Source organism: Rhipicephalus microplus, chromosome X, assembly GCF_043290135.1.
Source record: "Rhipicephalus microplus isolate Deutch F79 chromosome X, USDA_Rmic, whole genome shotgun sequence".
Classification (NCBI taxonomy): domain Eukaryota; kingdom Metazoa; phylum Arthropoda; class Arachnida; order Ixodida; family Ixodidae; genus Rhipicephalus; species Rhipicephalus microplus.
Window position 1 is genome coordinate 281,854,492 of NC_134710.1, and position 72,089 is coordinate 281,926,580.

Sequence of the window (72,089 nt, forward strand, 5' to 3'; positions counted from 1 at the left end):
CTTAAGGGATAAATGTGTACTGTATACTTTTTAACGGCTTGATGGCACATCTGGGAGTCATCACCAGTGGCGTAGTCAGGAAGGCAGGAGGAGCTGCTTACCTCCCCCCCCTCCCCACTACAGTCCAGGTATTTTTTTTTATCCTAAAGCCGTAGGTTGTCCTTCTACTGTTACCGGTTTGTGACCGCGTAGTTTATGACTCAGCTGAAGGAACTAGTGTGAGTGACAGACAGACGGATTCACGGTTACCGATAAAACCTTCTGAAGCTTCGCCCCACACATCATCATTCACTTCGTAGATACGCTGTGATTTTCTTATTTCTGCATGTGCATACCTACATACACATACAAACATACAAGAATGTACATAAAGTATGACCGAAGTCGCCTTTCGCTAACACATTACCCCGTGTGAAAAATATCTTTGCTACGCTACTGGTCTCCACACTTTAGCGGCATTCATTGTGGCGCCCCTGTGTTGGCAATGAAATGCAGATGATAGTCCCATTCCAATTTCGATTGCTCCGCATCAAGCTTGCTGTGTGTACACCAGGTCTGTGGAAGTCTGTTGAAGATTGCCCTTGCGGGTGCTTCATGCCGCTTGAGTTAAGTAGGGGTAAAGCTGGTGGAGATACATAACTTCAAAAAAATACTTCTAGAGTTTCAGAAATGTTACCCTTTAGTAACTTCACCAATATTGAGGTAGTTCATAGAGCTTCAAAATGAAATATTGTGCATATTTTTTGACCGACTACCATGGTAAGCTTTTTCATGCTGAATACAGAAGTTTTCAAAAAAAAAGTGGAAGTCACAATTTTTTTATACTTCCTGCGTTATACTCCCTGCGTTATACTCCCTGTTCAGGGCGTAAACTATTTTTAGTTTGTAGCATGTCAAAAACGTCACCAGCATATATTTTATTTGTGTCCTTGGAATTCCCCATGTCACCAGAAAAAAATTCCAAACATAACAACATTATTCAATATTAAATTGATCGTGGGGAAAGCTCTCGAAAAATTGATATACAGAAGTAAGTCATTATTTTAGTTAGATTACTTCATTACCTTGCTGGAAATGCCATTTATTGAGTGTATTTCAAAAGAACTTCTGGAAAAAAATTCTTGTTTGACGACTTTTAGGTCAGTCGGCGCCATACTACAGGCTCTCATAACTAGGGAGCAAAATTTTCGGCAACGGAATCAAATGACCACGACGAGTTTTCAACTTCGAGAAACGTGAAATTTTTTCCGCCATAATCATGATGGTAAAAAAAAACTTTGGGTGATTTTGCATGGCATAACGCTAATCATCTTATTGTTTATTAAATTTTATTAACTTTTGCTCCTTTTATCTCAACTAATATTGTTAGCGAATATTTTGGTGTGTTTATGAAGTTGTTTGTGCTTTGAGCCCTTGTATTCTGTATTATGCGAATTTTTATTTATCATGTGTGATAATGAATTTTCGTGGTACAAGCCAGTGCCTCTACCAAGGCCTATTAGGAGTCTTGAAATGAATAAATTTATTGTGGTCGCACTGTTTTTTGCTCTGTACTCGCCTGGTGTGGTTGTGCTGACAAAATGTTTTTTCTCTTTTTCAGAAAAGAAGTCTGCACAATACTGTTACAATAGAAAAACAACACAGGTGCTTTGGCTATGTGGAAGTTATGAAACTTTTTCTTTGTATTTTAAATTCCACATACAAAGCCGCCAAATTAAAATAATTTTTTTGTAATTTTGTTAACACAATTTTTAACATATCTGTGCTGTATTTCGTTTTATAAACAAGGGGAAATAAAATTAAATTTCAGTAAATAGGAAACTTGTCCCTGTTGGTTTTTAAACATTTGAATTCACTTCGTAATTTTTTTAGCATGAGCAGGTGCCCTCAAAAATTCTAAGGTGACGCTGCCGCAGGATTAGTAGGAATAGTGGCCTGGGAAATTTTGAATGACCTTGCACTTACAGAAGATCTGCTGATTACGTATGCCTTATGTTGAATCCAATGGAAACACGTTTGTTACTTACGGATATGTAGCAATAGCATTATGAATAATGTGTGAGAAATGGCCCTACGGAGCAGGTGTTATTCCGATGCAGCCGTTACTTTATTCCTTCATTGGGGAGATATTCGTGAAAGTTGAATGGGCTGGACGCTCTATATGTTCTGCGAGATTTCTGGTGTACTATTTTCTTTTTATGGGAGTAAGTGGCAGCATGTTAACCACGCCTTTTTACGAAATCAAAGGAACATATTTTTTGCAGTGTACATATAGAAAATCCTGTCGTTCTGTCTAGCGAGTACGATGCCTTCATTGTTGAGGGTAAAACGAATTGCAAAAAAAAAACCCTACTACTAGCCTCATCATTTTACTACGTGCCTGTATATATAATGGCATGACCCATGAAATATATTTCAAAGAGCCGTTTTATAACTGCAGGGGCGTTACGTAACAAACGTCGTAGTTCATAATCAAGATATTTAAAAAACGCAGTATAAGCTTCATTAAAAAATGCGTGCCAATTTATCTCTTTCGCGCAATACTTCAAATGTAATTTTTGCTCTTATCTGCCGCCAACCAGGTTGAAATTAGAAGAGCTGTTAAAGAAAAAAATAACGTTCGCATTTGCATGTATTTTACTAAAAGTACGGGAAAAATTGGGCCTCTTTATTATCTTATTCGTTTACTCTAAGCGTAAACAATAGTCCTCATGTTTTACAAAAATAGTAAACAAATATTTCGCAAATTTACACAATGAAACACTCGTTATCAATTTCTTTAAAACCTATTTTCTAAAAATTACTAACTTCATTGGGTACAACAACGCCTCTGCGCAAAGATCTCTTCCAAAGTACATCAAAAGTACATATAAAAATCCTGTCATTTTGTCTAGCGAGTACGATACCTTCATTGTTGAATGTAAAATGAATAGCAAAAAAAGCCTACTACTAACGCCATCATTTTACTACGTGCCTGTATATATACCAGCATGACTCGTGAAGTATATTTCAAAGAGCTGTTTTATAACTGGGGGAGTACTTTAAAGAACCTCATGTGGTCAAAATTTCCGGAGTCCTCCACTAGGGCGTCTTTCATATACATATGGTGTTTTTGGGATGTTAAACACCACATATTAATCAAATCATCATGTTTCATACCTGGCACACGTACGTCGATGTGGCATGTGAAACTTATGACTACAACGCCGGTGAGCACTTCTTTAAGGCTGAACGCCCACAGAGGGCGACGCCCTGAGCTTCTTATCTAGATTGCAGGTGTATCACTATCGTAGTGAGCTCGAAGTTTTGCCTGTCCAGCATGTGGCGCTCGTTCAGGTGACACTCAACTGCTTGTTTACGAGCTGCGGCCATTACACTCACGTACGCCATTGCCTGGCCTCTTATCAGTGCTCCCCCGGCAGCGACCAAAGCAATGTCCTAAAATGGGTGGAATAGAAGATCTTAGCTTTTGTTGTGCAAGCAGCAATGATGATGAGAAAACTATACCCATTGCCCCGCCGTGGTGGTCTTGTGGCTAAGGTATTCAGCTGCTGACTCGCACGTCGCGGAATAAAATCCCGGCTGCAGCAGCTGCATGTTTTGATGGAGGCAAAAATTCTGCAGGCGCGTGTGCTCAGATTTGGGTGCACGTTAAAGAACCCCAGGTGGTCAAAATTTCCAGAGCCCTCAACTACAGTGTCTTTCATAATCATAAGTTAGTTTTGTGACGTTAAACTTTATATATAATATAATCAAAACTAGACTGAGCTTACTTCGTTACGCTACAGGATGCATTGTCTGGGATGAGGTGAAGGTTACTGAAACTTTTACAACTGCCTTTACCATCGATTAAACTTTAACTCTGGCTTTTGTTTATTTCACATTTGCCCTCTACGGGAGAATCTGGTAGAGGGGCATAGTGGTTTCATTGTCTCTGCGAATTTTATTGAATGAATGAATATAGCAAGCTTGACAGTGAGGTTCACATGCAGATTTTCTTTTCTCTCCAAAAGAAAGAGCTGTTTGCGGTCAAACTAATACAAAGCTTCAGTAAACATTTTTTAGTAAATTTTGTGCAAGGCAATCTTTTTAACGATTTCTTCACAGGTTCCACTGAAGACAATCGCTGTAGATTTTATCTAGGTGAAGCCCAAAGTTACAGGCTAGCCGTTACGTTACTTTATGTAGGCTTCTGCTTGAAAAGCTACAACGTCAGATAGTGAGCAGAAAAGAAAAGAAAGGAAGACTACGCGTGTATTGTTTCCTTATCATCATCTGTCTTGCAATGTAGCTTGAATGTTGCGAATTACCAGCAAGTGGCCCAAATTTTTTGCCTGACTTGGCTTTTACTTTAGTCACAGGTTCTAGAAGCACAGAAGTCACGTTGACGAGGCGAGATATGCGACGTCGTCAGCGGTACTTTAACAAAATTAAACTTTTCTTCAAGTACCACAATGTTAAAAGTGACTCTCTTACTACATAAAGTCTTAAGCATGCCGAATTTCAGTCTATAAAGGCAGAATGTCCTTACGATTAAGAGACCGTCATAAGCACCAGTATTCACAAATCGGGTTTGAGGGCATCTGGCGGATCACTTTTTTTCTTCCAAATGAAAAAAAATGGAAACACAATACTCGAGCTAAGTTTTCTTTAATGGAATCAGGGTTGTTACAAGTTAGAAAGCTTCTGTTCGCAAAATGCTGATTTATCCAAGCTGATCCAGCGTAAATCACGTTTCTCGAACCTTTCAAATCCCCACTCGCATCGTCGCAGCAGGCTGGCTGTGTCAATGCTTGGATTATGTTAATACGGTTGTCGAGAACGTTCTGTTTTGTTCTACAATGTATATAAGCTCTAAGCCCACCTAACAAGATGACTTTATAAATACGACAGCCTTGCAGCAAACATGTGGGGAAACCCCATCAACATCAAAAGCAGGACGAAATCGTCCAACACTCTAAACAAGCACATGCACTAAGTAAAGCTGTACGCTCTCACTGTTTCAATTCATCGGAGTGTAAAGCTGTCCCCAATGAGCATATAGCACATGCCGCGCCTAGGTAACGCTCGCGAGCGCATTCTACGAGCGCAGCGACCGTTTCGCTTTACGGGCACATCTCTTTGCCCAGCTCTTCGCGTTTGGCTTCCTTCCACCGTGTAGGGCTGATAAAGAATATACAACAGCGTGTTGCGATAAGGAAGAGGGAGCAGGTAGGTGCTTCATAAACAACCTCGACGAGGACAAAATATGTTGCCGCACACTCTGCCTTCATTTTTTGGCTTCGCAGGCTAACGTTCTAACTTGTGCAATTCTTGGCATACGTCGATCCCAGCGCCGCTTCAGCGAATACTGGTCTCACAACTTCTCAAGGAATAAATGGTGCGTAGATGCAGATGAATATTTTTTCTATCATAGATTTGTTGAAAATGTTATTTGCGGCACAAAGCTTCGGTTGAACTTTGAACATATAAACGGGAGGAAGTAAAACAGATGAGTGCCAACTACCAACTCTTTGCTGCAAAACAAGAAAATTTTTGAGTATATGCAGATGCGTGAAGTAGTGACGTCATACACGTCATCAGAAAAGGTGTGTATTAAAAAAAGATTAACTTGGACTCATATAGCACAATTGATGAATTCGCACTGGAAAACAGGCTCCTTTATTATACATCTTGTTTTCCGTAAGGTTGATAAAGATGAGCCTTCAGGTACTGCAAAACCATTAAAGCGAATATTTCACTACTGGCTTGCGGAAATAGTGCAAGGAGATTGTTTTCTCATTGTGAAGGAAAGCACTCTCTGGAGCATGAGTTTTTTCCTCGTATAGAATGTTTCCAATAGCCCAATATCAGGCATTTCTATTATTTATTTATTTATTTATTTATTTATTTATTTATTTATTTATTTATTTATTTATTTATTTATTTATTTATTTATTTTAGCAACCCATTGTTTCAATAGCGAATGGTTGCCAAGCATTTTTTTGTGAATATGTCATTTGATATTTATATATTTGTTCATTACTTTTATTCCCAGTGCACATTACTTTCCTTTGCCATCGTCAATGTCTTGCATCGCGGATGGGCAGTTTAGTTTTCCAGATACGCATGTGAGATTCTTCATTTGCTTTTGCTGCACATTGTCCAGCGAAAGCACAAACGAAACCCCGTTGTTGTACGCTTGTATCTTACTACCGATGCGATCATGGAAGTGTATGAAAAAATGGTTTCTTTTTAAAGCTGAAGCCATAAGCCTTGTGTTTGTGTGTGTGTGTGTGTGTGTGTGTTGTGTGTGTGTGTGTGTGTGTGTGTGTGTGTGTGTGCGTGTGTGTGAAAGACAAAATTACACTGCGTTACATTGGTGTCCGTTCGCCCCACCGCGGTGCACTAGTGGCTAAGGCACTTAGCTGCTGACCCGCAGGTCATGGGATCGAATCTCTGCTGCGGCGGTTGCATTTCTGATGGAGGCGGAAGTGCTGTAGGCCCGTGTGCTCAGATTTAGGTGCACGTTACAGAACTCTAAGTGGTCGAAATATCCAGAGCCCTCCACTACGGCGTCTCTCATAATCATATGGTGGTTTTGAGACGTTAAACCCTCCATATCAATCATCAACATTGGCATTCTTTGCAACATACTCAGCATTGAAATAGAGTTGAACCAAAAGCCAACTTCATTCTCCATCTTTAGAGGCAATATTTTGCAGAAAAATACTAAAATGGGAGCTATTCAGAATAAATATATAATACTGTTATTATTATTGGTAATAATAATATAACAGTTTTAACTACTACTTGCATCTCTGTACACAGGTTTTCTATCTTTTCACCCCCATAAAAATGCGGCCGCCATGAAATCGGATATCAATCAGTATATTCTCTCGGGGATACGGAGAACGATCTGCGACCTAATGAGCAACTCTAAATGTCCACCACTGTTTACCGTAGCCCACAAGCAGGAAAAACATACGAAACTGAAGTATAGAGTCGTATGAACAACAAGACATACAATTTCTGTAATCAATTAGAGAACGGAGTGATTTCAAAGAATGGTTTGGTAAATGTATCAGATAATTTTTTTTGTCACAACAGCCCCCTTGCAATAAAACTTCATGTGCTCATCGTGTTTTAGAAGCACTCGTTCACCTGTGCATGTATACTGTTTTCCTAATAAGACTTCATTTTTTTTGTACAGATAATATTAGTAAAGCGTGTTTGTACTGTTACCAAATATGTTTTGATGCCCAAGTTTCCCTTCAAGTGGTGTCCTTATGACGCTGTAGATTACCCGGTAACAAATAAAAACAAATAAATAAACCCACTGAGAGGTGTCACAAGGCCATTAAAACCAGCACTTTCCAATTAGCCTTCTGAAGTCATCACGGTATTAGATGCCTTACAATGCTCGTATTTTGATTTCGGCTCTTATGAGAATTATGAACGGATGCGCAATATTGCAAAAAACTTGAATGCATTGGTATTGGTTCGCAACACTGAAAGAAAAATCAAATATGTGATGTACAAGTAGTGCTTCTTACATATAGTCTGCTTATTTTGTGTTCATCATCGAAGGAAGAAAGGAAGCAGACCAAGGAAGAAGGCAGGTAGGTTAACCAGAAAAACAAACTGCTGGCTACCCTACACGGAAGGATTCGGGAAGGGGTGTAGAAATGTCAGAAACAGGGAAGAGGAGGAAAAGAAAAAGGGAGAGCGGACAGCAAATTCACTGCAGTGTATAGAACTCGACCGCAAGTCAGAGGCGTTTACACAAACCCGTCGTCCTCAAAAAGCACAAGAGGGCTTTCACTGCCTTGTGGACTGTTGAGGGATGTGCACGGTGCTGTTATATTTATCATCAAAGTGGCTCCACAATAGAGGTGACAAATTAATTAAGGCACTGCTGCTTAAACAAAGAGGTTGAAGTGATGCCGTTACTTGTGCCACTTTGTCGGGCAGCATGACCATTTCATTGGTCCTTTCCCTATGTATTTACATGCCAAATGATACGTTTATGCGGGTCCTATAGAAGTTAACGCGATACACTTGTATTTCGGGCTTCATATTGCCCTACGTTTTAACCCAAGTGTGTAAGCTTTGTAGATGATAATATTTTAATTGTTACTAATATTGAAAAAACGTTGCCGAATTACGGGAAACGCAGTTTAGGTCGGGAATAGGATTTGGGAATAAACGCACAGAAACAAGTCGTTTTAAAACGACAATGCAATAGCATTTTACTGTGTGATCGACAGCCCATATTTGAAAACTGGAGCTAGTTTGTACATTCATTGGGAATGAATGGGCTTTATTGAATGACTGGTCTTATCTCGTGCGATGCAATATGAGTGGGCTGAATCAGTTATTGTAATGTTGATTTACAATATTATGGCAATTTCAGAATCTTCCACTTTAACTTACAATGTTAGTAGCTAAGGATCTCTTCGTATAATACAACTGAATTTAAGAAGTTTTACCAAATGATACAGGAGTATCATTAGATGTTCTCTACATTACACCAAACATACAGAATGCATAAAGATTTCACCGGCAGAAGTGCCACCACCTTCTTGATGCAGGTAAGTGTGAATAGGCGGAAATGCTTTGGGAATTTTTAATACCGCCCAAACATATCAAACACTCCAACTTGAATATCTTGTATAGCATTTTTGCTGGTTTTATCTGTGATTGTGGGCTTCTGTTCGCGCGGAATAAGCGGGAGCGGATTTCCAACGAGCTACCGATTGATAAGGTCTGTACCACTCAACGGATTTGACTCACGCCCACTTCCAAAACAAGGCAGACAGTGTTTCTATTTCAAGCTTCCGGAATCGCCTGCTCGTTTCCTTGTGGGTTATTTAATACAACTGCCGGTAGGTTCGTTGGTGATTGAATTCTTATGATGCATGGTCACTGCGTCAGAGCATCTTCAGTCATAGCACCATTCTAATGTGCACTGAATGCACCGAGTCCGCAATGTTGTCGCAAATAATGTGGCACTGTGAAGAACGACACGTGAATGGAATTCTCGCAGAGCCGTTCAAAGTGACGTACCTCATTGCCCAATATTAAGTACTCAATGCAAGATATGAGCAGCTACGGTAGAGTGGTGCGGCAGGCGTGGCTGAGAAGGCCTTAGGGTTACTTTGCAACACTGGCAAGAATAAACTGATTTTGAAATACCGGCAGTCGAAATAGACACTGGCAAAAATAAAACTGATTTTGAAATACCGGCAGTCGAAATAGTTTCTGTGTCACTGAATAGATGCAATAATAATGAAAACAAACAGGCAATTATGTCAAGGAAAGTATAGGGGATGATATTAGAGGCAATTTAAGCATTTTTGCATTAAAAATACTTGCAATTCTATCACCTATGCTTTTCTTGGCATCCTTGTCTGCTAGTTCTCATCATATTGTGTCTGACAAAGAAAATGAGTGCTTAAATTTACACTTTTTTATGTAACTGACAGTTATCTATGTCGGTGCCACCGTGCATGTGTTGGTGTCGGTTTGAACACGGGTAACGTGTTGCAACTGATATCGGGTGCGTCTGTTCTAGTGCTGTAGTCCTTTTTCCACTTGTGGTCTCCTTCAGTGTATTTACAAATCTTGAGTGACATATTTCTCAAGCGGTTCTAGTGCCTGTAGTCGTTCATAAAAGCCTGAGCTTGGCCATACCCTCCTTCGGTAGCGGTCAATCAAAGATAGTCTCAAAGCGTTTGTCGTTTACATCCTGTACATTTTTTTCCAGAATTGATCTTTTTTAACATTGCAAGTACGTACGTACGTATGTATGTATGTATGTATGTATGTATGTATGTATGTATGTATGTATGTATGTATGTATGTATGTATGTATGTATGTAGGTAGGTAGGTAGGTAGGTAGGTAGGTAGGTAGGTGGGTAGGTAGGTAGGTAGGTAGGTAGGTAGGTAGGAAGAAAGCGCATCCAGTAATGAAAGCCATATCATCGTTAATCAAGCCCGTAATCAAGCTTTTCTCAAAATTGTTTTTGGGTGGAATTTTGTCGGTGCACCCACCTATACGCCTTTAAATTTATTTATACGACAAAACCACTAACGCTGTCCTATACTTAAACCCTGCTTTACGGAAATAATCATATTTCGTTTTGTTTGGTTTCTGCACAGCAAATATCGCACAAAACAGTGCTTTTGTTTGTAGGCTTCCTATGGCTGTTTTCTGCCTTTTGCACAGTTTTAAATAATCCACTATGTCTTGCCAACTCGGCTAAGCATCCATTCCAACAGCGAAACACGCAAAGTTGTGGACTTACACAGATTTTCTTGTGGTTAAAAAGGAAAAACATTTTTTCGTTAAAAGAAGTGAACACTTGTGATTTGATCGAAAACAAAGAAGCACGGTGGTGAATGTCATTCTTAATGGAATTCAGCTTTCCCAATATTTTCAGTGCTTGGAATACAAGTATGAAATTTGAGAAAGCATTCATGGAACTCCAAAGGTAAAGCATGATACCGGTGTAAATTTACGTGTTCAGTTTTCAGTTCGAAATGAAACTTCACCTTAAAACGAAAAAAAACGAAGAAAAAGGCTGGGCATAATACAATTTCTCAAATTGAGGGCTTGATAATTTTTTAGAGACTATAAAACAAGCCATTGAAGTGAAAATGAAGAACTACCTCGAATGAATGGCCCATGCTCTTAACTTTTTGTGAAAACAGAAAGGTAGATTACAAAAAGATCCCACAAAAAAGCCCCCAGCAGTCATCTGTCCCATTTTCCTTACACGAAAACAGCAAATGATAACATCTAACTACGAGCGAACGTCCTTGCGAACGGCGGTCCCCAGCTCACCCCACCCTCCATGAGCACGCATAAGCACAAACGCCTACAGGTTAACTGAAGGCAAGTCTACTGCTTCATGGAAACGTTTCAAGGTCATGTTCAAAGCAAGCGTTTCGAGTTGTTGTGGTGTAAAAGCGCCATCTTGCGAAACTTTACAAAACGAGAGACCCTCAGACTTCTACGAGAAAACAAGAGAGGGCGCCATCGCATCAAAGCTGCCTCATTTTCTGCAAACTTGAAGTTGTCGTATGACAGCGCAGTCCGCATGTTGGAAGTTTGAAGAACTCTAACTTGGCGAATAAAATGCCGAATAAAAATGGACAAGGCGACAGATTTTTTCTTTGGTCGCAAAGTCAGGCGCGAGGGTTTTCAAATCTCGATGGCATTTCCCATTTTATTTGTCATCGTTAGAGAGGCAGTGTATCTATCCGCTAATAATGCTTACATTGCTGCACAGTGTATCGCCTGCTCAGCCGTTCTGGCTGTCATCAAAGAGAGCTTGTAATCTGTTGACAAGGGTAGTGAAACTACTTGCTCCGCGCTAAACAAAGCTCGGCGCGAGGTAATTATTCGTGAAGAGACTGCAGTGAGCAAAACCTGTTTATTGCATGAACGCAATAGAGGGCAGAAAAGCAAACGAGAATTTCGACCAATGACGTCAGGACGAAACAGAAGAAACAGTGGATCACAATTGATGTGAGTGAAAGCACAATCGAGTGAGGGTGAAGGGTAGTTCGTACACTCGGATATTCGTGCAGACGCCTACTGCGGCCGAGTGCAGGCAGAGTTGATAACCTATCTCTATTGCTTCTAAAAGGGTACTCCAGACGCGCAAAGACGTGTTTTTTTTCTCTCTGAGCTCGGAGGAAGCAAGATTTAAAGACGATAGTCTTTCTTGGGGCACTTTGATGCAAAACGTTTTGTCTGTCTGTCTTTCTGTCTCTACATTTGTCTGTCCGCACTAACGATACCCCGAACGGCTGACTTCCCGCCCCACCCTGAAACACAAGAAAAGTTAAAAAACTTCTAGTAAATGTCCAAAAAAGATGGTCCAAAGGTTTACAATACCCCTGTCACACGTGGCAACTAAAATACACTTTGAGCGAGTGTACTTATGCTCACCAAGTGTCATTTTGGTGGTTCCCTGCTACATGAGAAAGCTAAGCGTACTTTGGAACTGATGGCAGTGGCAATAGACGGATTAGTAGCACAACGTATATTTGTTATTCTTGCGGCTGTGTCTCATTGTCAGGACTACGTTGTCTTCGTAGATGTAGCATCTGTGACGCACGTCATCTTAAATGACTAGAGAACAACTCACCTACACATGTGCAAGTGTGCCTGGAAGTAAACAACGCGACGGACGCAGTCATTGCACAGCATGTGCTGCCGCATCCCCTTAGCTGATGTGGCTGCGAATTGCCCAACGGTGAGAGTAGTGAGGTTTTTTGCTGTATTTTATAACTAGTTTTAATACACAGCAGCATTCTTCACAAGAAAATCAATGGTTTAATTATAGTAGGAGCACCGCTTTAGGCTACAGCGTATTTCTGCACAAGCCAGTGGTACCGAGGCTACCAACTACGCAGCGAAGTGAGGTTGGGAAACACTTGCTGGCTAATGTACTTTGCAGCGAATGACACTAAACTTAAGTTGCCATGTGTGACAGTGGTATAAGAAGTCTTGTTGAGATGTTATTCAATCCTAAGCAGCTTGAAAGCCTCCTTTAGCTGTGCTAACGCTCCGTTATCATACGGTTGAACAACTGCAAGCAAGAATTCTAAAAAAAGTCTTCCTACCTTTTGAAGAACTTTTTAAAAAGTGTACTATAATTATATTATTAGAAGCCGGCCTTGTAAAGTTCTTGCCGAAATTCTAAAAAGACTTTTGCTAGAAATTTTTAACACCTCTTTAGACATTTATTTTTTATGCAAACCAGCTAGTTGACTGTTTCCTGTAGTTAGTTTGTTGCATCATGTCAGCGTTTTGCAATTGGTGCGTTTAGCTGTTCACTGTTGATAGTGGCAAGTAGAGACAGCAGCATATAATGGCATTGAATTGATTGCTGGCTCTTTTCTAACCAGCCAAATTGCTGCCCCATTTCTTAAAAGAGTGAAGTAGTGACGCCTGTCTATCGTTACGATAATCTGATTTGCTTGGAGACAAGACAGGCTTTTAAACGTCAACTCATTTTCGTTTCTGGTGTTGCTTGGAATGCATCATACTGCCCATGCAAAAGTAAATGCAAAATTTCAACAAATCTTGTTGCATACTTGTAAACTTTATTGTACATAACAATGACTACACACTTTGTCCCAAAACATGAATGATTTATAGTAACTATGATTATACAAAGCAAGTGAGGTGCTCGCTATATACTTGGTCCAGGAACTTGCACACATACAAAAGGCACAAACTGTTTTCTTCGAGCAGATTGCTATCAATGCAACACCAATTAGCAGGATAGCTTAGCAAACACATTATTGACCCAGTAACAAATATATGAAGGAAAAAATTGTTACAGCCAAAAAGCAGCAGTCGAAAGATTAGTTTTGTTCTCATCCAGTGCGCTTGAATTTAGGTTTGTTAGAACCATGAGTAGTCAAAATTATTAAGTTTTACCATAAACCTGTGTTTAACAATCCAATTGTGGTTTTTACAACATCCCGAATTCCAATTCCATCCCAAAATACTCACACAAAAGACAAAGTCACTGTCGCTCACCACACAGCATGCAGGGCATCTTCTTCATTCAGGGCGAAGAGGGGGGGGGGGACACTTCGGAATGGTCATTGTTCGCTCTGTACGCAATGACTATAAAAATATTTTTTTTGGGGGGGGGGGGTGCAGACATCGGCATTGTCTGCCACTGGTACCCATACCCATAAATATTACTAAACATACACCTGAATTACTCTCTTTGCGTTGTGACACGCTACTAACTGGAGCAACAGACATTTTTATTGTCCTTTGCGCATACAAACACCAGTAGTCGCTAGTGACTCCTCGACGACACCTATAACTATATCTAATACATATTAGTGGGTAAAGAATAAGGACATTCTATAAAAGCTATAAAAGCGATCTTTCAGAGCCTTTTTTAAACGCTCATTGGGTAACTACTGCAAGCCCGGTTGCTTGACACCCACTACGACATTAATAATAAATTTTGAGGGTAACAGGCTGGCATTCGCTATTCTATCTCTCGTCATTTATTTATTTATTTATTTATTTATTTATTTATTTATTTATTACATACTGCTGACCTGTTTACCAGGTCTTACGCAGGAATGGGCATACATAAATGTTTACTACAAAAAACATAATTGACATCACACAGCGTACTGACTGTGGGTAAAATTCAACACTTTTGTATTATTCTACAAAAAACTAAAGAAAAACATTTCAACAATGGCATAGCTTTGCTGACTGAAATGTAGTAAAAAAATGGAAGCATTGCGTAACTCTGGGCTATTTGACTGTACAAAAAAACTGTTAGTGATTACTGAGAGCATGTAGAAATAAATCAACTGTTTGACACTGTACAGCATCGGGTGATAGGCAATTCCACTATTGCTTAGTTCTTAGAAAAAATGAATGCCTGAATGTGTCTGTGCGGTTTACGTAATCTAAAACTTTCTTTGAATGATGTGAGCGCACAGCATATTCTCTTATTTGTAGAATGTGCACTGTTTTGTTGATACCAATTTTGTTGTGGAAAATGAGGTAAAATGCTTCAGCCTCTCCATTTTTCTTCTCTCCTGTAGTTTTTCGAGATACGCTTTAATTAGCAGAAATGAAGGGGAAGTACGCCAACTATACAAATTAAAAACAAATCGGGCAGATTGTCTTTGGATCATTTCTAATTTTTTAATATTGGACTCAGTAAAGGGATCCCACACTACAGCTCCATATTCTAATACTGGTCTAATGAACGTTTTGTACGCGAGAAGTTTGATGTGTGGTGTGGCATTCACAAGCCTCCTTCGCAAATAGCCAAGCTTTTTCATTGCCTTTCTTTCAATATATTCTACGTGTTCAATCCATTTTAAGTCTGATGTGAGTATGAGTCCTAAATATTTGTGTTTACTGACTTCGGATAACGCAAGACCATTGACGTGATAGGTGAACAGAAGCGGCTGTTTCTTACGCGTAACTCGCATTGCTACTGTTTTTTTTATAATTGATTGTCATCTGCCAATTTTCACACCACGTTTGTAGCGTTGCTAGTGCAGTATTTAAAGATTCTTGATCACTGTAACTATAAATTTCCTGATATAGTATTCAATCGTCTGCGAAGAGCTTTATTTTTACGGGCAAGTTTAGCACAATATCATTAATAAATAACAGAAAAAACAACGGCCCCAAAATTGACCCTTGAGGCACACCCCATTTCACGGGGGCGGAACTCGAGGTGACACCATCAATGGCAACACATTGGCTCTTCAATGAAAAATTAGCAGTTATCCATGCAAGTAATTTCTCATTTTTCAGAATTGGTTTGAGCTTAATTAGTAATTTCTGCTGACTCACACCATTGAAAGCTTTCTTAAAATTCAATAATATAACATCTACTTGACCATTCATATCGATCGCTGCTGCTAGGTCTTGAAACGTTTCAATAAGCTGGGTTACCGTCGAATACTTTTTGCGAAAGCCGTGCTGAGGGGCGTGATTAGGTTATTTCTTTCGACAAACATAGAGAAATGTTTGAATATTATATGCTCTAGAATTTGGACACTAGTGCATAGCAAGGAGATAGGCCTAAACGCGGAAACGAGGATTCTTCTCAGAAGCGTGGTATCTGCTAAACACTTGCAAGGAATTTAGTGCCAATTCTTCATGCAGCAGCTGACGGCAATGAGGAATTATGGCTGAAATGATTATGCGCTACAGTTATGGCGTGAACAATAACAAGCTTTTATAATGGGTGGGAGCATTGGACGATCCTGTCCTTACGCTATTCACATTGTGTAATGACAGGTTGTTCTTTCTCTTTATAAGTTGTAATAACATGATTTCTTTCCTGGCATCAAGCCTGCCGAAGGCAAGTCTGCGAAGTTGTTCCAAGCACTGTTGTGGATCTATGGTAGAATACGGGGCTGGCACCCAGCGGGCCTGGGTTCAAGCACCACTGTGTAATTGGTACTAGGTTTTTTTTCTAGTTTCATGCGATGTGGTTACGGACACCGGTGGCGGCGGCAGCAGCAGTGCCGAACAACTGCACGGGACTCGAGTTGTGATCCCATAACAGCATTCGCTGATAAAGCAACAACAACGACATAATCCCCAGTTTCAGGTCGGTTACAGAATTAGCAGTGGGAACACTATGGCATGATAAAGCCACAAACCATTTAAAAGCTTTTTACCCCAAGCGTTCTTTTGTGTAACTTGCAAATTCAAGGCTTTGCCGTAGGAGATCCAAGGAATTTATTATAAAAAAAGCTCTTCTTTAGCATTCGCCGTGAGTCGCCGTAAGGTCGTAGCGCTCAGCACCGCTCGCTATAGTGTGGTCAGAGCAATATCTGGAGCCCACCAACACGGCGCTTTTCATAATCAGAAGGCGATTTAGGGACGGTAAACCCCACACATCAATCATTCGTGGTCAGACTGAGGAGAGTGCCGCTTACAGAAGAGCCAAGCTGGTAATGTGGCTTTTCTGCGCAGCGACTATGAGGCTAAGTAGGAAAGATAAAGGAGTTGCATCTCGTCGAGAGTGGTGAGAGGCTTGCTCGGAAGAGGAAAATGTGATGCCATCTCCGATGGTTGTTTCGGTGCGCCCTAGAGCATTCTCGCAAGCGGCAATGCTTTCGGCTGATTGAAAGTGAGCGCGTGCCTCGCGTTCAGCTGGTTTTTTTCGATCGCTCTCCTCTCTCGTCAAGCACTCTGAACTGCTTCGAGCCATTTCTAAAGAACAATGCGAGCGCTTCCTGTCAAGTGATCACAAGCAACGTGATCATGGTGGCGTCATATCAAGTCATCTGGTATCATCTAGTATCATCTGGTATCTGCACATCATTTGGTATCTGCGCAGTTTTGTCAGCGTGTAAACAGAGCCTGTTTAAGCGATGAGCTGATGTCATCTCCTGTGACAACCCACCCGGAGACCAGCGGTGAAAGAAACGACGGCGATGACGATGTAAGCTGTGCCTTGCACCAGGAATTCGCCCAGCTAAGCGAATGCCTTGTTGGCAGCTCGTTTCATCCGTGCATCGGCCACTTTGTTTGAAAACGAGGGAAGCTTCGAATTCGCTTTGACTCTGCTTCTACTAGAAAACGAATATCCGCTGTACACTCTGAGGCAAAGAGGTGTTAAAAGGGTGTGTGGTTTGTCTTTTTGGGGTTTAACGGGGCTGCCACAACTATTAATCCCTTCAAGGACTAACGGCACCGGGTCTAAGAGTTAGTCCCCGCAGACGAGCTCAAGGAACTATTAGCCCTCACATTTACACCTTAGTGAGTAACCGTTTATTCCACAATTCACCCCAAAGGACTAACATTTAGTCCTCACATTTGAATCTCATAGAGCAACTGTTAATCCCCACATTTACACCTTACCGGCCAACTGTTAGGCCTTACAGTTGCACCTTGCCGGACGAATAGTTGATCCACTCTAATACTCACATCGGTTTAACTTTCTGTCCCCTGTTCAAACATTCTTTTTTTGTTTATTTTCCACCAGGCCTAATACTTTTTTCGCCTGTTTTTCTGCGCAGTGAGCAACAAATTCCGCAGAAAAAAACACGCGAAAAAGTAGTTAGCAACCTATGTGTAACTGCTTTCGCAGTCACGGCAACAACGAAAGACAAAAGCGAGTTTTTCCACATACACAAGGAGTTTCTACATTCTTTTAAGTGAATTCATGGTGAAGTGTACAAGTCCAGTCTCGTTGTAAAATCTTGTGCACTCCTTGGGGAGCTCCTCCAACGGAAGTGATAGATGACAGGCATTGCAGACGCTAGCGCACGTAGCTTCTGCTCGTTGTGTTCCCACGGCTGCATGTACAATAATATAGTAAAAATAGTTAGACACACGTGACAGAAGATGAAGATGCACGCATATGACAAGTACGTGCACGTTAATATGAAAACAAGCGTTAAAATTTGACACACAAATAACTTTCCCTTCACATCTCGCACAGTCTTTCTCAAGCTGCTCTGACGAAAGAGATGGATGACGGACATAGCAGACGCCAGCGCACATAGGCTTCAGCACGGTGTGTGCTCACCGCTGCACAATAATTATGTAAAATAGTGAGTCACGCGTGACAGAGGATGAATGCAAATGCATATGAAAAATACGTGCAAGGTGAAATGAAAACATGCATGAGATATGACATGCTAATAATTTCACTGTGATGTCACACATCGTCAAAGACTCATTTCGATTCCCGTAGCGCAACAGCTTAAGCAGCGGCCACAGCCACACCTCCGCGAACCACCGTGCCGCTAACAAGCCGGCGAGTCCTAAGCGAGCGACATCTTTCAGCTCGAGCAAGCGAACGCGAGACCAAACACGGCGCTGCACGCGGAGTGTCGGCCGCCAGCGATCTTCGAACAGGAGAGCGAGCTCACGCTTGGCCGCCGCCACGAACAGCGGCGAGCTGGTTTAGAGCTAGTGCCGAAGAAATCGACGGTAATGCGGCCCTTTTCCACAAACTCGAGCGAGTGCAGCGCGCAAACGCGAGTCCACTGCCACGACCAACGGACGGTGCCGATCTGCTAGCGACCGACTGATGGGAAAGCAAACTGTAATTGCGACCAATTTTCAGTGAGTTCCGACGCTAGCGAAAGCCCCGCCAGCCCATCCTGGTGCACTTACAGCGTGCGACATACTACAACCAAGCTCTTTACGAGAACCCGCAACGTGTTTTTTCATCGATTCTTAACACAGCGACGAGGTCTCATCCCAATATCGTCAGCCCGGAGCTCATCGCGGTCGCGAAGACAAGCGAGCACTCGATGAGCGAGCGTACGGGCGGCCGACGGCAATGGCGGCCAATTTCCAGGCGGTCGCAAAGCGCAGGCGAACTGCAGACGCCGAAACTGACCTTCGCGATGCACTTCGTGCGTGTGATATACACCACGACCGAGCCCGTAGCCGGCAAGCGGGATCCGTATTGCACACGCGACAACTAGAGTAGAATAAAGAATGATAACCTACCTGCCTTAGAATCAAGTGCTGTTTTCTGCCCTGAGTCAGACTGAAGTATATATTCGGTAGGCCTGTTGTCTTCTCGGCCGCCATATTGGCCTTCCCAACTGTTGCTGTCGCATGTTGGTCTTGACTATGTTGAAGCCAGAGATTTACAGCGCCGCGTGGTGACGTGAGGAGACTTGCTCCAGACTTCATGGGTGCAGCGAAACGCAAAAGCAGCAGCCCACGCTCATCCAAGCGTACACACAAGCACCACGTCGTAATTCTTAGATCGTCGAATCCAGGCGGCGGTGGTCGAGCACTCCGAGTGTGACGCAACGCGAACCGTCGCCGGCAAAATACAGAAAAGACTGCACCAGCAGAGGAGGAGAAAGAGGGCTGGTCACCTTGGCAACGCTTTTCGCGCTGCCTGCAATCCCCGGGCGCATCATCCCTTTGGAGCATGTTTGGAGACTAAATGGTTTCGCGCGGCACGCTTCCCTCTGCGGTTGATCCTTAACGGTATATCCGTTCATCGCGTTCGCCTATTGAGCTCCGTTACTCCTTTTTCGAGTAATTTTGCCTTAGAGTGTAGGCACATAGTACCTATTGTTCCGCTTTTCCTCCGGCAACAGTTATGACTTTCGGCTCTAGCGTATCTACCCTGCTTCAGAGTGCGAGCGATGACGGATCCGTTCACCTCTGAGCCGGAGGGCAGAGGCGACCAGCCGGAGATACTATGAAGAGCGTCGTTTTATGCTCGCTCGCATAAGGGAGTGGAGCACTAAATGCAACCATGACTCACGAAACGTTCTTGGTGAGGCGGGCATATGTTAAACAACAACAGCAATGCTTGCAACGCTGCTTGCATTATTTGAAGCTAAACCCTGTGGATAATAGGAGTTTTAAGCATGGCGTAAACATATTTACAAATGCAGACACTCTCACCGCAACACCTTGAAAAGCGCAATCCACGTGTATCAAGCTTATCAAGCTTTTATCAGTTTTTTTCCAGCTCAGTCAGCGCCTTCTCATATCGTACATAGAGTAGAACATAAAAATAAAGATTGGTCATTCTGGCCTAAAGCGGTGGCGCTACGCACATTCACCCTAGCCATAAGATGGCAACACATCATTCACTGATTTTGAGGAAACGTGTGTACTAGTTGTCTACTACCCTACTCTTTCAAGTGAATTATAGGATTACGTGTCTTTGCGACGGCGAATTTGGCTTTCTTATCCGTCTTTATCACTTCGCGTGCACATAGTTGGGCAGGAACTGGCATGAATCGAATGTGAGATAAATGCACATGTGGTCGACGTGACGGTAACGTTGTCAAGATCCGTGTTCATGAGCATTTTAAGCAATGAGCTAGTATGGACTGCAGCAGGGCGACGCGATAAAAAATGTGCGGTAACGTGCGCGGCGTGCGTTGAAGTCCTCGCTTGTTTTGTCCGCCTGTCTGCTTGGCTGCTGCTAGGTGCGAACGCTATCATTACTTTGTAAAATACGTAATGCAATCGTCTTTATAGCCTTAAACTAACATTTATCGCTTTGTGCTGTTCGATGTACAGAGATTTTATTTATTTATTTATTTATTTATTTATTTATTTATTTATTAGCAAGGTACTGCTAGTCTTAAAAGGCTGTAAGCAGGAGTCGGGATAAAAAGGTGAGGGAATATAGCCATACTACGTAGGAAAAAAAAAAGACGATAGCGACATGCTAGACACTGAGCACATTTCTACAACAATAGTGTCAACACATCGATAAACACAATATTGCATAACTGCATTGTAACCTAAATACTCGAAATACCATTATGCATAGCGCACATACTATGAAAAAAATATATTAAAATACATATCGGTATAAACAAGTGAACATGGAGCACTGTAATCTAAATACTCGTAATGCCATTAATGCATAGTGCACATGCTAGGAAAAAATATCAAAATACATATAGAAATATACAGGTGAACATTTACAAAAGAAATCAGAAGATTATTATAGTTATACAGTTGCGCTCTTCACTTCGCTTATTGTTTTCTTGGAGTGCATCACACGAAAAAAAAAAACGTTTGGAATGCTGTCCAGCACGTTCGCGAGAAAATTGTTGTTTGGCTCAAAATATGAGGCGTTGCTCGCGTCGTTGGATTTTCTTTGTGCCGGTACAAGTATTCAAATTCTGTGCATGTGTGAGATTATGTGAAAAGTGCTTCTATGCATAGTATCGTTATCGCGGGCATTCGCAAATTGTTTAAAGCGGTAACAAGTGCAATGAAAAAGAAGTTGTGAATCTAGAAAAAATGTTAATAGATAAAGCTATAGGGCGTTATCTTTGAGTAAACATTTCTGCCTCGATCGTTAACAGCTTGCATGGCACCCAAAATGGCATTGTTTTTGCTGCGACAACTGCTTGTGGCTGTTTTTCGCGAAAGAGCAATTTAGAGTGCGTAAGTGAAAATTAACGTTAAGGCAAGAAAAAAACTTTGCCAACATTTCTTTTTTTCTTTTTTTGGTTCACGCCGGAGTCAAGTGCTGCCTCTACAACTGCCGCGTTGCGTTGTGCACTGTATGTGTAGTTGTACAAATTTAATGCAGTTTTATTGATCTGCAGGTCTTCCTATAATGTTGTCCATATGTTTCTTTCTGGAGTCTAATTTATACTCATGTTTTGACAGCAGTATTTCCGTGTTTCGAAGTGCAATAAGGCTATCTCTTCATGCCACGTTCTTCAAAGAATAACATAGTGGGTTAATGAATATCACTAGAAAATAAAAAGTTTTTGCTCCCCCAACAATAGTTGTGTTATATTGAAATGTGTGCATAGACACACAGTGGCATCGTGGGCTTGCCGCTCTGTCGACGCAGCTTACACGAAGCTAAACGATGAATTAAAAACACGCGTTAAAAATTGGCCCCATAGCTGCATGTAATCTGCAAATGTCGTCGAAAGACGATTGTCTTGCGTGTGGAGAGAGTGAACAATTAATTCGATGTTCTCCGCAAGAAAATCTATGAATGGTGTTTTGGGGGCGCTGCGTTAGAGTGCCTCGAGCGTGCAGCGTAGGCGAACGAGCGCATCAAGTCGCATCACACGTGATACATGAGCGCCACCTGGCAGTCTTCTTGGAAAACGAAGCGCGTAGCTTTGAGACGAGTGTGCGCGCCCGTCTCAGAGGTGAGAAGGTGAGGAACGCAAGGTGACGGGTAGGTGCAACCACCATCGCGTCTTAGCAAAGCGTTGGAAACACTCACCTTTTCGTGCAAGCGTTGCATGGTCAGCACAACGTGATAAGCGCTATAGTCCTTAACATTACTTATGTATGCATTTGCTAGTAAAATATGCACATGCAGAATATATACGTGTTGTTATGGTGCCACAGACTTGCGCTATAATTGCTTAATAATTGACAATTGCACAAGTATGAACGCTAATCCTTGAGCAACATTGGTGGGCGCTGCGGGTGGGGTCGGCCGTTTAAAGTACTCGGTGCCGTTAAGAGTGGGCAAACAGACAAATGTACAGGCAGATAGACAGACCAAAATTTTTGCGTCGAAGGTTCCCAAGAAAGACTATCGTCTTTAAAATCAATGTGTTGGTCTAGTGGCTAAGGTACTCGGCTGCTGACCCGCAGGGCGTGGGTTCGAATCCCGGCTGCGGCGGCTGCATTTCCGATGGAGGCGGAAATGTTGTAGGCCCGTGTGCTCAGATTTGGGTGCACGTTAAAGAACCCCAGGTGGTCGAAATTTCCGGAGCCCTCCACTACGGCGTCTCTCATAATCATATAGTGGTTTTGGGACGTTAAACCCCACATATCAAAATCAATGTGTTGCTGATCGGCGGCGTCAGCTGCGCTTCCGCTGGGAGGCGCCACCCACCAGAGACGAGCTGGCCGACCAGCTTTGGGCTGTCCGGCAAGCTGAAGATGCCGCCCGGGTCGAAGGACTTCGAATGGTCACCTGAGGCACCGCCATCATAATCGACGGAGAGTGGGAAGGGACAGGAGTTAATACCCTCTCCCCCCTCGCCCGGTGAAAGCTGCTGAACATTAAATAAAGTTTAGCTCCACCGCGGTGGTCTAGTGGCTAAGGTACTCGGCTGCTGATCCACAGGTCGCTGGATTGAATCCTAGCTGAGGCGGCTGCATTTCCGATGGAGGCGGAAAGGTTGTAGTCTCGTGTGCTCAGATTTGGGTGCACGTTAAGAACCCCAGGTGGTCGAAATTTCCGGAGCCCTCCACTACGGCGTCTCTCATAATCATTTGGTGGTTTTGAGACGTTAAACCCCACATATCAATCAATCAATTAAATAAAGTTTATTCATTCATTCACAGCCTCAGAGACGATCACGCACAAAGAAGCGGTGTCGGAGCCTGTATGCTAATCCTGATTAGTAGAAAATAGACTTCAACACAACCTTTTTTGCGGTCTCCCCTTTTTGAATTGCAAAGGTTCCGAACGGCCGTTTGGAGCGCTGGGAACCCAAATACGCTGGAAAATAACCTTCAAGATTATGTCAGAGGTGCAATCAGGAATTGATGTAAATATAAGGACTGGGGTACGTCTCGCGTTGGGTGCTCACGGGAAGACGATGAATTATGCTGTAATGGGGGCTATGGGATGGACAGGCTTTGAATAAGGGAAGCTCAGAGCAAAATAAGACTTGAAGAGAGGCTTGGGAAAATGAAGGAGAGTAGATGGGCAGAAAAAGTGTTCAAGTATTTGTATAGGAAGAGCATGGACACAAAAAAAAGGAGAAAAAGAACTAGGAGGCTCGCCACTAAATATACGGCTCCCGATTTGGGCGATACGGCAACAAGGAGCATTAAGTGAAAAGTCAGAGAAGTGGAGAGGATTTATTGGATGGCAGCGATGGAAAAGAAGCCGGCTCTCAGTAACTACCGAAAGGCAAGAGTGTAATAGGGTGGGAGAAGTTTTATAGTAATTCAAGGGGAAGCGCTTTATTATTCGAAGCGAGATCGGGTTGCATTAAACGTGCAGTCATAAATATGATTCAATAAAGAAGAAGAACATAGTAAAGTCTGTTTTACAATTGGGGCAGATGTCGAAGCGCACGGCATCTCTGCAGTCGCGCGCCGGAGACAGCTCGCGTATGCGCAGACGCTTGAAGAGCGTGCTATTGAACAGCATCGTCTGCGACGATAGTGTGTGCACGCTTGCCACATTATCAGGCTCCCCGTTGATTTCGTTGTTCCTGCAGGAAGTAAGACAATATTGTGTACTAAACGTTGTGCGATGCCTACCTCTCAGGTTTGATATGTGAGGTTTAACGTCCCAAAACCACCATGTGATTATGAGAGACGCCGTTGTGTAGAGCTCCGGAAATTATGACCACCTGGGGTTCCTTAACGTTCACCCAAATCGGAGCACACGGGTACCTTTCAGCTTTGGTTGGGGATAACTGGGTTCTTAAAACACGGTTCCACATCATATGTTGCTCGCTCTTTCGAAACGCCGCAGTACTGAATGCGTTTGCGTATATTTTTTTCTTTGCGTGTGAACCACAGTACCCTGCGACGGGGAATATCACCATCAGCACGTACCGTGCGTGGTATTTGTTTTACACCTAAAAAAGAAATAAATAAAAACGAACCACTCTCTATGGACTATTATCCAGCTATTGTGGCGACTACTATCGCCACAATAAAACAAATTAAATTGAGTTCAAGATTGCTGTAGGTCAAGAAAACGAGCTTAACTTCCTTCTTCTTGATAGCATTTCTTTAGTTTTGGCAACACTCACACGCCGGTGCCAAAATATACGCCTGAAGCTTTCCATTTCACTTAGTACCACATCATGTCACCAGCGGCAGCGGTAGCGGCACTCATTTTGAACGGCAATGAGGCGTACTGTGACACAATGAGATATATGGCCTAGTTTCCGCAGAAATTACGAAATTTTCCTGCTGCCTTACAATGCGGCCAGCTCGCGCCGCCGTGACTGACGACGTGGTCCAAACATTCAACACAACGCCCCTCAAGCGTCTGCGCACGCACGGGCTGCTGCTGGCGCGCGCCTGCCACGCTGTTCGCATCATGGCCTTATAGAGAGGCCACGCGATACGAGATTTCCCCTAAGTGTGAAACAGACTGTTCTTGGTGTGGGCGAGCTAAGGAAACAATCAAACATGTTCTGATTGAATGCGGCGATATCCACCTAGACCTACTTGTGATCACAAGTCTACATGAGGCGTTGGATTTAAGGGGCGAACATGGAAAGCTGAACTCGTCCGTGATAGAAGCAAGTAAGAAACGGTTAGAATATTGGTGGCAGAAAAGTAGAGATAAAGGACAGAAATGGTGGAAAAAGGAAGTCATTTTTGCCTGAAAAGGCAGAAAGATGAAACATTATTTCATCTTTTTTTTGTAGTAAGATCAGTTTAATCGAAGTAGGAAGGACATTTGGCCAACATAAAAAGTGAGTAATGTTCTCATTTTTTTTCTTGCGAGCCTGGTAGCACACATGTCACCACCGCGTTATACAGGGGGTGCTCATAGCTTCCATCCCCCCTACCACCGCAGAGGCGTATTGGTGTGTCCTCTTTTAACTTTTTCTTTGGTACTATATGATCGCGCTGCGGAAAGCGGGGCCAGTCGTCATGGCGGAGCTGCTGCTTCTGCGACTTTTTGGTGGCAAGTGCGGCTACGCTATTATTTGAAGCGAAACTTTTAAAGACGATATAGTCTTTCTTGGGGACCTTCGATGCAAAAATTTTGGTCTGTCTGTCTGTTTGTCTTTCTGTCTGTCTGTCTGTCTGTCTGTCTGTGTGTAAATTTGTCTGTTTGTCTGTATGTCTGTCTGTACATTTGTCTGTTTGTCCTCACTTAACGGTTTCGGGTACTTGAAACGGCCGACCGCATCCACAGCGCCCACCAATGTTGCTCAAGCAAGATTTAAGGTTCATGCTTGGGCAATCGTGAATTAAAAAGGAATTATTGCGCATGTCTGGGGCACCAAAACAACACGTATATATTCTGCATGCGCGTCTTTTACTAGAAAAGGCACACATATGTAATTTTAAGGACACTAGCGCTTATCACATTGCGCTGACCATGCAACGCTTGCACGGAACGGGGAGTGTTTCCAACGCTTTGCTAAAAAGAGACGGTGGTGGCACCTACCCGTCGCTTTGCGTTCTACACCTTATCACCTCTGAGATGGGCGCGCACACCCGTCTCAGAGCCACGCACTTTGCTTTCCAGGAAAACTGCCAGATGGCGCTCATGTCTCACGTGTGACGCGACTTGATGCGTTCGTTTGCCTCCACTGCTCGCTCGAGGCACTCTAACGCAACGCCTCCAGAATACCACACACCGATTTTCTTGCGGAGAACATCACTTAAATATCTTGTTCATTCTCTCCACACGCAAGACTATCGTCTTTCGCCGACATTTGCAGAAACTTGCAAATACGGGGCCAATTTTTTTTGTTCATGTGCGTTTTTATGCGCATCTCTCGACGAAGGTAGCATCGAATTGCTGAGAAGTGCCTCAAATCGGTAGAACGTGTTTTGTAACATACAGCTCCGGCTATCATACTTGTGCTGGGTGTGCTCCTTTCTTCAAAATACCTGACTGAGAGTGAACGTCTGAAGCAGTTGCCCCTTATAATTCCAGGTTCACACCGAACTATACTGCTCACTGACCATGACTGCGCTAAGCATTTTTCAAAGACACAGTTTCAATCACATATCACACAAAATTTAAAGAATGGGTTATACTTGACGCGCTGAAGAGCCATGTTATGTCTAAAAAGTCATTGCCACCTAATTTCTAAACTGTCTTCAGCACTTCACACGGACAAGTAAACCCAGGAAGCCACCCCGGAAGAGAAAAGCTCCTGTGCAAATGTCCAAACAGTTTTGTTAAGCAGTCGGCAACATCAATGCAACGCATAAGCGTGAGCAGGGTTTTCCATCGAAAAGGGGTGGGGGGTGAAGGTTCATTGCAGCCTCCCTCCTTACTAAGTCAAAGTACGGGGCCAATCTTGTGCCCCCCGTTTTTTAGGCATGTGTGTGCGTGCATTCGTCTGTTACTCAAACCCAAACGGGTGAAAACGTTATGGAGGCAGAATAACCGGCCCCTCTTCCACCCCCATCCCTGGTGTGCACGCCTAATGATGTGACGCGTCAATGTGGTTGCATCAATATTAATATTACAACAATATATAATATTATCAACATCTTTCCCAACAATATCCCAATAGAGGGATAATGTTATCCCTATAAAAAGACATTACTATCTTAACAGAGGAATATTGATAATTACCGTAGGCTGACGCTCTAAAATCCCGGTTTGATTATGAGGGACGTTGTAGTGAAAGGCGTCTGAGTAATTTTGACCACACAGTTTTGTTTAACACGCGCCTACATCAAAGCACACGGGTGTTCTTTGAATAGTGCCCCAACTGAAATGCGGCCGCCGTTGCCAGGAAAGGTTTTCATTGGAGGATACCATGGTGGCTTATGTTTTTGGTAGTGTTAATATTGTATATTATATTATTTTCTTCATTTTTTTGCAACAATAAACGCCCTAAAAGAGGAAACTGCAAATGTGCGCGAGCAGAACTAGAGGCCAAAGTGCTGCCTGATCGATTTGTTTTCACAACATTCACCCCCTGCAAGGGGCGCTTAAATTTAAATGAATCCTTAAACCTGGTGCAGTGTTCATTTTACTCTGAAATAAGTTTCCTTCTCGTGCGTGTGTGCGTGCGTGTGCGTGTGCGTGCGTGTGTACGTGTGTGCTTGTGTGTATATGTGCGCGTGCGTTAGTGCGTGTGTGTGCGTGCATTCGTCTGTTACTCAAACCCAAACGGGTGAAAACGTTATGGAGGCAGAGGATTTTCCAGTCGCCAACACCGCTTCGTTGGCTTCGTTGGCCGCTGCGTCATATATGGCACACAGCAGAATGCGGCTGGGTTTCTGAACATACTAAGGCCGCGAAGGCGCGTACACGGTCAACAGCTGAATATTCTTACGGTGCGGTTTTGAGCTAGTTTGTGGGTGTAATTACCCACGGGTGAAAGAGAATTTTACCGTAGGGTTGAAGCACTGTCGTAAATGAGCATGTTGTCGCTTCATACCTTAACATGAAATAAAAAGCGATGACGCAATACATACTTAGAAAAGATTTGCAAAACAAAAAAAAAATCTTAGAAGGAGTGAGATAAGTCATAGAAAGTGAATAGCCAGCTTAATGGGGGCATAAGCTTCCCTGTTTCAACAGCCTTCACGAAGTTGAAGTGGCTTTAATAATAAAACTACGTCATGCAACGTGAACTGGCTGCATTCGCAAGTTACCTCATATAAGGCGTCGTTTTTCCCGATATCACATCTGTGTGACAGCTGTTTTTTCAATGTAACCGGCAAGAACTAAAGAGATTTGTGCATGCATAAGGACGTTAGAGCAACGTCATTTTTTTACCTGTTTGTAAGTGTAGAACCGAGAAATCTTCGATACTACGTTAAGGTATTCGCAGGAAGCATTAGACTTCTAAAGTAGCTGATATTTTTCCTTAATTTGTGTGAGTGTCTCACAAGTACAATCAATAAGTATTTCAGTAATTTCTGCAGTCTGACATATCAGAACCACAGTAGAATTATAGGCAATTAGTAGTGGAGGGCTTTTTAAATCTCGACACGGGATAGTCTTTACAGTGAACTGTCATCTTACAGTACACGGGCCTTTAACATTTCGCTTCCATCGAAACGCAAATTCCACAGCCAAGATTGAAGCCGCGTCTCGTGCCACCTGCAGCCGAGGACCAGAACCACTGCGTCACGGAGGTGATTATTAGCATATTTGAGTAAAATGCGATTCTTCTTAGTGCATATCTTGGCATGCCTTCACCTCTCGGCTTACAATTTTTTATTGACCGTAAATTAAGATAATTTTGAGGCTCCGTTTCCTTATTGGACACAGCATGAGTGAAAACCGGCAGTTTTGATTATTTATAGACGGGGAGGTGACAGGCGCTCCTATAGATGTTGTATTCCCCGTTTGAAAGTTCAAATTAACTTTACCAAGCCGAACACTCACGCGGGTAAGTCAGCGAATAGCGCATAAAACAGCTGTTCTAATTGTTTAATGGTTTCGTCGACTGTAAGCAAAAGTTAGCCCAGATGGGAGTTTCTCCAGCGCATGAGCCCACAAAACTCCCCTGCCCCAATTATTTACTCCCTGGTAGGGAGTGAACTCGGCACATGTCGTCGTAAAACGCCCCCTGCTTAATCACAGAGCTTATGAAAGACATGACCTTCTTAAACTCCCCAGGGAGTTTCAGGTCACGTGGTTACAAACTCCCTATGGGAGCTTTATTAACCCTCTTTGGGCGTGACGTGTGTGTGTGTGGGTGTGTGTGTGTGTGTGTGTGTGTGTGTGTGTATGTGTGTGTGTGTGTGTGTGTGTGTGTGTACGGGCATATGTTTGCACGTTGGTGTGAAACGCAGGTGCTTTGTGTGGCTAACCGTGTGAGCATCTGTCAACAGGCAACAAAATTATAAGTGCAGCGAAGAATTGCAACGACCGGTTGGTATTTACTGTGAACATTTCAATATATTTCACACCGTTAAACCACGCTCCACATCGGTCCAATTCCTCAACGAAACGCCGTGAATGCCACGCTTCAAAGGGCCGAGTAACAAAAAACTTTGAAGATTACATTAATGGTAGTAAAAGTAAGCTGTTACGATCGTCAGCGGCTGCTCCTGGAGTTTCGCCGTGAAAAACTTCGAAGCGGTCTGAAGTCGGCTTCGTTCGACTACGGCAGGCTGGCCGGCAACCGATGTGAGAGTTGCGCCGGCGACGCACTCGCCCCGTCTCCGCCGATGGTGGGTTCTGAAAGTGTCACCAGTATTTCACCGGCTGCAACATCTAAACGGTAGGAAGGCCTCGCTATGCGGTCGGTATCAAGCCGGCATTGTATCGAGCTCTCACTGAGTGCCGGCCGCTGTGGCAAACTCTACGAGCTAGCACCAACCACCGGCGAGGCAAAGAATGTGTTTCACAAAAATAAAGGCTGCTGGGATGAATAACAGTATTCTGCGCCTTACGACCGCAGCTGTCACATGACTAACTACAAGGCGAGCGCCGAACGAGGCGGAGTACGATCGTCAGCGATTGCACCGGAAAACGTCGAAGCGGTTCGAAGTAGGCTTCGCTCGACCACGGCAGGCTGACCGGCAACTGGTGTGAGAGTTGCGGTGTTGCGGCGACGACGCGCTCGCCCCGTCTCCGCCAATGGTGAGTTCTCGGAGTGTCACCGGTATTTCACCGGCTGCAACATCTAAGCGGTAAGAAGGCCTCGCTATGCCGTCAGCATCAAGCCGGCATCGTATCGAGCTCGCACTGCGCACCGGCCGCCGTGGCGAGCTCTACGAGCTAGCTAGCACTGACTACCGGCGAAGCAATGAATGTGTTTTTCAAACAATAAAGGCTACTGGGATGAATAACAGACTTCTGCGCCATGCGACCACAGCTTTCAAATGACTAACTCGAAGGCGAGCGCCAAACGAGGCGGAGAAACACAGAAACAGCGTACGGAATACATGCATGCCCGTGCAATGCGAGCGAGCAACAGGAACAGAAACTGCGAACCGTCTCGTTAGTTTAAGTCTATTGCTCGGTAGCTTAAACTGCGTGGATAGCGGACACCCCATTCTGAGCATACGAACAATAACGAGACGTAAACGGCACATAAGCAAGCATTTTGTGATCGCCAGCTGTCATTCATCGAATCACCATGCCGTACTCGTGAGTGAGGCCTAGTCGTCGGACGCGGTAGCGGTGGTCTACCTCGGTTCAGCGCTAGAGCTGCTGAATGTGCCTTTTCAATGTGTTCATGCAAGGCCGCGCGCGCTTTGGATATGATTCAGTGCAGTTTACGGATCCACAAACAGTACTGCTAATGCAAATTCAGCTCGTACGACAAAGCGCCAACTGATAAAACTTTGTCGCTCTAGTTAAAAAATATTGAATATTAGGCAGGCTTAGGATAAAAGGCATGTGTGTTGAAGTGCTTACATCCGGCCGCCGCAATTTCATGCTTACGCCGTGCGTGTTTATTGTTTAATTAACAGCAACAAAATGGGTCCCTTGAGGGCTACATGGGAGGTCAGAATGTGGTGCCTATATATACCCGGTGACTGAATCGTAGGTGTGGAGCGTGGGTGGCAAGCTGTGGTGAGTGTGAGTGTTGCAATATTACGTGAAGATGTGAGCATGTTTGTGTACTGTAATCACTGTTATGTGCTTTGAAGATAATGCAATTAAAATTACGCTTGCACAAGGTGCGGCTGCTGACGTAATTTTTTTTCTCGGTCGAAGCACAAAATTTACTCCCATACTGACCTGAAAAAGTTCCCCGTTAGATGTAAATGAAAACCCCTGGCACCATTCAAAAACTCCCTACTAATGGGGAGTAAATTTTTTTACTCCTTATAGACGGTGTTTATAAAACTCCCATCGGGGCGTGCGCAAGAGGACAAGGTCATTTACTCCCATCTAGGCTTATTTTTGATTACAGTGTCGCGATCGCACCAGTTTCGACGCAGCTGCATTAGTTCCAGTGCGTTGTGGCAGAAGAACCATTCCTTTGAAAGACGATGGTCGAGTCGCCATTTGTGTACATTGAGAGGGGCCATCAGGATATCCTAGACATCCTAGCCCGCTGAGGGACTCAGGATTGAAGTCGCCGCACCAGGCCGACTATACAAAAACAGAAGGAACTTGTAAACAAAAGGGCTCTGGAACACTGCTGTAGTAGTCACACAGTGTGGCTCCGAAGATGTACTGTAGAGGGCGGGCTCTAAAGGGTATGGTTACGATGTAGACTGGAATAGCCCCGCCTCTTTTTTCGGTATTAAAATTTAATGCACTCATTGGTCGGATTAGGGTGAGGGATTCGAACAATGGTTCCACACCATAGCAAGACTGTTTATAAACAAGGTGTACGAGTGAATGCGAAGAGCGCCAGCCGGGAATCGGCTGCTGCTGGGCTATAATCTTTGTTGACCTGATCTCATTATACCTTTGACTTTTGATTTTAATAGAAAGTTTTGGTTGTGAAGTTCATCTACATTGTTGCATTGTCTGCAGATGATCAGGAAGAGGCGTTCGAAGTAGCGGGAAATGTCGAGCTACCTACCAGCCTGATATTGATGGTTGTTAAACTGTTCATAATACACATGTTTGTTTGAAAGAAAAGAAAGTTATTTCACTGCAAGTTTAGCGGACAGCAAGTGATTTTCCGTATGACAGATAGGCGGCGCAGTTTTACTTCCTTCTCTCTCAGGTCTCACATTTTCTTGAATGATTGCGTGAGCAAGTGATCTTTGTTTAATTTGATCTGTGGCTTGGCAGACACACTTCTGGTAACATCTATATTCTGTGATTAGAGCACAGTGAATGTAACGGGTTTGTGGCTGCTTTTGTGCTTTCGCAAAACACAGCTATTAACGTATGCAGTCTCCTTAGGCATCATTACTAGCATGTTCAGCGTCTGCGCCTCCTCAAAACTAATTCATTAAACACCAAAGAAACTCGTTTTACTTCACTCAGGTAATTTATTAGCCCGTTATTTGGTTTGTTCAACAATTTTATTTTGGATTTTCGGATTACTGTTTTAATGATGCTGTTAGCACAACAAATATACATGCCAATACGGCTTCTGCCCCAAAGTTTTGCTGGGAAGCGATGTGTTGGAAGAAAGCTCCCGAGACAAACATTTGAGTGATCCACGCAGGAGATGCCTTTCATGTCCTACATTCTTTTCGCACAGCGCAGTAACAAATGAAGCCTCCGGTGTTCAGCGTTCCATGCAACAGCGACGAGCTCAATCTTAAGGGTCCCCTGGCAACCACAGTCATTGGCCTATGCTTCAGCCTGTGCGGCACGGTGGCCTTCGTGGTCGGCTTCGTGTGGCTGCAGTATCAACCTCTCTGGATGGCTGGACTACTGCTCTTTGCTCTCAGCCTCGTAGCCATTTGTTCTGGGATGCTGTCCTACAAGGTTCAGGTGGATCGCTTCAAGCACAGGACGCAGAACCAGCACTACGCCACACCTTACGGGCAACTGCACGCGGAGGTGATGTCTGAGTAAAGGCCACGAGGGTACCTAATCGATTGTGGTTGAAGGCGTCTGTTTCAGTGTGCATTCGTTGAATAAGATGGCTGAGTCAGTTGCTACTGTTGTAAGTCGCGCTGCGCACGTGCAAAGTTATCATATAAAGACCGTCTACCAAGAATGCCCTAACATAGCGAAAAATTAAATTTTTTTATGATTTAGGAAATTGTAAATTATTTCAATAACACTTTAGGTATCAAGCGCGTGTTTTAATAATGGTTATTCCTTGTTTGCTACTAACAAGAACATAGAAAAAGAAGTGACCCATGACCCACTCACTGATGATAGTTTAAATGTACAAACGGACTGTTTTCTATGAAAGCCCGTACATACTCCCCATCACCCAGTATCTCTAGGCAGGTGACGGTGGAAGCGATAGCCATCTAGTGGAGCAACGTGGTTTTATCAAATGTGACACTCTTGACCTTTATCTGTGTTGTAGTTACCAAATGTCTGAGCCGTCTAGGATAGTGCCATTTTTATAAGGCAAAAAGAAATTCAAGGAGTAACTTATTGAGAGATTTCAGTGGTCCGATAGTATTAAAAATGCAGGCATTCTTTTTCCAATCCTCATATTATATACGTCAAGATAATAATAAACTAATACTGAAGTACAAATAATCTAGTGGAAGCACATCACGAGCTTGCTTTTGTTCTTCTCAGCGGAAAAACTTACACGTTACCCACTCTGAACTGCAGGCTGTAAAGTACGACTTTTGCTCTCCCTGGCTGGTTGAATTTGAGGAATGTATGTGGCAACGTGGATGTTGCTCGTCACTATAGAGGGTGCTGCGTTGAACGTGACATACGTCACCGCAAGCTTTCAAGTGTGTATTGAGTTCTTTTTATTAACATGCGGCGAAACGTGAACGCTGCTGTAGTATACATAAAGTTTCAGTGTTATTGAAAACATTTTCATAAAATGCAAGAGTAGTTTAACTAGACCATAAGTATCACTCAATGACCACAATTCTACTTTTTTTGGCTTGTGATACTGTTCGCTGATTTTCACATCTATACAGCTGCTCGTGTGGGTCTTTTTACGTGGTGTCTTCAGCCTGAACGGTAATGTAGGCATCGCATATTGTCGATGACGCGCAATACCTGGACACTGATAGTCAAGAGAAAGGGGACCTCAATAATCTCCTTTCTATATATCGTGATACCATGGAGGTGCTTTCGGTTTCTTTTTCACTATGGCAATTGCTACAATGAGTGACAAACGTGCTGACTGTTGGAATTAGGATCTCGTACACGCGTGTTAATGCACCTACCAGTTTGTCGAATATACTTTTCCCAATGACAAGGGAACGTAAAGTCTCTTAGACAAGACACAAACTGACTTGCACGAATGACAAAATTAACACAAGAGATATTTGTTCTGCTTATAGCCGTCAACTTGATACAATAGTAGTTTGTTTGGCGTCACGAAGGTCATGTGAATTCCGCACCTTTTTACAATAATTTCCTGTGTATGTGAAGCACATCTACATAAGGCTAAACTTTAGGTCTCCCCATAGACTTCTCTTTCTGTCGTACGTCGGCGTTGAATCTGTTACTGAGGCTTCCACAGTGAAAGCTGTCATGAGATCAGAACACAGGTCTCAAGTGCAGCGCCGTAGATGTCGGCCACTGCCGCCACCGGTGTTCGTAGCCAGTATCACAGGAAATAAGGAAAAAAGCTCGGTAAATGTACTCACCAAGGACACAATGTGATTCAAACCCAGGTGCGCCACGTGCCAGCCCAGTATTCTACCCTGAAGTTACGCCGTTGTTTGGAACTCGTTTGCAAATTCGCCTTCTGCAGACATGACGTCACGAAAAGACTCGCCTTAATATGATATTATGATAGGCCTGCCTGGCTTGGTGCCGCTCGGACACATGAGACGTTGCGGCTAAGTCTACCCCGATTCGTTCCGGGTCAGCGCTTCTATAGAGTTGCGCCAAAAGCGGTGACAACACCACAGCAGTACTTCGAGTTTCGCAGTGCAATCGTCTCCCATCGTAGAAACCTTTAAACATGTCTGACCGACTTGTGGCCTGAGAAAAGCTGTTTGCAGTCAAAATAGTTTAGAAAGTGTGGTTATCTCTGCGTTTCACCGGAAAATAAGCCAAGCATCGGGGATCCGTGTTCCGGTGCATTTCCCACATTCTTCGTGGTGCCTTCATGCCGTCGTTTTCCACAATCCTTGGCCTGCCCGCACTGCACAATCATCACTGCTACAGACCTCACAGCTGATCTGCACGTCCAACTCAACGTCTTTTCGCTGTGCTGTGTCATATAGTGTTTTCTCCCTCGCCATGAAACGAACTGGGCGTGCCTCTTCAGTCTTTCTTTGGTTAGGAAGGAGGCGGTGTTTCACTTTCCCTTTTGGGGGTTGGAGGTGAAAAGAACATTTTCCTTGGACTGTCGTGACCTCAATTGTTTTTCGTTGAAGGGAATTCTGGGAAGACCAGGGCAAAAAACGCGAGCGCTGAGACGCTCCTGGCAAGCTCCCAGAATCTTCCATTAAGCTTCCATGATGTTACACCAATCATGTAATAACACGCTACCTGTAAATAATGCAAATAAAGTTACTGTTAACAGCTTTAGCTAGTCTCCTCGATCTTTCCCCGAGACTCTGTCTGGCTCCAGTCCTATGAGCAGACCCCCGACTAAATAAACTGGTGGGAGATAGGTGATCTTGTCAATTCCCAGTTATACATCAACTGGTGGCAGCGATGGGATGCTGCTGACAATCGGGATAAAACAACTGGTTGGCAGCGACGGGATGTGCTTGTCTCGGGCCTCAACAATAGGGTGAGTGCTTGACTTTCTTTGAGTTTTGCCAGGTTTTAGCTGATGGAGTTTTTCTAAAACAGGGTTTTTAGCTTCCATGTTAGGAAAGTAGCAGTGTTGTTACCGTGTGTCTAGGCTTCGCTTGTTGGCTTGCCAGCGGTAAGAAAATCCTCACTTGTGAAAGCTCGCAGTTGGTAAATAAGCTAGAGAGACCAGACTTCTTGCTACTTTGTGCAAACTTGAGAATTAAGGTGAAAAGAGACGAGAGAGAGTCGCATCTGATTAGGTTAATTCAGGAAGGTGGTGCGGAGGGCAAAGGAATTGTGCAGTGTTTTGAGAAAGTAAAAAAAAACAGAAAAAAGAGACCGAAAGAAAGCGAGGATGGACTGAGGAATAGAAGATACTTGAAAAAAGTCGACTGTCTTATGCTGTTTTTCAGGCAGAAAGTAACCCGTATAACGGAATAGCACCCTCCGATCAGATATTGAAAGTCAGTCCTGCCGAGACCACAAACTCAACAGGTTGTTCTAAAGATCAGATAGAGAAACGAAAGCTGTTTAAGGCTAGAAAGCCGGTCACCAGCGAAGAGCCTGGTCACAATGCGATCGGCTGTCTAAAGTCTAAGAGTCTGCTCTTATTGGTGGATATCACGTTGTGTGACGTACAGCGGGGCTCAGCCGGATCACTCGATACTGTACATTCCAACTCCTTGAAAAATGAGGCGACCACAGGCGAATGCGCATGTGCGCTGCAAGTAGTTAAAAAATGTGTTTTTTTTATTAGCCCGCGTTGAGAGTGAGGGACTGTTCAGATTGCTCGACACAAAAAACTGTGGTGCCTCAAAACCCTCCCGAGCATTATTCCCCCCAGAATGACACAAATATGCTCTTGGTAAAAAAGGGCATTTTTTTGGGGTCACAATTTAGCGAGAGCTCTGATGCGTCCGATGGGCTGGGAGTCCGCTCATAAAATTTTGAAAGCCAAAAGCGCTAATTAAAGGCAAGTATACTGTACACGTTTACGTTATGAGCACCTGAAGGACAGGCGCTTAGCATAGCGAGAAAGGATGATGCGCTTAGAATAGCACGAGATGACTAAGCACGTAGATAAGCGCGGGGTGATGAATATCAGCAAGAAGAGACATCACAAGGTGAGCCGGCTAGCTAGAACGTGTCAGATGCACCGTTGAGTCAGACGCGCAGATGCCTAAAAAATGACCGCGAGGAGAAGCTAGTTGACCTGCCTAGAGTTTCGGCAGTTAATGCCAAAAGCAGCGTACATACTAGAACACGCACCGAGGCTGTGAGCGTTTTGTGGCGCCACAAAAAATAGCGCCAGTGAAAACATCAGGGGAACGCGAACGCTCAAAGTTGCCTCGAGCTGAGGCCGGAAAACCGACAAAGTGTGCTGGAAGCCTGAACTCGAGGGTCGTGCTGTAATCGAAATCGGGCGTGAAGCTTGTCACAAAGGCAAAGAAAGTGAGACGCCGAAGCAGCCGCCGGGTAACATCACCCTCACAGCACACTAAGCAGAAGTGCAACGCTAGGTGCACAGAGACAGGGCTAATGACAAAATCCATTCCCCTACGCGACGACAGGGTAACCGCTTGACAGTGAGGCAAACAAGGGACAAGCGAAACCATCCATATGCCTATGTGTTGGAGTTTGGGGGCCGCAGAACTGAGGTTACCACCACTGATTGCTTCAGTAGCCTCGAACAGGTTGGCTGTTTGTCCATCCATAGGGTTCTGGCCTTTCGAAAACTGTGGTATGCGAGTTCCCCCAGAGGCCGTCTGAAACAGCGCCGCATAAAGTTTTGGACAGTGTAAAGATACTAAGATTTTTTCTTGTATCCTGTTTCTATATATAATTAGTTTGCTGTCTAATACTTGCATGTCTGCCTATGAGTAAGCAGTATGTCGATTTTTGTAACATTAATTGAAGACGATTTTCTTTCCTGGGGTACTTCAACCCAAAAACTTTTGCCTGTCTGTCGGTTTGTACATTTGTCTGTTTGTCCGCCGAAAAGATACCCCCAACGGCCGAAATCCGACGCCGTCCGCAGCGCCCACCAATATTACTCAAGTTTCAGCATTCATACCTGTGAAATCGGCAATTAAAAAGCAAGTATAGCGCATATCTGTGTCACCATAACAACACGTCAATATTCTGTATGTGCGTCTTTCTACTATAGAAGGCATACATAAGTAATTCTGAGGACCGTCACGTTTATCACGCTGTGCTGACAGTACAACACTATGCTCCGAAACGCAAGTGTTTCCAACGCTTTGCTAAGACGACCCGGTGGTGGCACCTGCCCGTCGCTCTGCGTTCTGCACCTTATGGCCTCCGAGACAGGCGCGCACGCCTTTCTCCGTTTTCGAATGGAGCCACTGTAAAGCGGGAGACACATGGTGCTATTCAGCATACGATGCGACGCGCGACGCCGCACGCCGCGCTTGCGCCGCGGGGGCAACATGAAACGAAGGTGAAATGAAAAGAAGATAAACGTGAGCCCCGTATTTGTCTCTCAGGGGGAGGACACCTCAACAATAGCTCACGAGGGATGGGGTAGAGAAGGGAATAAAAAGATGGGATTAAAAGGTAGAGAGACAGAGAGAGAGGAAGGAGTGAGCGAGGCAGAGGGACAGGGAGCGACGGAAATAAGGAGAAGACAGGAATGAAGAACATGGTTGCAGGAGTCCGAGAACGGTGCACCACTGGCGAGAGCTCATGTCGGCGACAGGAGATGGCGTAGGGATAATCCATTCAGCCAGAGCTACGCTGTCGTCGGAGATCGTGAGGACACAACCGGTCAGCACGGAATCCAGCGAGTGAGAAGCACCGCGTACGACCATTCACGATACATGGGGCAAACAGCCATCAGCGCTCAGGCTCCAACCACATACGGCCCCTAAGCTTGTACACTCGAAAGACATCGTATCCTCTTTATTATGTGCAAAATATGGAAGCTCACGCAGCCATGCCTTGTCTAATAACATCACCAACAAAGCTACGCCTGCACAAGTGACAAACATTGACACAGCCCACATTCATTATCGACTCCGAGTGTAGGCCTAACAAGGCCGACGTTCTTGGAAGCGCCGCTCTCTTTCCAACTTGTGCTCATTGTCGAGCGCTTCTTTTTACCAACACGATAAAAACACGTACACCTAAATGACGCTTTCACCTGTGCAAATGGTTTAATCGATGGCCTGGAGGTAAAAAGCAAAGGTGGGAACGAAGCGGGCCGGTTCGCCGAGACCACCGGTACCACTGTTTGTTTACCTGCAGCTCGACATCTCGTCGTAGGTTCGGAAGCGCTCGTTGCCTTGAAGAAATAGCCCGCTTCAAACATGACTTTATTCAATCATGAGTTATTTCACGCCAGAAACAATATATCAAATGTTTTTGGATTTGACTGGCAACGGCTACATTGAAAAATAGAAGGGCGGTCAGAATGGCGAGGCAGAAACTTGCGGCAGTGGCACGCCTTGTCACGCTCCCGCGCTTGCATTGGCTGCGGCGGCCAGACCGGCAGGGTTGCTGCGGGGCTACACATTCAGCAAGTTGGATACGCGCGTGGCGAGCGAATCATCGCCGCACGCTGTTGGATCCTGTTGGACGTCTGTCAGATGCGGCTGTTGACACGAACAGCCGTACGGCAAGTGGCCTGCGAATTTGCACCATGTCCCCCGCTCATGGTGCGATTCGGCATCCGATGCGGCGCGTGACACCGCCCACCACGTACGACGGTTCACGACACGTGGTGCGAACAGCCATAAGTGCTCAGGCTCCGCCCACATACGACCCCTCAGCTTGCACACTCGGAAGACATCTATCCTCTTTATTAAGCGCAAAATAAAGAAGCTCACGCAGCTATGCCTCGTGATGTAATAACATTGCCAACAAGGCTACGCCTTCGCAAGCAACAGACATCGAACAGCTAGCCCACATGCATTACCGACTCCGAGCGGCCTAGCACGGCCGACGTACTAGGTAGCGCCGCTCTCTTTCCCACGTGAGCTCATTGTCGAGCGATTCTTTTTACCAACACGATAAAAACTCATACACCTATACGACGCTTTCACAGGTGCAACTGGTTTATTCGGCGGCCTCGATGTAAAAAGCAAAGGCGGGAACGAAACGGGCTGGTTTGCCGACACTGCCGGTGCCACTGTTTATTTACCTGCAAAACAGGCTTCCATCACGGCTCGACATCTCATCGTTGGCTCGGAAACGGGCATTGCCTTGCAGCAATAGCACACTTGAAGCATCACTTAATTCAATCACTAGTTATGTTAAGCCATAAACTGTTTATCCAATGTTTTTGATGCCACCGGCAACGGCGATATCCAAAAATACAAGGGAGACGGGAGTGGCGAGGCAGAAACTTGAGACAGGCGCCAACCAGTCACCCCTTTGCGCGCTCTAGCGCTACCATTGGATGCGGCCGCCGGACCGGCGCGGCTGCCGTGCGGTTACATTCAGCAAGTTGTATGCTCGTGCGGCGTGCGAATCGTCACCGCACGCTGTTGTATCCTCTTGGACGCCTGTCAGATGCGGCTGTTGGCACGAACAGCCGCACGGCAAATCGCATACGAATTCGCACCATGTGTCTGCCAAGTGACGTCACGCTGCTAGTGGCGCCATTTCCCTGTAGCCGCTGCCATCACCCGTGATCCAGGCCAGTTCAAGCGAGTCGATGGAGCGGTGTGAGCGTAAATTCACTGACATCGCCGACGGCTGCGGCGTGACAAACATAGACTACATTTCCGTGGTGACGTGATATTAATCCGAATTGAATAAAGTGTTGTTTAAAATGTGCCATTTCCGCCCGACAACAACCGTTTTGAAACCGTTAGTGATGCCGGAGATCGTGAGCAGCTATGAAAGGTCGTTTCGCAGGTAAACTCGGCTACCGGTGTTTCTGTGCTGGCTCGCTTCGCTTCCACCTTTGCTCTTCATATCGATGGCATTGAGAAAGCAATAGCGTATACAAACGCATTACATACGAGTGCAAAGTTAACAGTGTTGGCGAAAACAAGTGCTTGATGGCGAGCTCGCGTAAGAATGGCGTAGGGGACGGTCGGCGCTTGCCATGCAGGCCTACGTGTCCAAGTCGCGAATAATCAGCTGTTACCGCTGTTGCGACGGGCTTGTCGTTCACGAAGACGTTCTATTCATTATTTTTTTTTATGGAAGGAAGCATGGCTGTGCAATGTTGTGTGTTTTGAGCTTCATTACGAGGACACAAAGTCGTCCGACCATGTATGCTGAGGCGCCGCGGGGGGGGGGGGGGGAGGTAGAGCCTGCCGCTCCTAGGTCCTTCACCCTCGTGTGTCCCTAAACGTCGCATGCGGCACGCTCCACAATGCGACACCGCATGCCGCACCGCACAGAAAATCGCACGTCTGTCAAAGCGCGAGACAGACGTGCAATTTTCTTGCGATGCGGCGTGCCGCATGTTACGTTTCGGGACACGCAGGGGCGAAGAAGCTATCAGCGGCAGGCTCTACCCCCACGCGGCGCCTCAGCATGCACGATCGGATGAATTTGTGTCGTCGTATTGAAGCTCAAAACAAACAACAACGTAAAGCCACGCTTCATTTCATAAAAACTAATTATTAAAACGCATTCGTGGACGACAAGCACATCGCAACAGCGGCCACAGCTGATTATTCACGACTCCGACAAGTAGTCCTAGCATGGCGGGTGCCGGCCGTCACCTACGCCGTTCACACACGAGCTTATTACCGAGAGCTTGTTTTTGACAACAATATTAAGCTCTGCACTCGTTGCACTAAAATGTAATGCGTTAGCAACGCTATTACTTTCTCGATGCCATCGATGTGAAGAGCAAAGTTGAAGCGAAGCGAGCTAGCGCAGAGACGCCGGTAGCCGTGTTTACTTGCGAAATGACTTTGCGTCTCAGCAAATTATCTCCGATCTCGCTAACGGTTTCAAAACGGGCGTTGCCGTGCAGAAATGGTACACTTCAAACATCAATTTATTCAATCCGGAATAATAACACGTAACCAGGGAAATGTACTCGATGTTTGTCACGCCGCCGCAGTCGGCGATGTCAGCGAATTTACGCTCACACCGCTCCATCGACTCGCTTGAACTGGCCTGAATCACGGGTGATGGCAGCGGCTACAGGGAGATGGCGCCAGTTGCGGCTTGACGCCACTCGTCTGCTCGTGCTGTGATTGGCTGCTGCCATGTGGCGGTGCGATGTGGCGACAAAAATATTTGGCCGGTTTCATCCTTGTCGCACCGGCTACCTGACAGTGCGATGTGATGATACGTCATGAAACGTCACGAAATGTCGCCACTCCGGCTGCCGCATCGTCGCACCGCACGCCACATCGCACGGAAAATCGCACCATCTGTGCGAAAAACGCAGCGCTTCCAGAATACAATTTGACAATTTTCTCGCGCAGAACATCAAATAAACGTTTTGCTGACTCTTCCTGAAGCCATACTATCGTCTTTCGACGACATTTGGAATGAAAATGCAGATACTGGGCCGATTTGTTTTCTCGCCATCTTAAAAGAAGACATTAGGATATTTGTCGTTTGCTTTCATTTAGCAACACCTAGTGCTCGAGAAGAGGATTTTTGCGCTGAGTTCAATAGAGAAGAAGGCTTACTAAAAGCCTTTGTTTAAACCTTCGGTATTTTGAAGTATACTTATTAGTAGGCGCCTCATTGTAGTGTAGGTTTTTGCTTCTGTGTTTTATGCGCAAGTTGATTTCAGCAGAGAAGTAGGCTGATTATAGAAGCCTCTGTTTAAAGCTTTTTTAAAAGTATACTTGTCATTACACGCATCATTGCTCTGCAGATTTTTGTTTCTCTGTTTCTTTCATATTATACGCACAAGCTGAGTTAAACGGAAAATAAGGCTGACAAAAGGCCTCTATATAAACCTTCTGTAATTTGCAGATACTTGTTAGCATGCGCATCATCACTGTAGCGTAGGTTTTTGTTTCTCTGCTTGTTTAATGTTATACGCACAGGTTTGAGTTTGACTTCTGGTAATGTTGTGAGAAGAGGAAATAATTGATTACCTACTTTCATTTTTGTGTCAACCGTAGCACCTGCGTGCTTTAAAAGCTGCGAATCTGTCTGGGAAGTGACACAAAACGTTAGGCTATTTATTTGTTTCGCACGTAGTAGGCTTGTAATGTACGGCTAGTTTTTACAACAATTCTAAAAGTTATTTCGAGCGCGAACACACGACACAATCACTCTCACACGCGCACACACCAAAGCATCAAACACACACCAGCGTGTGTGCGTGTGTGAGTGATTGTGTCGTGTGTTCGCGCTCGATTTAACTTTTAATTGTTATGGCTTTTCGACTCATTCTTTATTTTCAAGAGCGAAAGCACCAATTGTTAATTGAGAGGGTCATTTTACCAGAAAATGTAGCCACCTGGCATTTCTCAAGGTCAGTTGAGTGTTCTGTGTTTGCGGGGCCTCAGGTCTTGCGTGGTTCGTTTCTGGCGTTTGCTAGCCATGGCACAGGTCCAGAGATGAATGCACCCTACGTCAACGTCTACAAGGAAGCAGATATACGGTATTTCTGGAGTGCTGTGGTGCTGCAACCTCTTTGAGACCAGCCTCCTGTGGCGGTGGACTGGTTGTTCTGATCGGCCTGCCTGGCTTGGCACGGCTTGGACGCATAATTAGTTACGGCTGAGCCTATACCCTGACTTCCTCTGGGTCAACGCTGCCAGAGATGGGCCAAAAGCGGGCGACAACATGACTGGAGTACTTCGAATTTCGCAGTGTAACTTTCTCCCCTCTTAATACCCTGTAAACATGCCCAACCGACTGGTGGACTAAAAAGCACAGTTTGCAGTCAAAATAGTTCAGAAAGTGGGGCCATCTGTGCGTTGCAGCAGACAATAAGCCATGTATATGGGATCAGTGTTTGGGTGCATATGCCACGTTCTTCGTCGTGCCTTTATGCCGTTTTCCACAGAATTGGCCTCCCCGCCACCCCAAACTCATTACTGCAACGGACCACACAGTTGATCTGCACATACGACCCAATGCCTTTGCATTGTGCTGTGTCGTGTAGTGTTTGCTTATGCGCCTTCGATCGAACCTGCCGTGCCTCTTTCCCTTTTCGTGGGTTGGGAATGAGGCGGTGTTTCACCTTCTGCTTTCGGGGGCGGATGGGACAACATTATTTCCATAGGACTGTCCTAGCATCTTTTTTTTTCCTGCAGAAAATCCTGAGAAGACCAAGGCATAAAACGCGAGCGCCGAGACGCCCCTGATAAGCTGCCGGAAGCTCCCATTTAACTTCCGTCGAGAGCTTTCATGATATTACCCCAATCATGTAGTAACACACTACCCGTGAATGTTACAAATAAACATTAACATACAAATACATTAACATAAACATACAAATAAACTGTTAACAGCTCCGGCTACTCTAGTCGACCTCTTTTCGAGACTCTGGCTGGCTCCGATTCTATGGGCAGGCCCCCGACTACATCACATGAATAATGAAGCGTTTTAGAACCGCAAAGGAACAACCAGGTGTGACACAAAGCGAATTGCGCAACGAGTGAGTTGTGCAATGCTTCAACCCATTACAAAAGCTTGTTCTTCGTCACCTAATTACTGCTGCGCATATCCACTTAAGGCTTAATTCTTGATGGTCGTCATCCACTGCATAAAGAAAATTCACAAAATTCTTAAGAAGTACCTAGCGGATACCACGCGTCTCCGAAGGATGACGAAAGATAGCACAGGAAAAAACGGCCTAATACACAAAAATTATGAATATATATGCCGTAGTGGGTGCCCAAGAAGTGTATTTGTAGCAGCTATACCCAAAGAGTGTTTAGAAAAGGTTCTAAAAGGCCACTCTTCCAGCTTTCACTGTGACTGTGCTGCGCGTTTCACACATGTCTGGTAGTTTTTTTTTTTTTTTTTAAAGAGCATCTACGTCAGGGAGATATACACCCATTGGGGTATAGATTGATCACCTTCCTGATCACCCTGAGTCGGCCTACTAGTTTCATTCCATTTCGTGCTTCCGTGTGGTCCAACGACAATTAGCCGCAATTCAACATACATGCAAACCCAACGCTTTTCTCGTGAACAAGAAATTGACTGAGCTGCAGCTCAACAAACGTTTGTCTCTTCTTACAGCGTTTCACCAGCGCGTGTGTCCCTTACCGTCCAATATCTTAATGTTTAGTACTTTCATCTCAAAACATCTGAGTAGCTTGTGGGTGAAATCTAAACGACGGATTGTCATCTTAAACAAAACAACTGTATATTCTGTAATTATATCACCACTAGTTGAGATGTGAAAACATAATAAAAGTCATCAAGGTAACTGAAAAAGGCCAGGGTCGTACATGTTCGTGCGAGACTGCAGAGCCTGGTCTCCTTTTGCCATTAACACATTCGAGAGAATTGGCGCCAGGCATGACCCAATACAGTTTCTGTCCCTCTGAACAAAAACTGGTGCCCTCAATTCCGCGAGCACCAACTCACGGTACAGGAGCAGCAAGTCCGGAAACGCACTGGTACAGCCTTGTACTCATTTTTAAATCGAATAAGACAGTAAATGTCGATGCAATCCTGTACCGTTGCAATGACTTCAGTTTGTTGAATGTGTGATATGACACGTGTTTGACGTTTACAGTTACGTCCGTAACCAGCCGTACAATCTTCAGCAATTCGGTGCTACCATAGGGTTGCTTACACACAAAAGCTCTTCCCCCGGGATTCGTTCTAACATACATTTGAAGTATGTGGCTCGAACGTTCTACCAGGTACTTATATCTTCGACAATCATCCGGTGTATTATGTAAATGAATTAAGTGTATGCCTTATTGTGTCTGACTTTGATGGCACTCAAACAGCGTGTCGCAACTATTTTCATGTTGACACTAAAGTGTCACAAAATTTGAACAAAACTGATCACACAACACAATTAAATTTTCAATGCCTGCCTGGAAAGTCCCCCTTTATATTAGCATATGCGCCCTTAGAGTTTTAAATTTGAGTCCATGGTACTAAAGTCATTTTGCCTCAATGTTTGTTTTGAAAAATACGTGTCTGGTTTGCCGTATGCGCTTGGTATTTCATGCATAATCTTGATTTTTGCTCCCCACCCATTTGTCTTTTTTTATTTTTAGTGGACCGGCGGTGAGTGATGTCAATCAGGCACTTCGGGTGCCCATACATTTCGTTGATGCGCATGAAAATACACAGTGTCCTAGGAGTATAATTAATATTTGATTGATGCACTCAACAAAATATTCTTATTTCCTTACCTCCAGCTATTGTTACTCTTCTTGAAACGCAGGACGAAGAAGCAGGTCTCTCACGCGACAAATCCTGTGCAGCGGCTGCACTGAAGCCTGGGCGCTTGGCTCCATTGAAAGCTCCACCATCTACAATTTTCCTTGAAGACACGGCTGCCTCGAACGAAGCAGTGGCGCAGTCGCAACATTTCCACGCTTGTGGTGTCGCTGTTCACATCTAGGAGCTATGATGTTTAGATCATCTTCGAATCCATATCCCCGTTTACATGTATGTGACAAGTCACGCGTGGCATCACATTTCTATGAAGTAACAAAATATTGGTAAGCTATATGTTAGTAATCCGCTTGGAAGACACAATGTACTAAAGGGTCCGTAAACAACCCAGAGGTCGAAGGTCAGTTGTGGTGGAGAAATTGTGCACGAGTGTATGATGAACACGGCGTTGAAAAATTTTTCCAAACGGTGCAGTAATAGCGGAATTAGACGCGCTTTTATATCGAAACCTTGACGACTACGCCTTTCACTTTCTCTTGCTCTTCCCTCCGCTGGTGTCCTCTCCCACGCCGCTTTGCCCTCTCGCCGAGCGTCCCTTCCATGCTCCCCCCAATCTCGTGTGGCAAACGTGATATTTGACACGCTGCTTGAGACACCACCTACTTTCGGTTGCCGCGAATCCGGTCTTTGAGATCCGGAGTTCCCGCCGAAATCTTGGAGCTAGCACTCGGAGTGTGCCAAACGTGATCTGCGAGAGTAACACGTGAATGCCCCGCGTGAGGTCTCTCCGGAAGTTTTTTTATTAATACGTCAATAAACCGGTACCGGAAACGATTTTTTTTTCTGCTTCGACATTTCACTGACAACTGTGTCGCCACTTCAAAGCACGCATTTCGACAACGAAGTCTCGCGGAAAGCAGGGCTACAGCTTTTCAATTTTAGGAATGTAAACAAGACCAGAGGGTTACTAGACCACCTCGAAAAACGCTGAGGGTGACCCAGCTGCACGACTGTACTGATAATGACGGCAACTCATTCTCAGAGTTCCGGCGAAATTCGTCTCTTCAAGACGGAGCACGCGGAACGCTCCTTCGCAGAGTGGATTGCTCCGAATCCACTAGTGAAAAATGGGAACTTGCTCCAAATCTACCAGCGAAACGCGGATTGTCAGCGTTTCGCTGTACTTTAACATAATTGCTGAAAAAGATTGCTAAATGAACTGTAAATAACTGTAACTGTAACTGTAGATACGCTTGACAAGTGGAATTCGCCATCAGTTGCGTTGTAGTTGCGTGCTTGATGGCGAACCGTGGCTGCTGTAATCGTGCCAGTATGAATCCTGCGTTGCACGCACGCCTTCAAAGGACCGCCAACGCGATGAACTCATACGAGGATACGCCGTGCCCTGTACGTGTTGCAAGCACGTGGGCAATATTGGTGAAAAAAAATAAGCAGCGTGGACAGCTGCTTGCAGACTGACCGGAAGTTGCAGGCTCTTGCTTTGGCTCGGCGCGACAGAGATGTAGCACAGCGCGTTACGCGGAGGCCCAAAAGGACCGGAAAGAAGGAGGGATTGTTTCTTCGAATTTGTGGCGCGCCGGGGGCTTGTAGCACTGCCACGTGTAGAATTGTTAATCGCTATGAGATTCCTCACACGATTCACGCATTTACTTTAAATGCTTAAAAAATATAGGAGGTGGTTTACGGGCGCTTTGATGCGCCTGCAAGGGTATATCAGCACGGGTAAGTCGTCTCACCAGTGGGGCGGCTGCCAGCTTGTGCGCTCCTCCACTCTTCAGCAATAAGCACTCACCATTTGCTCCAGCTAAAGAGGTCCCGACAATACGAGACAGCGTGCGCACCGAGTATCTCATAGTATCGCTTAGAAGCGCCATGCAGGATAGGCCGAGCTTCGCTCGAGTTTTGCGAAACTCTGAATATTCTAGAACTCTGGTCACACCCCCTTATGAATAAGCCAACAGTACGAAAAATTGAAATCCACCCCTCAGCACGCTGCGTTTCGTAGGTTACGGTGGAACCAGTCATCGCGTCAAGGATGGTTGAATGAGTTGGGCAGTGTTTTCAAACCAGACGCATCTTGTTTCATTTGTTTGTCGTTCCACTGTGTGCAGAAGAAAACTCACGGTATAGAAGTGTGAGAAAATTTTGTGACCATATTTTTCAGAGGCACAGGATGTTTAAATCAATTTTGAAGTTTTAAATGTCTGCACAAAATTTTTTTACAGAATAATCAGCATGGTGTTCTCCGATATCAGTTCCGACCAAGCGTCTTACAGCATCGTGGTCGCAGCTAAACCCGAGAATCCGTGTTAATCTTCCTGGTCACCCTGTACATTCTAGCGCGCTGCTCGGCCGGTGAGCGTCGTCTTTGTTGTCATGGCTTAGTGTCCGAGCACGTGCAGCTGGCTAAATAGCTACTTGGCTGGACGGTATACGTGGCTAGTTAGGCCAGGCCAGGACATGCTATGACCAAGCTGATTACGTCAACTGATGGTAAGGCCTAGGTTAGAACGCCAGCTCTAAAAAAGACCGTGCTAATGAAGGCATGTAAAGCTAAAACTGGGCCAACCAAAGCATGTGAGTTGATGAGCTATGCTATTTAGCGCGACGTTATTTAAAATCACGCTAAGTAAAACCATGCTAATTAGCCCTTACTAATATAATGACAATTGTTATCTCGCTATACCATGATTACACTTAATAGCTCCATACTGATCATTCCCTTTCTGATTGAGCCCAAAATATTTGAATTTAACTTGAAGACTTACCAATGAACACAAGGCAGCTCAGTGTAAGGGTCGTTAAGAATCAGTAAATTAGTATAGTAAAAAAAGATAGAGTTGATATCGTCTTCACTTTAAAGTTAACCATGCTCATGAGCAGACGAAAAACTTGAAAAGCTGCAAGAAGCTAGGTTATGAAAAGCATCTCTATGCCTTCAGCCTTGACCGAGTACTATACTCAGCAAAATATTTTATGTGAAAAGAAGCTGCCGCTTAGCGTTCACGGCATCAAACGATTGGCAGTCAAACCAGCACCATGACAGTCAAGAGTTTAACTGGTGCCTTCTCAGAATCAACAAGTTTGTATTGGAGCTCACGCGTGAATCAGTTTGTTTCACAGACGCCCGCGGTGAAGATTGGATATGCCCACCACGTTGGCTTTTGCCGAGTAGCAGTACTCACGTCGAGCGGCAGGATCAATCTATCAGCTTTATCGCACAGACTATGCACACACGCGCGTATAGGAGTAAAAGTGATATCACTACGAAGCTACGATGTCTTGCATTGAATTCCACCGTGTTCACAGCATATCCAATCACAGCAGCATTGCCGCCATGACGCAAGTGCCCCTGGTGGTGACCTGTCCTTATGTTTATCCGCAATATTTTGATAGAAGCAAAACGCACAGCATTCCAGTGGTACGTGTTCACTTTTGCTGTTTGGAAAGTGGAAATTTTCATGCTGCAAGTGGAACGAAAGAACCTGTTAGAAAGCGGACATACGCCCAATAACAGGTCTGTGGGACGAAGGGTGCGTTAAGTTATCAAAGAGATAGCACGCCAATCACGCTGCCGTCGCTGCACTGTTAAATGTTGATAGAATGGTGGCACTGAGATGTTCGCACTGGGTGTTTTTTTGGTAACCGCCGAAAATGCTATACATGCCTGTCCAAGACCTTGTGCGTTCCTGTAGCCATTTCGTTCACCACTGCTATCACACGATTCCCAATGTCTTCCTGCCATGTCCGCCGAAAAGCCAGCTCGGAGCCAACTCGTCTGCCCGAAAAGCTCAGGCCATCATGCATAGCACCCCTGATGAGCAACAGAAAGCATGGTAGACTACTCATGCATTCATGTAAATGCTTCTTCTAAGGTGGCATCAGTGCCGATCAGGCTCCTCTCTTCCAGGTGGCTGCCTTTGATCACACCTTTTCAGTTACTTACTATATCGTAGTTTTGAAGCATATTTCTAACTCTATAGTTAGGGGAGCTCCATCGTCAGACGTTGAGCGAGCGTTTTTTTTACAAACTGCAAGCCTATGCCAATAATAAAAAGTTTTATTAACAAATCAAATATTTAATTGAAGTGGAACCGAACAAACGATGACATGTATATTTGAGTTTCTTTTGAATAGAATGCGAATACGGCACATAACCTTGCAGGCCTATTGATGGCTGAACAAGCAATGCATTTATTTCTTTTGATCATGCTTACTATGTAAGTGTATTAAAAGCATGAAAACATATAGTCAAAAATTCTGCGTCCTTCAGGAGGTCGAAGTGTTCAGGTTGAACAGGAAAGTCATCAGAGTTCGAAAGTATTCTGCAATAGCCTTCGGTACATGATTTCTTTCGGTGCCATCAAAATGAGCTGCAAAAGTGTGCTCAGGCACACTTTTGCAGCTCATTTTGTTTACTGGACTAAGAGCCTCACACATCCAAGAAGAGTTTCGTAATACTGCTTGAAATATCACCTATTTGTAGGCTTCTTGATTCATAACGTTCAAATGGTAGCGGGCTGCGCAGTCATAAGTGAGGGAAGTAGATAAAAAAGTCACAGATTTGCCATAAAGGCAAAGCAATAAACGCAATGGTAACAAATGGAAAGGTCACGCACAGAATGGCAAGCAGATCTAAACGTGCCCCGCGTTTCTCATGCACGAATGACGCTCGAAACATACTCACAGGTTCAGATGAACGCGAATAAGTGTCTCAGTTTTTACTTTCTTGTGCATGAAAAGTGCGCCTCTTTTTGCAAATGGAGGCTGTGCAAAGATTGCAGCGACCTTTGTGCGCACCGTCACTACAACAGAATTGTTCCAGTGCAAAAGAAACGCGAGCCAAGACGTCTGATTCTCCCCACCGCGAGATAAGGGTGCACGAGAGATCGTCCACTCCCCTCCTCTCCACGGGCCAAAGTACGTGTGAGAGATGAGAGCCGCCATGCGCTCATTGTGCCCTTTTGCCGATAATGCTGAAAACACTATAGTTCCCCAGAGATGCTCGCAAACAGCGGTATGTGGTAGATATTATTAGCTTGCCATGGAACGTTTAAAGAGATACCCCTCGGGGGCTCAGTGACTAACGCCTCACATCTACGACGCGGAGGGCCCACGTTCAACTCCGTGCGCTGGATCCTTTTTTATAGATTTTTTTTGTTTCTTGCGTTTTCATATACATAGAAACGTATTCATATACGGTGCATGACATCGACTCCAACGCTGGCGGCAAAATCCAGGCGATAGTGTATGTAATTGCCATCTGAATAAAAGCACTCTTTTCGCTCCTTCCTGTTTTTTTCTCTGCTTTTTCCCTTCATACTTGCACGGTAGGGCTATTCGTTAAAATGATAATATGGCACTCTCATTTCACTGCTGTGTGTCCAAAAAACACTTCACACAGTCGGAGCTCGGCTTAGCGTTACGACGGCTCACGGCTAATGGTTGATGAAGAGCAGCTTCACTGCGTTTAATAAAATATTATTTAAGGGTTCACTTCCCAAAACCACCAATATGATTATAAGAGACCCTGTAGCATAGTGCTCTGAAAATTCGGGCCACCTGTTGTTCTTTAACGCGCACCGACATCCAATATTACACACGTTCACGGTATTTAGAACATGTGAACCTCGGTGATGCATAGGCACATGCATGCACTGCCGTGATACAGGACAAATCCGGCTGTTACAACACCAATACCGCTACTACTATCTGTACTACCACTTTTGGTAGTATTACGCTCGTACAAAATCTTCGTTATTCTTTATTTGAATGAACGTGCGCTTCAAACAACTAAAACCATCAACGCATAAGGCTTGAAGTCACGTATGTTCATGTCAATACCATTGCATGAGAACGAATAAAATATTTTATAGAAAATGTCGGAATTTAGGTGGAAGAAAAAGACTGGTATTCGGCAAAACACTTTTCTGTACGTGTAATAACTGATTATCATGAAAGTTTGACCAAATCACCCGGACTGCCGCTATTGTGATAAGTGCTTCATTCGTGTAGATATATCTCATTGACTATTTGCCATGAGAGAATGATCGCTCGCCACTGGCTGATAATACCCCGCCAATGCAATTCTTACAAGTGCTCCTTCAGAATGCCAGCGCTCGAACGTATTATGAGAAAGTGTTTTATTGGTGACGAACCCGAGCTGGCGCACACTGATGAATATATACCGATGAGGAAGCTATACAAATAATGATGACACGCCAAATAGATAAAGAGGAGTCAATGACTGCGCTCACACTAATTACTTGTCACGCTATAACCGGGCTCCTGGCCGCACTGCCGGTATGCCGATTCATTTGAGAAACATGCACACTTTCTGTCCAACAGCCACTGTTGTCGGAGGGAGCCTTGAGTGGTGAAATACGGTAATTGACGAGGTGTGTTTGTTCAATGACCATGCAAAGTCCTATAAAACTACTGAGGAACTTTCCGCATAAGCCGGACTCGCACGGGAGTCCAGAGAACTTTGTCTCCTCAAGAAAAAGTGTTCGTATGGCGAGTTTAGTTCAATAGGGACACTTTCGAGCTTCCTGGGAAATGCCGTTTTAATCCGAGTTGGATGACGGCAGTGCGCGAGGCGAGACAAAAATTGTGTGGATAAAGGGCCTGCTGAGGTAGCAGGAACCGAAAGGAAGGAGACGTCCAGAGTTACACTCGGGTAGCGGCGATGAACCAGAAAATAGAGAGAAACGCTGGTGTTGCTTTGCGTGGCCTTATTGTGGGTGAACGTTACGAATGGCAAAATGGTGTCCCAGTTCCTGTGGTCGAGGTTGACGTACATGGCAATCATGTCCGAGAGGGAACAATGAATTCGTTTTATCAAGCTATTTTTCTGTGAATTGTAAATAGAAGTGGTCGTGTGGATGGTGCTGGCGGCGTGTAGAACCGCAACAATAAAAGCAGAAAGAAAGACTTTGCCGCGGTCGCTGAGCAGAACACATGAAGCTCTAAGGCATTAAAAGATGTTACGCAAAAAAATCGGCCACTTCAGTGGCTGTACCAGCGTGCAGTGAGGGTGTTCCCGCGCAGCGCGTGAGGTGGTGAAGAGTGGTCATAGTCCAACAATTTCTATTGGAGGTCACAGGAAGGCGGCCGTACAAGTCTATCCCGACAACTTCAAATGTCAAAGAAGACAAGGAAGAGGTTCCAGAATACCAGAATGAGCAGTAGTAAGTTGTTTACGCCTTTGACATAAGGAACACAAAGAAACGTATTTGCCAATGGCTCATGATAGGCCAGGCCACGTGAACCAACTGCGTATTTTGTCGCACGTTTTGTAATAGCCAAGATACCCAGTAGCAGGATCATCGTGGAACGTCTCAAGAACCAGACGTTCTAGACAACGTGGTATAACGGGGACCCATTTGTTTCCTTCAACGTGGTTAATATAGCAATGTAAAACACCATCAGGAAGTTGGCACTGTTTAGGTTGTCGAAGAAATCATCATCATCAGCATCATCATTTATTTGACCCCTAAGGGCTCCTTAGGGGCATTACATAAGGGGGGGGGGACATTCTTCTAAATACAAAAACAAAGAAAAAAAATACAAAGTTGTACAAACACACGAGCAATAATTTTTGCAGGAACCGAGAACAGACGCACAGAAAATGTACTTATACAAGTATAAAAACTTTCGCGCACAAAATTTACACATACAAGAGCGCAAAATACAGTGACAGTGATAGAGTGAAATCGGGCGTTCGGAGGGGCATATTTGCCTTCTAAGCGTGCTTTTATAAAGCGGCAGTAAGGATCAACGCGTTGATGTTTCACAAGGGTAGATGGGTGGCCGGATCTTGGCCAACTGAGACCCGTGACGGGTAATGCCGTGGAGGGAAATGGCGACGGTGGGTTATCCCAGTTAGGCAGAGGGCAGCGAGAGAGAACATCTGCACCTTGATGCTTTTCACCAGACCTGTTCATGACATCAAAATTATGCTCCGTTAAACGAATCACCCAGCGACCAAGGTCACCCCATAAGTTCTTCAGCAACGAAAGCCATCACAACGCGTTGTGGTTGGTGACGACTATGCAGTCGTCACTGACCACAATACTGCCCATATCTCCAAAATCTGACGAAGCTGCCGAGTGAACGTGTCCCGATTGGGAAGATCTTGGAGATGGTTTGAAAATTAGGTTCTGGCAATATCAGTCTGGTAAAATGGGAGGTACGTTATTTGTTCAGAGTATCCCACCTTTTAAACTCGCTGACGAGGTTGTAGGTGTGTAGCCATTCTTCAACGCCATCACCTTTGAGACCCGAAAGCACTGGCGGATCACGCTGGTGGCTGTGGATGGCCAGAGTGGATGGCGGAGGCTGAAGTTGGCCGGCGGTGTCGCACTAACCAGGATTGTCTTGAAATGCCATTGCAGGTGGTAGTGTACGATGACCCAAGCGGAGCTTCAGTGATAATGTGCGAGAGGGCTTAGGGATCGAGAAGCATCGTCCACCACTTATGAGGAAACGCTTTATTCGAGATGAACTTGACCTGGCACACACGGATGATGGTATCTACAAATGAGGAAGTTATACAAATGATGATGACACGTCGAATTGGTAAATATTCAGTGACTGCGCTCACAGTATATCTGTATATATTTATTATATTCATAACACTCAAAAATTAATAATGTTGTACGTCACTAAGATATCACTACACTCATTAGCGCATTGAAAAATATGGGAAGAAAGGTAACGATAGGAAAGAAAAGACGAGAATTTTATTGGTATTAGGATGCTTAGGTTATGAAAGTGTCAGACGTACTCTGAAGTTGTGCGACTCCTACAAAAAAAATGCTTCGTAGCGCCATCATAGATGCCCCATAAGTAGTGAAAACACTCGTTTGACTAGCTATTCTAGCCGTTCACATGCGGGCGGCATTCGGAAACCGCAGTAACCTAACTATAAGATAAGTAATACACTGCACTGACGTCATGTAGTATGCCGCTTTTTAGCCCTGCCTTTCATTTCAAACTATGTACTTATGATCGAAATGAAATGCAAGTGTGACAAAGTGAGCTCTAGTCTGGCCTCCTTCTTGTCTGGATCCGGATCGCTGGTATGCATTACCTGCTATGAAAAAATCGAGCACCGTGATAATTTTTCTCCAGCTATTTACAGACCTGGACGTCATACTCTTGAAAACAGCAGCGTTTTTATTCTTATAAAACCCATCGTCGGGAAGTCTGCGAGTAATCAAGACAATCAACCTTCTTCGGACGCCTGGCGAATCAAGCAGGTAACAAAGGGCATTAAGCTTCACGAGCAAGAATCACTTGTAGTCCTGCGTGGCTCAGTAATTTTTCTTTGGCTGAAAATGATCTACATCCGCTATTACGGAAGTGTCGAAGTTTAAAGTAATTGTACTGCTTGAACTCATATCTTCAATACTTTGAGCCTCTTTAATTAGTTTGAACACATTCGAGTGATAGGATGACACGAATTTTTTAATTATTTCTTGGCGTTCTCGCAAGTGTTTTTAGTCAAGTTTTCAACGTGTGATGAGTAAAAGATGAAGCCTTAATGTAACCCCTCTATAACTATATTACTGTGAATATCTGCTACTCCTGTCGAGAAGGCCTGTACAAGGTCTAAGAAAAGCCCCCAAAGCTCGCTTATTGGGCGAACATTTTCACATTTACGAATGGAACAAAATGATTCGCTAGCCACAATTTTTAGTTGGTGAACCATGCGTAAGTTGTTGATGATTCACCGCTTTATGCTGGCTGCAGCTGGCGCGATAAAACAAATGGTCTTGATAAGCAGCCTCTGCCACTTTTGACAACTACCGTGAACGAAAAACATGTCTCCAAAGCCTCAACGCGGCATTTTTCTCTGATGTCCTCAAGCATTCATTCATCCAAATATTGCAAAATTGAGAACACACTACTTTAGCACAAATGCTCTTTTTTTATTCTAAGCACACTGACGCACCCAATCCTATATTTTCATACCTGAACCATCGCAGCTTGCTAATCCGGGGCTGCGTGTGTTCAAGAAGTGTGTGTTACTTTAAGTATACCGAAAACTGCTTCTACTCCTAATTTTGCTCGAGTACTGCCAAAACCTCTTCAAATCTTTCGCAATATCCAGACAACCATAATCTAGTATGTAATGCACCTTTTATTGCAATGGTTGTGCTTACACATCTAAACTGTGTAAGCTAAATTCATGTACGTATATCATTGCTATCAAGAAATATGTGTACAAACGTTCTTATACGGTGTCCTTATTCTTCAGAGCGATTTTATTCCTGCGAGCAGAACTATTCCGAAGATCAATGCCTCCGAATACCTGCGTTTCTTTTTCGTGGGAAGAAAAAAGGCTGTTGAGGCTTTATGTAATTTATTCAACGCTAAGGATTGAATCGTGCTCCGAAAATTGATATGAACAGGTGCCTACAGTTTCATTTGTAAGGAGTATCACGTGTATCACACCCATAACATTTAAAACATTTTCAACTGGATCACAAAAATAATACACCCATCGTGCAATGTGACTGTGGTGTCACGTTTTAACAGGTGATTTTGCATAATGTGACTATAGAGAGACGCATTATACATATAGCCAGAAAGCGCGAAATGTTCGGCGCAAATTCGCCCCCAAAGCCCCGCCGCGGTAGTCTAGTGGCTAAGGTACTCGGCTGCTGACCCGCAGGGCGCGGGTTCGAATCCCGGCTGCCGTGGCTGCATTTCCGATGGAGGCGGAAATGTTGTAGGCCCACGTGCTCAGATTTGGGTGCACGTTAAAGAACCCCAGGTGGTATAAATTTCTGGAGCCCTCCACTACGGCGTCTCTCATAATCATGTAGTGGTTTCGGGACGTTAAACCCCACATATCAATCAAATTCGCTCCCAAAAATTTACTGGGTCAAAATATCACAATGTCCAAGTATAAAATTTGGAAGTTTACTTAAATTTAGTGATTCAGTGCTGGAAAACTATGGGGCGTACCTGAAGGCTATTAGCTTCATCTCTCAATAACTTCCTGTGGGCTGCCTATGGTATGGTGCACTGATCCGTCCAAAAGTTTCAAGTGCTGCTATTGAAGTGCTTGAAGTGCCCAAGCGTAAGAGCTGAATAAATTTCTCGGAATACGCTGCACAAGGACATCGTAGATGATTTCAAGGGCCCAGAACGTATGTATATAAAAAAGAGCCCCCTGTTTCTGTGTACAGCCCATCGTAAGACACCAAGAATATATTCCCTAAGAAATATTTTTCCCACATTACTGGATTCAAGCTTCCCTAAGGGAAGAAGTCCCACAAATACGGTCTATCTTTATTCTAACAGGAAACACTCCACTTACAGCCTTGCCCCGGCGCGGTGGTCCAGTGGCTAAGGTACTCGGCTGCTGACCCGCTGGTCGCGGGTTGAAAACCCGGCTTCGGCGGCTGCATTTCCGATGGAGACGGAAATGTTGTAGGCCCGTGTGCTCAGATTTGTGTGCACGTTCAAGAACCCCAGGTGGTCGAAATTTCCGGAACCCTCCACTACGGCGTCTCTCATAATCATATGGTGGTTTTCGGACGTTAAACCCCACATATCAATCAATCAATCCACTTACAGCCTTGGCTACAACTGCACGTCATCCTAAAAGTATCTTTGCAAAACGGTAGTTCCAGTGATATAGTATTATATTTATTGCTACTGAAAATAACGCTCTTCACGTTTTAAATGTAGAGGAGTCTTTCTTTCAGCCTCCACCGAAAGGTATGGCATGTTCCTACATTATGTAGCGCATAATTTGTATGTATCTGCGAATAACATCTATGCTTATTCTACGTGTAAATGGTTCACTCTGCACTATTTATCACCATTATTCTCACTTCCTCTTACCAGTTTTTCTCCCCAATTTCCACTACAGAGTAGTGAGCCTGAGTCTTTTTAAACAAGATTCATTGAAATTTTCTCTTTCTCGCTGTGTGCATTACGGTGTTTTCTGCAGTTCTCAAAGTAGTTATGATACACTCTATATTATTGAAACGTTGTTCTGATGGCACTGTGCTGCCGAAGTACGCTGACTGCGTTAAAATATTTCTAGGTGGGCTATATGGTAATTGATATTCGTTTGATGAACTGGGAATGCAGGAACAGATAACGACTGTCTATAATTCTGTCTGTACAATGCTTATATGCGCGCTACAAATATTCCGTTCTTATTAAGCCTTCTTTTTATAGCAATTAAAATAACTGGAGTAATCAATGCAGACTGTATTGTACCGATTGATAGCGCAGGGATGCAGTAATTTTGTGACAGCTTAGCCTTAGATGCTCTATAAAACCACCCATTAGTCATCTTCTGGTGCTTTTGCGCGCTTATTGTCTTTTCTAACCCTAATTAGAAGTTTACGCATCGTCCACGAAGAAAATCGTGACGTGTGAGGCAATCACTGGGGATCGTAATGAACGTAAATCACTCATCGCATTGCTCTGTCGCGCGCGTATATCAGTGAAAATATGTGAGTATAATATATAGAGCGTGTTCGGCCGTTTATCCGCCACTTTGCGCACCCTAATCTCCGGCGTGTGTTGGCGTTGCCATTTTGTCGCTGCTTTCCGAGTTCACACTGCGGTGCTGCTGGCTGCCTGCGCACAATTTCAGGCACCGCATGTTGGGCTCTCACTTACACAGATGCAGCTTGCTGCTACTCTGGATTGAAACTTTGGTGAGCGAGAGCACATTCACGTTCGTTTTCATCTTATGACAGAAAGAGAAATTGTCAAGAAAATCAGAAAGGTCACCTGTTACGCCATTATAAGAATTGTGGCCTGGAACGCGCTTATTGTTCATCATTGTGGCGTATTGTAGGTACCTTCTGTCGTCATCAGCATCATCGTCATGGTGAGCACAGACAACGCAGAACGCTAGACCCTAAGCAATTTCATGGCCTGGTAGAATTGCCCCTGAATCAAATGCAACACTGACGGTCATGAGACACTACGGATGGAGCCACAGAAGTAGAAAGCTTACCAGCGTTTGTATATTTTATCAGCTTTCGTGATCAGCCCCTTTGCTTCAGCGTGCAGTATGCTTTACCTTGCATTGTGATGATTTTATTGCTAAGTGGTAGGAAACTCTTAAAGGGTGTTTGTCGTCTCGTCCCGATCATATTCTGTATGCATGCATAATCATAAAAGTCCAAAAAAATTCTTTCAGGAAGACATTTGCCGAAACAAGCAACCAAGTATTCTAAGTTGTAAACCCTCATGCTATAGCGCACTACGTTCGAACACTCCTCCACAAAGCCCACATCTTTCAGCATACACACGGCGATCTATTTATTTACACCATTTACCACTAGTGGTACACAAAGCTCGAAGGAGCCATGGCGTTTTTACTGTCACACCGAGATGGCCAGAATGACACTCGTGGAAGGTCGTCACCCCACTGCTGTTACGCTGGAGTTTAGATGGGCGCTTCCGACTTGTAGATTGATATAGAAGTAGTTGTCGCCAGTGGCGGCGCGCTGCTTTCTTGAGAGGTGAAGTTAATACATCTAGTACAGTTTTCACGATACAATAACAATGAATGGTCAAGAGTTGCGCTTACTGACATAGAAATGACTTTTCAAGCTGAAACAGGCGATATATTCTTACAATGAAACGTATATTTGCGGATATTTACGATATTTACACGCGACGACAATAGTTGGCACACTTGCGGACTGAGAGCAGTCTCTATCCACTTCGTAGTCTTTTCTTCCAGGTAGAGACCCTCTACCGCTTTATGCCCCAATTCCACTACTGCCTTGTGGCAATACCCCGCGGCGTTAAAACACCAACCCGGCGCTTGTCACGAAAGCGGAGTGTTGGGCGACATATAACGCCTCAGTCTTACGACGTCCACAACAATAGATGGTGGTGGCGTTGAGTGCGCTTCATCGACGACTCACTGTATCTCGTAGATGAGGTTAGTGACCTTACGCAAGGCTTTGTATGGTCTGTCATAGAGAAATAAGAGCTTTTCTGAGAGGCCGATGTGACGACATGGGGTCCACAAGAGTACTAGAGAACCGGGTGCATACGAAACTTCATGGTGGTGACGATCGTACCGATCTTTCTGAGAGGTTTGAGAAAGTATGAGTCGTTCTCGGGCAATCAGTCATGCTGCGTCGGCTAGTTGTATGGCATCCCGGACGTATGTGACAGGGGAGCTTGAACACGCGGGAAGGATTGTATTGAGAGGCAGAGAGGGTTCACGTCCATAAAAAAGGTAGAACACGAAATAGTCTACGGGGTTATGTAGGGAGAAGTTGTAAGCGAAGGTAACGTAGGGTAATGTTGTGTCCCAGTCACGGTGGTCTGGAGAAACATACATCGACAAATGTCGGTGATAGCGTGATTCAGGCACTCTGTAAGTTCATTAGTTTGTGGATGGTATGCCGTTGTGAACTTGTGGTTCGTGGAACAGGAACGTACAATATCCTGGACGACGCGAGATAAAAAGTACCGGCCTTCGTCAGTATTGAGCTGTCGAGGAGCACCGTGATGAAAAATGATGCCATGCAGTAGTACCGCAGCTGGTTGGGAGAGCGCGGTTGATGGTGTAACGTGTCGCGTAGTCGGTCGCCACGGCAACACATTTGTTCCCGGATGCAGAAGTGGGAAATGGCCGGAGAAGGTCGAGCCTTACTCGGTACAATGGTTCAGCAGGGATCTCAATAGGGTGAAGGAGGCCAGCTGGAAGCAATGTTGGTCGTTCTCGACGTTGACAAAGGTCGCAGCTGGCGACGTTGTGGCGTTGCTCAGAAGCGATATCAAAAAAGTCTGATATTGATAAGACGCAAGCCTCAGTAGCTATCTCTGTGGCGTTTGGCAGATCCACTGGATACCGTGACAGGCAGTCGGCATCTCGATGGAGGTCAACAGGTTTATACACGACCAAGAAGGTGTATTCTTGGAGGTGGAGAGACTAATGACCGAGACGTCCCGTGGGATACTTGAGCGAGGAAAGCCAGCAGAGCGCATGATGATCAGTTACAACAGTAAAACTGCGGCAGAACAGGTATGGCCAAAATTTAGCGACAGCCCAAACAAGAGCAAGACACTCTCGGTGATAAAATAGTTTTTCTCAGCAGAGGACAAAAGGCGGCTGGCGTAGGTGATGACGCAGTCACGTCTACGCTGACGCTGAGCTGAAACAGGATCCTTTCCGTTGCCACTCGCGTCAGCACGAACTTCTGTCGGTGCGGCCTGATCGAAGTGGGCTAATATTGGCGTAGTCGTTACGGCTGCAATGAGTGCCGAAAATGCAGCACTTTGAGGCGAATTCTGTATATATAGGACGTCTTTTTCAGGAAGCTCGGTGACAGGCCGCGCCATATCGGCTAAATTCTGGTTAAAGCGGCGAAAATAGAATCGCAAACCAAGTAAGCTCCGGACATCCTTATCAGAAGAGGGTACAGAAAATTGAGTCACTGCGCGAATTTTATCCGGATCAGGCTGTACCCCAGATGCGTTAACGAGGTTACCAAGTACAGTTATTTCGCGATGGCCAAAACGGCATTTGAAAGAGTTCAGCTGGAGACCAGCGTTGCAGAATACTTGGAAAATACTAGACAGTCGCCCAAGATAGCTCGCGAACGTCGGTGAAAAAACAATTATATCATCTAAGTAACACAAGCAAGTACACCATTTGAAGCCGCACAGAAAAATATTCATCATGCGCTCAATGGTGGCCGTCGCATTGCGAAGCCCAAACGGCATTACTTTAAATTGGTATAACCCATCGGGGGTTACAAATGCTGTTTTTTCTCGGTCTCATGGGCCAAAAGATATCTGCGAGTAACCAGATCGAAGATCAGTGGACGAGAAAAACTTTGTGCCATGAAGGCGGTCAAGGGCGTCATCTATTCTTGAAAAGGGGTAAACGTCCCTTTTATAGTGACCTTGTTGAGATGTCTATAGTCGACGCAAAGCCGCCATGTGTTGTCCTTTTTCTTGACAACCACGACCGGGGATTCCCACGGACTAGATGAGTGTTCAACGACGCCTTTGGCGAGCATTTTCTCGACTTATTTCTGGATGACAGAGCATTCGGCAGCGGAGACATGGTAAGGGCGGTGATGTATTGGGTTGGCATCGCAGTTGTTGATGCGATGGGTCACAACTAATGTCTGGCCTAAAGGGCGGTTGTGAAGATTGAATATGTCCACATAGAATGTCAAGAGACGGTGGAGATCTTGTGCTTCGGAGGGCGAAAGATCTGCCGCTATCATTCTGGCAATGTCAATGCTTGAAAAGTTGCGCAGTGAGCAAGTTGGCGTGCGGAGTAAGTTGCTCAGCTGACAGTTCCGAGATATCCCACTTTTGCAACGACGACACGACGCCTAGTTTAATACCAGCAGGCAACGCGTGCGCGGAGAAAGCAAAGTTCAAATAAGACAAATAGGTCTCGTCATGGCGTACTCTCACCACGGTGTGCGGGACCACAATGGACACAGACAACAATACGCACTACAACGCAGTCGCATGCATTGAACAACCAAGACACTTAAAGACTAAAGAGATAGAGAACCTATTCAGTTCAAAGTTCTTGGAACAAAAGTCTGGATGATACTCTTCCGAGAATCACTCACTCAAAGTCCAGCGTTGTCATTCCGCTGCCCCCGAAGTTTCTCTTCCAGGAAACCTCGCGTCTTCACTTGGCCGCTCTCCAAGCTTCAAACTTCGCCGGAAACACGTCGGCTTCACACTCGCAGCTGTTGCCACGCGTCTTCGCTCGATAGCGGTAGACACACACTCTTGCCTGTAGCTTGAACCTTCACCCCTCAGGTGGAAATCCTCTTCTTCTCCCCCTTTGTCACGGAAGACAAAAGGCTTCGCCCTCAAGGCGGAACACCCTACGTGTTCTGGAGCATACCTTCCTTCTTCTTCTCCTGCTTGGTCACTAAGGACAAAACCTTCCCCGACTGACGCGGCGGGATACCCAACGCACTCCGGCGCTAACTTCCTTCTTCTCCTGATCTCCTATCTCCGCTGCTCGGTTAAATAGCTTCCGCGCGCGATTCCAGAAAATTCTCATCATTTCGTCGGCGCGATGCGCAGCGAAGGCTGAGGGAAAGCGCGAGACGATACGAGGGCCGTCCGCGACGGATGACGCAACCTGGCATCACCACGCCCCTTTCCATCGAGAATCTTCTAGGGCTTGCTCGGCCGCCGACGCGAGGAGGTTTCGTCGGTGAACCTACGCTTCTGAGGGAGAGAGTTGCACGCCCGGGGAGTCTTTGGATGTTTGTTTTCTTTTTTTTTATCTTTGACCTCGCGGCGTCACTCCGGCGTTTCGTCGCGAGAATTTGGCGGCGCGCCCTTTTTGAGCGCTCGTTTTGTGACAGTCGGTAATTGGTGAAATGACATATTCACCATCGCCCACAGGCGGATCACACTTGAGCTGCACGTAAGTCATGACTTGCGGTGGAAGATGCAGGAACTCTGTGGCACAAAGGCGACTTTGAGCATCACGGGCAACAGCGGCGTCAAAAGGCAGTTCCAGCTGAAGAAGGCCCATCGAGCAGTCGATAAGGGCGCAATGCGCAGAAAGTCGAGACCGAGAATCACGTCATGTGGGCACTACTAAAGCACGGTGTACAATACGGCGGTCAGGCGGCCAGCAATACACACACGAGGGGTGCACATGCCGAGAACGGTAGATGTGCTCTCATCGGCAAGCATTACTGCACACTCATTAGGAGGCGTGATAACTTTCCGCAGTTTAACACAGAGAGCAGCGTTCATGACTCTAATTTGTGCGCCATTGTCTATGAGGGCTGTAACGGTTACGTCATCCACCAAAAGTGAAAAATATTGCGGCGTCTAGGAATCGTTAAAACAAGATTTGCAGACCGGGTTGTCAATGCAGTGTCACCTCCGGGAGCTGCATGGTCTAGTTTCCCGATGTTAAAGACCCAGGTCGTGCAGGAGACCTTGATCGAGGAATCCTCGGCGAGAGAGATCGGTGGCCTTGGGCTGATGTTTACCGGCTGAACCTTCGGTTCTGAACGTTAGTAGCAGCAGGCTAAGGATCATAAAGAGTAGAAAACCAGCGAGAATTGCCTTTAAAGCGATGCCATGTATCAGTGTTCCAGGATGAATTGGATGTCCAGCGATTGTGACAGTAGCGAGCATTGTGTCCTGCGCGAGAGCAGTGAAAGCAGATCGGTTGATCATCTTACGTCCTCCATTGAGCAGAGTTCCGGTAGCGAGAAGGGTAGCGTGAAGGGTACACCAGAATCTGGTTAACAGAAGTCGAACTCTTGGTAGTGCGAACAGCGCAAAGAGGTGTGATGCCGAGATTGCCTAGTTTTTTGGCGAACGACGATTTGGATGAGGAAGACGGTGTATGCGTTATCTTGAGGGCTGTTGAAGCGATGACAGCAGGAGCCATTGCTTCGAGTTCGCGGCGAACGATTGGGGTGACATTTTCGGTCGACGTAGCTTGCGTGAACTTGGGGCGGTCTTCGCAGGTCGAAGGGGCTGCAGTATTAGGCAGACGCGCAAACTGGCGGGTTATGCGATGGTTCTTGGCGTGCCCGAAGCTCTGACATTCCATCACAAACGCGTCGACAGTGGCGCAATCTTTAACGAGTAACAGATTAAAGGCGTCATCAGCAACTCCCTTTAATAAGTGGGCGATTTTGTCAGTTTCGCTCATGTTCTCATCCACCTTTCGACAGAGGCCCAATACGTCATGTATATAAGACACATATGATTCTGTCGATGTCTGCACGCGACATTTCAGGGCTGTCCTCGCAGCTTGCTGTCACCCAAATTGCCTGCTGAAAAACTCGACAAGCTTCAGTTTGCAAATGTCCCCGATGGTCAACTCCATGCGTCTCATACCAGGTGAGTGCCGTATCCCGCAAGTAAAATGCAACGTTGGCCAGCATTACGTGGTGTCACACCTATAGTATTTGCTAAGGCGCTCGTACAATGCGACCCTATATTCGATATTCACCTTGTCCTTGCCTGTGCCCGCGAAGATTCCGGAGTCTCGTGGAGGCAGGAGAATCTGAGGAGGCAGCTGCTGCGGCTGCTGTTGCTCTTGTCGATAGGCCTGTTGAGCCATTGCAGGAAAATGAAGGTGGCGACCACTCCGAAATTCCGTGTTGGTATGCCGGGAGAGCCCGCTAGGCGTACCCAGCACCTCCACCAATAATCTTACAAGGAAACGTATATTCGGAGATATTTACGATGTTTACAAACGACGACAATGGTTTGCACACTGGCGGGCTGGGACCAGTCTCTATCCACTTAGTAGCCTTTTCTTCCAGGCAGAGACCCCCTACTACTTAATGCCCCAATCCCACTACTGCCTTGTGGCATCATCATTTGAATGAGCCCGCCAATAGAAAAACGTAGCAGCCTAAAAAGCATCAACGGATAGCCTATCATTTATTGTCTGCAGACACATATGATAACTCAAGCTGAGCGGGAAAAACGAAAAAGCACTAGGAAATGAATAGAGAGAGAGTTAGATATCTACTTCTATAGTAGCACCTAGGTTCACCCCATGTAACTTCAAGTTTGTAGAGATGGTCAGCCGCCCCACCTCGGTGGCCTAGTTGCTAAGGTACTCGGCTGCTGATCCGCAGGTCACGGGATGAAATCCGGGCTGCTGCGGCTGCATCTTCGGTGGAAGCGAAATTGTTGTAGGCCTGTGTGCTCAGATTTGGGTGCACGTAAAGAACCCCAATTGGTCAAAATTTCCGGAGCCCTCCCCTACGGCGTGTTTCATAATCAATTGATGAATTTGGTTCGTTAATTTCCACGTATAAATCAGTGACGGTCATCATGAAGTAATGAAAACAAGTTACTTTACTTACCTCTTTAGTATATGGGCGTGGGGTAACCATGTAAGGTCAGAATACCTCTGTAACAACAATGATCGAACGTGAAAGCCGCTGGTCTGGAACGAGCAATCAGTCATATTGTCCCGTTGCACAATGCTGCAAAGGTGCTTTTGTTAAACACTAACGCCTATGTACATTGTTACCGTGAGTGTTGGAGACTAATTGGTATACCCCGTTGCAAAGAATATTGACATCACAATAAATACTTCACTTCACTTCACTTCACTTTTATTTCCTTAAAGACCCCCTGTAGGGGTATTACATAAGGGGTGGTGCATAACAAAAAAAAAAAAAAAAAGAGAACTATACAACGGTGTTTTTAATGGCTTCTGCAAACATAGATGGGTTAGTGATGGCACAGGTGGCGTGAGGAAGGCCATTCCAGTCTTTTGCTGCTCTTACGAAAAAGGAGGCTTGGAATACAGTGGTCCGGGTACGTGGTAATGCGACTTGTAACGGATGACCAGTGCGATGGGATATGTGCGGAGGGGGCGTGATGTACGGTGGATGATTCAGTGAACTGAAATAAAACATATGAAAAAGAGAGAGGGTGGCACACCGTCGGCGTGAAGCAAGGGTTTCTAGACCTGATTCCGCCTTTAGAGATGAGATGCTGATATCGTATGAATATGCAGAATGAATGAACCTGGTAGCCCGATTTTGAAGTGATTCGAGTTCACTTATGATGTATGATTGATGAGGGCTCCAGATGGAAGATGCATACTCGAGTTTGGACCTGATAAATGATTTGTATGCAAGCGTCTTGACGTGAGGCGGAGTATGGCGTAAGTGTCGTCTGAGGAACCCGAGTGATTTATTAGCAGACGAGATGATGTTAGTAGTGTGATGACGCCAAGACAGGTCATGAGCCAAGGTGATGCCGAGGTATTTGAATGATTGAACTGATTGTATGGGAACATTAGTGATGGAATAGGTAAACTCAAAAGGGTTACGGTGGCGAGAAAAAGAAACGAGCTTACATTTATTAGGATTTAAGTTCATTAACCAACGATCACACCATGTTTGTATGTTGTTAAGATCATGCTGAATTAGTGTTTGGTCATGAATGTTGGTTACTGATCGGTAGATTACGCAGTCATCGGCAAACATACGAAAGTTACATGATACATGCAATGGTAGGTCGTTAATGTAAATTAAAAAGAGTAGAGGCCCTAAGACAGACCCTTGCGGGACACCTGAGGTTACAGGTAGTCGGTTAGATGAGTGATTATTAACAAACACAAATTGGGAACGATTAGTCAGGAAAGATGTTATCCATGCAAGTACATTAGGATCTAGATTTAACAGAGATAATTTAAGAATTAGGCGTTTGTGAGGGACAGTGTCAAATGCTTTGGCGAAATCCAGGAAAAGAGCATCGGTCTGAATGTTGCAGTCAAGGTTAGAATGTAAGTCGTGAATGAAAATGGCCAGCTGCGTTTCACAAGAATAACCCCTTCGGAACCCGTGTTGAGAAGGATGAAAAAAGTGCATTGAGTCCAAGAAGTTGATGATATGGGAGTAGATGACATGTTCCATGATTTTGCAGGGGATACTTGTTAAGGATATGGGACGGTAATTTAGTGGAGAATCTCTGTTACCTGATTTGTAGACTGGAACGACCTTGCCTACTTTCCAGTCTGCTGGCAGAATGCTTGATGATAATGACTGCGAAAATAACAATGTAAGGTATGCGGCACACACATGTTTAACATTTATGAGAAGTTTTGAATTAATGTCATCCACACCTGCAGAAGAAGAAAGCTTAATCTTTTCTATAATCGAAATGATGCCGTCCGTAGAAAATGCAATCGGGGGCATAGACTCGGTGCTGCGCGCAGGTGAAGAAAAATCGGGAACTGAACTCTCATTCGTAAAAACAGAGAAAAAGGCCTCGTTAAAAAGGTTCGCGCATTCATTGTTGTCGACTATATCGCCATGCGCATTTGAAAGACTAGTGGTGCGCATCTCCTGAGGGTTTATCACCTCCCAGAATTTGCGAGGGCTGGTTGCAAGCATTTTGGGCAGCTCTTCATGAAAGAACACGTGCTTGGCGTTTCGAATGGTTCTAAGATAATCATCTTCCGCGGCGTAATATTTTTCCCATAAGGACAGAAGTTTAGACTGTTTGGCTGATCGGAAGAGGCGTTTTTTCTTGTTTCTTAGTTTGTGAAGTGTACGTGAAAACCATGGCTTGTTTCGGTTTGCGGTAAACGTTATTTTTGGGATAAATTTCTCGACAAGAGTGGCTAACTTATCTCTAAATATAATCCAATTCTCATCCACAGAGCGTGTATGGCTTATTCTCTCGAAATCAGGAAGAAAAGATATCAATTCATTATTGATGGCACTATAATTGCCCTTGTCGTAAAGACGGATTGTTTTGGTGACAAGATCGCGTTTTACAGGTCGAAACGTAAAGGCCGCATGGATTACCTTGTGGTCACTGACGGCACGCAGATATGTAATTGATGATAAGCTCTCTTGATGACTAGTTAGTATTAGATCTAAGATGCTGGAATTGCTCTCTGTAACGCGCGTTGGTTGGGATACAAGTTGGGTTAGATTGCAATTCAGGCAGAAATCTATGAAGTCCTTTGCGGGCTCACTGCCCACAGCTGACGGGACGCTACTACTCCAATCTATTTGAGGGAAATTAAAATCGCCGAAAAGCAGTATCTCTGCTTGCGGATACTGTTTCCCAAGGTCACTCAGGTTGTTGTTGAGCTTATATGCGAAATCTGGGTCGCTGTTCGGGGGTCTATAACAAACGCCTACAGGGTGGGTAAAGCAGCAGGACACAGATAAACGCCGCTTTATTCCATGTGCTCTCGCTTCTTACATCGCTTATTTTTAATGCTAAAATATTTTGTGTGGGTCAGCAATGGTACAGAAGGGACAATATGCAGGGATGATCCTTAGAATATTGCGCTCTCCCCAAATTAGGAAGTGTGCTCCTGTATAAGCACCCGTGAAGATACCTGTAGTGACCATTCATCGCAAGTAAATCATGCTGACTTGTTCACAGGGCGTTAGCAAAGGCACAGGCATCATTGAACGTTCATATAAAAAAAAAAACATGAATACTTTGCGTTTCCTGAATCATCCGTACTACATGGCAAAAATATTTCAGAATATAGAAATTTGTGTCCGCTTTAGTTGTCCCTTTTTACAGTTTCAGGATTCCATGTGCAGGTATGGTTGATGGCAGGCATACCTTCCGTTAAGAATAATATATACGCCACTGTTAGCTGCGGTGAACAAAAAAGAATACAATGACAATGTGAGCACTAAAACTTAAGGAGTTCCGTTGCCGATGTTTGAGCAGCCATTCCGAAAGAAAATTAGGAGCCACTCGATTTGAAGCACGCAGCTGCTAGAAGTACTATGTGAATTTCTCTGAAAGAAAGCTCCACCAAAAACCTAATACGGGTGCGGGGTTCTAACCCGGTCCAACGCTTTTCCAGTATAGAGGCTCTTGAAATTGAGATAACCAGGGAGATAGTAATTCGCCGCGTCTTGATGAATTATTTCACAACTCGCTGCTACTGCACACAGAATATTGCAAATCGTTCTTCGGAATCCCGCAAGGTGGCGGAAAGGTTGAGGTTCAATAAAAAAAGGCCAAGTTGAAGAGTATGGTCGTTATTCTACATGAGGGATATTTGTCAAAAAAGCTGATCAAGTAAGGCCCTCGCTAGGTCGTCCGTTTTGCGTGAATATGTTAATTTTATGAGCAATAGCTGATACGCAGTACAGCTACTGTAACTGAACGAAACAGGTGCCATAATTTGTTTACAGACCTCCAAATATGAAATGCACAAGTAATAACAGTACGGACCTTATACTTGGGAATCTCAGTGTAATCTTCATTTTTTTCATTTAGCGCTCTTTCATAGGGTATTTTTAAGTGGGAACCTTAGTTGTCGTCCCGAGCCCGTGATTTAATGAAGCATCCACCCTTGTGAGTCATGACATCACATAGCAAGAGACTTACACTATGCGTTCGTCTCGGTAGGTGCCTGCATTTCAGCGTAGCTTGTGAACGATACATAATGAAGAAAATAAAATTTTGGTCGGCATTAACCTACGGTATCGTCCTTTAGATCGACATAAGTAAACTTGAAATAGAGCTACACAATGCGTGGTATGAAAAAAGCCATAAATGTTTTCTTGGACGATAGACAGACACACTAATATTGAGAACTAACAAACAATGTTCCAGTGAAAGTATATAGGGGATGTTAATATAAAAAAATGTCGATTTCAAGAAAGAAAAGTAGATACAGAGATAACGGCTGACGGCAAGTTATTCATTTGTTGACTTTTCTTTCTTCAAACGTACATTACAGTTAATTCTAAAAAATCTCCTATACTTTTCTTGTCATTGTTGTCTATTATTTCTTATTATTAGTGTACCTAACAATATAAACGACCCTCAACATTACGTTTTCCATCATTTTCCTCGACGATAGTTGTATAATGCTCTTTTTTGAGTGCTAATCTAAAGTAAGCTCACAGAGCGTCACACCAAGCGTCTGTTTGATATTCATATCTTTCAAGCTTTTTTTTTATCACGCTATTTCTATTGCAACCTCTTGGTTAAAAAAAAACAGAATTAGCCTATTCTTTCGAACGCCCTTAGTAATATTGCTCATAACAGCATTAAAACGCATTTGCAGGGTCCTGCCTCAATCTTTTTGCGCTGATCGTGTACCGTTCCTCTTCAAAAGAAGCCGCGTTGCAACTGATTGCGCTGCAGCTGTGCACGAGGAAAAACGATAACCGTCGCAAGAAATAGCTTATGTGCGGCAACGATGAGCGTCATCCGTCGCGTAGCGGCCACTCTGGTTTTCTTTCACAATGGAAGGCAACCCTGACCTCCAGATGTGAGGAGGAGGTGGAATACGGAGATGGAAAGGCGGTACACGCTGCATATTCTAAACGTGACCAATGCAAGAGAGGAAGAGAGTACCGCAGTCTACGAGCACCCAACACGTCGCACAGGCTACGAATAAAAATTTGACTGAGCGGCGACAATATATGTTTAATACGTAAAAGCCACGTGTCCTGTCGTGAAGAAAAACTGCCCGCAAGTGCCTGGTAACACGTACCTGTCGCTCACAGCCAGCTTGTCTTTAATCACTTTCGAACTTCCTGGTTTCTTTTATGCATATTTGTTCTACACATTTTATACCATCGTATGAACCACTAGCAGAGGCGAAGGCGCATGAAGGACATGTTTCGAATGAGTGCCAAATTCCTTCATTATAAATTGATTTCCAGAAATAAGATTATTGTAACAATGGTGCATGCATTTCAGTGTAAGATCTCGAGTCATCAAAATCCGCAGTACATTTCTTCCCTCTTTTAAAGATGGCATGAGATAGGGCAAAAAAGAAGAAAATTGCTTGAAAGATAGCAATAATATTGAAGGATTATAAATTGTGGGATGAAATCAAACAATTAAAGACTAGCGGACAGAAAAAAAATAAGCAGCGCCACACTATACTAGCCGGCCACATACATTGCAATCTGCGGCCTATGAGTGTGTAGAGCAAAATGAACCCCAATAAAGTTCAAGGCCATGTCGTATATATGTTAGAAGTGCAATTTTAAATGGCAAGCACTATAGCTAACTTTTCACAAAGACCTATTATATGTAGCTGGTGATTAAGGATTTGAAAACTGGCATGCTGTTGACCCGTGCTTAAAACAAAAAAGACAAGCTTACGTTGGATAGCCTAACCAAAAATTTTCTGCCAATTCTGTCATTGGTCATATTTGTGAAGGCACTCGTCCATAATAACGACAACAATGATGATGGTCATTATGACGATGGTTTTGATGATCTTTAAGTACATGTTCTGGACAAGTACAAAATCTTGTACAAAATATTCAGGTGCAAGTAGGAATAATCAAACCTATTTATGTTTTCGGTTTATTGCTGCCAGTGCAAATATTCTTACTTTGCGGTAGGTGCAGCCTAATACCCTATAGGCGGAACAGCTT

At 44.7% G+C, this 72,089-nt stretch overlaps 1 protein-coding gene across 7 annotated transcripts; it reads left to right on the forward strand.

Moving 5' to 3' along the window:
• Positions 1 to 5,220: 5,220 nt before the first annotated feature.
• Positions 5,221 to 47,016, forward strand: LOC119161459 (uncharacterized). 7 transcript variants are annotated; one of them, XM_037413941.2, is made up of 4 exons: positions 5,221 to 5,380; positions 28,659 to 28,769; positions 32,762 to 33,066; positions 46,229 to 47,016. In XM_037413941.2, the coding sequence occupies exons 3-4, from the start codon at positions 32,773 to 32,775 to the stop codon at positions 46,406 to 46,408; spliced, it is 474 nt and encodes a 157-aa protein (XP_037269838.1). In that variant the 5' UTR covers positions 5,221 to 5,380; positions 28,659 to 28,769; positions 32,762 to 32,772; the 3' UTR covers positions 46,409 to 47,016. The 7 variants fall into 7 exon arrangements, with proteins under 7 accessions (XP_037269838.1, XP_075735359.1, XP_037269837.1 ...); XM_075879244.1 differs by having other exon boundaries at positions 32,767 to 33,066; XM_037413940.2 differs by having other exon boundaries at positions 28,707 to 28,769.
• Positions 47,017 to 72,089: the final 25,073 nt, after the last annotated feature.

Excerpts from the sequence above, each read along its gene's own strand:
- LOC119161459 (XM_037413941.2), top strand. The coding sequence starts at position 32,773 with ATGAAGCCTCCGGTGTTCAGCGTTCCATGCAACAGCGACGAGCTCAAT. Across the intron at positions 33,067-46,228 it reads ACGGGCAACTGCACGCGGAG|GACGAAGAAGCAGGTCTCTC; the intron begins GTGATGTCTGAG and ends CTTGAAACGCAG.